At 39.4% G+C, this 66,645-nt stretch overlaps 2 protein-coding genes across 4 annotated transcripts in view; both read right to left on the bottom strand.

The window, feature by feature from the left end:
- Positions 1-10,571: 10,571 nt before the first annotated feature.
- Positions 10,572-44,592, bottom strand: LOC126509656 (ATP-binding cassette sub-family G member 3-like). The gene is made up of 15 exons (XM_050155671.1): positions 44,390-44,592; positions 42,602-42,661; positions 41,911-42,025; positions 41,239-41,391; positions 37,757-37,893; positions 32,826-32,977; positions 31,587-31,688; positions 30,387-30,634; positions 27,649-27,731; positions 20,988-21,077; positions 19,434-19,558; positions 16,992-17,146; positions 16,521-16,610; positions 12,743-12,828; positions 10,572-10,749 (listed from the first exon to the last, which is right to left on the bottom strand). Exons 1-15 carry the CDS (start codon positions 44,590-44,592, stop codon positions 10,572-10,574), a joined length of 1,977 nt encoding a protein of 658 aa, XP_050011628.1.
- A 13,660-nt stretch (positions 44,593-58,252) lies between these two features.
- Positions 58,253-66,645, bottom strand: part of LOC126509708 (guanylate-binding protein 6-like) — an 80,219-nt gene continuing 71,826 nt past the window's right edge. Inside the window, exons 9-11 of one of the 3 annotated variants that reach the window (XM_050155779.1) lie at positions 59,891-59,993; positions 59,305-59,498; positions 58,253-58,479 (exon numbers count right to left, since the gene is read on the bottom strand). In XM_050155779.1, coding sequence (XP_050011736.1) covers positions 58,351-58,479; positions 59,305-59,498; positions 59,891-59,993 — 426 coding nt within the window. In that variant the 3' untranslated portion in view covers positions 58,253-58,350. The remainder of the gene's footprint in view (positions 58,480-59,304; positions 59,499-59,890; positions 59,994-66,645) is intronic. The other 2 variants (XM_050155778.1, XM_050155777.1) reach the window with 2 other exon arrangements.

Raw genomic sequence — 66,645 nt, 5'->3', positions numbered from 1 at the left:
TTTTTGCCTTTAAAATGCTGTTCCTCTGACCTTCTGCACCAGGAGACTTTGAGGTATGAGCCCACTCTTGGTCTCTATCTTCCTGACATGGATCTATTATAGTGAGTTATTGTCATTACATTCATCACCAACACCATCTAACCCTGACATGGGGCTATTTCCATTTGTTCTACTATGGCTAGGACAGCAATGAACACAGATGGGCAAGTATCTCTGTAATAGGAGACAGAGTCCTTTGAATACATGTGTGGGAGAAAATCCTTACCAGCTATACCCTTGACAGGGGATAATATCCAGAATACAGAAAAACTTGAAAATATCAAGAAAGCGAATGATATAATAGGCTATGAAAATAAACAGAGAGTTCTCATAGAAGTACACAGAAAGAAAGAAAGAAAGAAAGAAAGAAAGAAAGAAAGAAAGAAAGAAAGAAAGAAAGAAAGAAGAAAGAGGGAGGGAGAGAGGAAAAGAGAGAAGGAATGAAAATAGAAACAAAACTCAGTGGAAAATAAATATTTTTAAAAGTGCACAAATCCTTACCCATCAGAGATTTGTAAATTAAATGATTTGAGATCTATTTCACTTCAATAAAAATGGATATAATTTGATGTGGGATTCCCCTCTGTATGCTGTGAATATCACTGGTCAATGAAATTGTCTTAGGCCTTCTCAGTAAACAGACAAAAGAAAATGGTATGGGAGGTCCTTCTGTCTATGTGTTGCTTTTATTGGTTAATGAATAAAGAAACTGCCTTGGCCTGTTGATAGGGCAGAGGAGAGCTAGGCAGGGAAAATTAAATTGAATGCTGGGAGAAAGAAGGCAGAGTCAGAGAGAAGCTATGTAAGCCCTGCTGGGGACAGACACTGAAACTTTACCGGGTAAGCCACAGCCTCATGGCAATACACAGATTAAAGTAACATGTAAGAGTTAGTCAATAAGAAGCTAGAGCTAATGGGCCAAGCAATGATTTAATTAATGCAGTTTTGTGTGGTTATTTCAGGGCTGAGCAGCCTGGAACAAACAAGTGGCCTCCTATTATAAATTGGTGCCAATATAGCCAGCTAAAATCCACTTAAATCCTGAGAGAGTTTGGAAAGAAAGTCTAGGCATAAAAAAAAAAAGAGCTAAGCATGGCTTAACTCCATGGCTCCTTTAAGAGAGGTTCTCCTGATTCAGCCATAGCAGAAAAAAAAAACACATTCTGAAATGCCAACTTCCTGGTCCATGCAGGTTTTGTGAGCAGAGTGCTACAATTTGCTTAATGGCAACATAGACCCATTGTGTGCCTAAAAATATGGCTGTGAGCATGGATCACACTAAATAGACCTCCACCCCACCATGTTTACCTGGGGGAACAAGTAGGCAGGGTCTTTTTTGACCTAAGAAGCATTTAGCATTTTAAGAAACAATCCTGGTCATAAAAGGATTACAGATACACAATAAATACAAATTCAGGTGGAAACAACGTCTAAATGGGTCACATATTAGATAAATGTATGTAGGCTTGGGAGAAAGAAGAAAGAGTATAGAGAGTTATAACAAAAATTAAATCATTAAAAAAAGCAAAGTCTTTAATGAGACAGAGTAAGATAGCCATAGACTAAAGGAGTAAAGATAATAAAATAATTAATAAACTTGTAGAAAAAGTAATAGATTAAGAAAAATAAGCCACATAAAGATGGAATATACACAGAGAGTCTGAATTGTGTATATTATTGTGTCTTCTTTGAATTTTTTGGCTGTGAAGGAGCTAAGTAACCAACATTTATACTTTAAAGGTATCTTGTCTTCAAAATTTGGGATTAAGGTTATGTTGTTTAAGAAAAGAGGTTCTTCTTTTGTTTCCATAGAGGATGAGTACTTGTGGAATCTTTCCAAACTAACGTGATTTGAAGCACCAAGACCCCAAGAAAGGTCACCATGAACACACTCAAAAATTACTTTGCCCAACAAAAAATAGGAAGCAGTTTGGAGAGAACTATGCCTAAATTCCCAAAAATTGTTTATAAATGTTTCTTTACATTTAATGGTGGATATGATAGAGGATTTGCATTTATATGTATCTTGGTTTATTGATACAATAAATTTAAGGTCAATTTAGTTATGTATATTTCTGCTCTTGATTAAGGTATTGTGTTTGTGCAGCTCATTCAAAATGTAGTGTATAATTAAGAAATAGAAGTCAATAGATAGTCATCTATAATGGTCAAGCTTGTAGTCATGTTAGTTAGATTTTCTAGATGTATAGAGATATATCTCAGATAGGTTATCTTTAAATCTTTCAGAGACCTTCAAAATATGACATTTAAAATGTTTAAGAGCTTAAGATTTCATGACAGTGAGACACATATGCTCCTGGCAACTCCAATCTACTTCAAGAGGATGGTGGGCACCAAAGAGACTCCTTATAGAGTTTCTAGCCATTTGGGCAAAATTCTGCTCTTGTCTGGACTGCTTAACATTATGTTGTATGAACTGGACATGTAGGACCCAAAGAGAAATGACTGTTAAACTTGGCTAAAGGTGAGAATGTCCTTTGGGGTTTCTGCTTTATGAAAAAGTCTGCCAGAAATTCTGCAAGACACAGAAGAAAGTGATTGACAAACTGCCAATATAAGTGGAACTATATTTGAAATTTTTTGCTTCATAGAAAAGTCTGTTGGCTACTATGGGCCTGTAAGCTAAATATTGGATGCCCCAATGTTACAGAAGAACTTTGGGTGACTGTCCAGGTAGCATAACGTCTCTGTCGATTCTAGAGTTTGGGAAGTTGCTTACAATGCACTTCCTGTTTACTTAGGTAATATTATATCCTTCTGGAGTCTTATTATATATAATTTTACTATGTTAATGTTAAAATCTTCCTTTTTATTTCAACAGAAAAGGTGGATGATGTGGGATTCCCCTCCGAATGCTGTGAATACCATTGGTTAATAAAGAATCTTTCTTAGGCCTGATCAGGGCAGAATATAAGTAGGCAGAGAAAACTAAACTGAATGCTGGGAGAAAGAAGGTAGAGTCAGGGAGAAGCCATGTAACTCTGTTGAAGATAAACACTGGAACTTTACCTGGTAGGTGACAGACTTGTGGTGATACATAGATTAATATAAATGTGTTAAATTAATAATGTAAGAGTTAGCCAATAAGAAGCTAGAGCTAATGGGCCAAGCAGTGATTTAATTAATACAGTCTCTGTGTGGTTATTTTGGGGCTGTACAGCCAGGAACAAACAAGTGGCCTTCTACTACCATCATTTATAAAATAAATAAAAAGAAATGATGGTCAGGATGTGGGGGAATGGGGGCCCCTACTCTTTGTTGGTGAACTATAAACTGATGCAGGCACTATTGAAATGAGTGTGGAAATTTCTCAGGAACTAAGAATAGAACTACCATATGGGTGAGTATATCCTGGTCCCCAATTCTATTCCATTAATTTACATTTCTATATCTGTATGTTTTGGATACCATGGCTCTGTTGCATATCTTGAAATCAAGCATGATGATTCCTGTAGCATTATTTTTCTTTTTTAAGATTGATTTCGGTTCCCATGGTCTTTTAAGCATTAATATAATAATTTTAATAATGGTTTTTTCAATTTCTGTGAAGAATGATGGAATTTTAATGGAGATTACAGTGATGATAGATTTTTGTTTCTTTGTTTGTAGAACAGTCATTTTCACAACAGCAAGTTTACCAATCTATGTGCATGGGAGTTCATTCTTCTCTATCTCCCTCAATTCCTTTGTCAGGGTTTTGAAATTCTTACTGTGAGGATCATTTACTTCCTTGATTAGGTTAATTCCAAGATATTGCATTGCTTTTGAGGCTATTGTTGTTAATGTTGTTTTCATGATTATTTTCTCAATTCATTTGTCATTGGTAATAGGAAAGCTCCTGATTTTTGTTTGTTAATTTTGTGTCTGAATGCTTTACTGAGGGTGCTTATTAGCTCTAAGAATTAATAATTTTCTGGTGGAGTCTTTAGGGTCTGTAATGTGTGGTTTCCTGTTATTTACACTTAATGACAATTTGACTTCTCCCTTCCTGTGTGTCACTATCTTTCTCTTGTCTTACTGCTTTAGCTAATATATCTAGAACTGTACTGAACAGGAGTGGAGAGTACAGGTTTCCTGAGTTTATTCCTGATCTTAATGAAAATGCCTTGAGTTTTTCTCCATGGATCATGATGTTGGATAGAGGTCATTCAGTCTGTATCATGCTGAGATCTGTTACCTCCATTCCCCTCCATTTATGTTCTCTTACGAGTTGTTTTCCTGAGAGTGTGCTGGATTTTGTCAAGGTCCTTTCCCACATCTATTAAAAAGATCATGAGATTTTTGTACTTGAGTTTATTTATGTGGTGTATTACATTTATTGATTTGTGTATGTTAAACCCTCTCTGTGTCTCAGAATGATGCCAAATCAATTATAATGAACAGTTGTTTTCATTTCTTTTTGAAATTAGTTTGCATGAATTTTGTGGAGAATGTCTGTGTCTATGTTCCACAATATTTTTTTAATATTCCTGTGTCTTGGTCTGGTTTTTGTATAAGGATCACACTAGCTTCATTAAATGACTTGGGAAGAATTACTTCCTTTTCTACTTTAGGGAATCACTTGAGAGAGCTTACTGCTTTACTTTGAAGGCTTGGTAGAATTGTATCTGATCCGTGACTTTTGGAGTTGTTACACTTCTCTCCCATTTATATTCTTTATCCCATCTATACTTAACTTTGCTAGGTCATAAATGTGTAGAAAACAAATATTATCTTTTGAGGTTTTCCCACTTAGAAGAATATAAGTTTGTAAGATATGCCCTTATTGTTGTAGGTTATAAACCACAGAAGACTATTCACAAATGTGTTTAAGTCAAGAGAAAGATTTTATTAACTGGGTGTTCAGGATCCCAGTGTAGCACTGAGACTTTCTCAAAGTGAGCTTTTATGCACAAAAAGCATGTCCTTGTTTGACATACTTCAGTTAGCAAGAACAGTTCACCAGAAGCAGAACTATAGAAGCTAAAAAGCAAGGCTAGTACATTTTGAGTCTTTCCCAGACTATATGGACTTTGATTTATTAGGCCTTTGTTTCAGTTTTATTAGGTGGTGCTGTTTATGTGATGAGTTCTACATTCTGAATAGTATTTCCATCGTGGAGTCAGCTGTGCTAAGGTCTGTGAACCTGTTCCCCGCTGGTTTTAGTGAATGAGTCAAATTATAGACTCAACCTGTTTTAGTTTAAGATGTAGGACCTGGCTCTTAATCCAATCAGAAAGAGAACTGAAGGCCCGGCCACTGCTGATAGTAGAGTAGTTATCCAGGGCAGTGAGAGAACACAGACTGATACCATATATTATTCCAACCACAGCAAGATTATTTTAAAATTACTGATCAATAGAAACAACACTTTTCTCCAAAATCAATACATATCTTCCTTTATCTCATGAGAAACCTTAACCTCTATTATTTTGTGAGGCAATGTAGCAATTGCTGTAATACCTCTAATTCCTAATCAACCTGTGTACTTAGTTTGAAAAGCATCAGAAGAACCACATTTATTCAGAACATTGTTACTCACAATCAAGTAGTTTCAGTGACTTGGTGATATTTCTGTTACACGGATGTATTAATCTGCGATAGGAACCAGCAGACATCAGAATAAGGAAAAATAATTGTGATATCATCCTCTATTGTTGATTTGGGCTGCCCCAGTCACAGTGAGGTTTGTTAGTCAATTGGTTGACAATCTGGTGGGTTCCTACACCTGTGTAGTCCAGGGGTTGGCTGTCAACCCTTTCCTGAGACATAGAGACTGACTCCCAGGGTTTCTTTCCAAAAGGCCAAACATTTGTTTTGTTGGCCTACCATGTCTCTGATATATATGCTGATGACTTCTATACTTTCCATGAATATATGTAAGAAATCAGTAGAAAAATAGAACCAGTTATTTCACTACCTCTTTAAGCATTTTTTTTAAAATTTACATCTAATTGTTGTTCAATTATCAAAAAAAAAAAACAGTAGCAATTCAAATGCAATGAAAACTATAGGTCAAATTCTATTGACAGAGTGCTTGCTACCTCCTGAGTTATTTGATTACAGGCCCCATCCCCAGGGCTGGTAGTCCTGGATGTTATAGAAAGTCAGGTTAAGCAAATCAAGAAGAGCAAGCCATGAAGAGCACACAGTAAGCAGCTCTATTCCATGGGTACTATGTCCAGAGTCTTACCTTGAGTTTTTGCATGACTTTCCTTGATGATAGACTACAAACTTTAACATGAAATAAACCCTTTTTCCTCCAATTTGATTTTGGTCATGGAGTTTTTTTTTTTTTTTCAAAATAAAAACGCTATCTATGAGGCCTTGATATTCACAAACTATTCAGGACATACAATAAGCTAGAATAATGCCAGTGTCATAAGGGAAAAACCTTCCTTAAAGTTCAAAGATAAAGCAGTGTAGCGCTGTCTTCTAGACTGGTGTTGAAACAATGCTGCAGAGCATCCGCTGTGTGCTAAATGATACCCAGAATCCAGTCTCAGGGGTCTCAGCTCAGTGTCCTAGGCCCTTTAATTCTAGCAGCTGATTTTGTTAATGAGGGGAGCTTGATGCTATGTATACCCCAAATTAGATCTCCAAACCACACAAGAGTATTAATAGGAAAGTGGGGGGATTTTAATACAGTGTTCAGTTTAGCAAACAGCAATGTCCCAAAGTTAATGTCAACTTTTCCAAAGTACATTGACAAAATATGGGAAAAGGGCACAGAAGAGCTCTCTACACTGTCTTCCTAAACTTCTGTATATATGAAAGTATTTGAAAATAAAGTTTATTAAATCAAATGTAGTAGGATACTCCTGTAACTCCAACAGGTCAGGAAGACATGGATTTCAAGCAAGTTTGTCCTAAGGGTATACAAATCTATCTTAATGAATAAAGAAAGAATAAATTGGCTAAAAAGTGGATGGGAACTTGAACCCATGCCTACAAACACTAGAAGACCAAACTGAGCTGTACCAGTGTTCTGATGGCAAACAGAGATGGGTACGTTTTTTCATTTCAGAAGCAACAGGTAGAGACAGGAAGTCTTGAGTAGAGAGGGGCATGACAACCTCTCATGTGTTAGTCACAACCCATTTCCTAACCAAGAATGGTATTCATATGTACCTTGTTTAAAATAATTCACCAAACTGTACTTGAATTTTTTCTTATTTAAATGAATTTTCTATGTAATATATTTCTATGTTTCTTTAGACAAATAATAGTAGTAAGTCTTCCCGTAAGCGAGGAACAATCGCATCTTATGTTTTTGGCCACTTTAGCAGTGTCAGATATGAGCTCTATGAGCTCCATCTCATTTAGCGGATTTTAAACCTATTTTTAAGATGGTCGGTTACAACCATAACATCTGTACCATTATTGTGTCAATATATCTCACAGACATGATATGGGTAGAGGTCATAGAGTTTGTAGCTGGGAGATATTGATTACTCTTCTCTAGTGGCATGCAAAGTGCTTTGAAGCACCACAAATGCTAGCAGTGGGGGGGGGTGTGAAGATTCTAATTGGGTACCTGTTTTATTTATCTTTGTGCAATGACATAAGTGAGTGGGGTCTTTGGCAACAGGGTCCTATCACCATCTTATAGATATCAACTAACAGCCTTTAAAGTAATCTGTGATGTTTGAGAGGTCTATAGGAACTCCTTTGACCAATGACTCAAGATGATGTAATCCATTCCTAACACTCAAGGTGACTTGTTACTTGGTGACATAAAATGTCTTGTAGGGACATTGTCTCCTTCATTGTATTGTGGCTCTACTTAAATTCCTTTTATATGTATGTATTTTAGGTTTAAAGTGATCAATATGGGAGGGCCTAGGCATTGCAGGTGGTGCCATCCCTGAGTTGGTGGTCCTGGGTTCTATAAGAAAGCAGGCTGAGAAAACAATGGGAAGCAAGTCAATAAACAACACTCCTTCCTCTAGATCCTCCACATCAGATCCTGTTTCCAGACTCTTGCCCTGCTGAGTTTCTGTCCTGACTTCCTTTAGTGATGAACAGTGATGTAGAGATATAGACCAAAAAACCATTTCCTCCCCAGATTTCCTTTTGGTTATGGTGTATCTTCATAGCAATAGAAACTCTAACCAAGACACCACTCATAAATCCTCTTTAAAGAGTTCATCAAGGATGTTTTAATGCTCATTCATTATGTGACCATTTTTGTTTGTTTGCTTGCCTGTTTTGAGGTAGACTCTTCTGTGGCCCAGGGCAGCCTCAAACATACTATCTAGCTGAAGCTGACACTGAACTCCTCCCAAGCATGGACCACTACACCAAGTATTTTTTTTTTAATTTTAGAAGTGACAAAGTTTTTCTTTTTCATTTATTTACTTTTTTAAAAAAGAAAACAAACTGTCTTTTTCATTATACATACTTCCTACTTCCTCCCCTCCTCCCATTCCCTCCACATAGCCCTCACCCCACCCCCATCCATTCCTCAGAGAAGGTAAGGCACATTGCTTTGGGGGAAGGTCCAAGGCCCTCCCAATTATATCTAGGCTGAGCAAGGTATCCATCCAAAGAGAACAGGTTCCCAAATAGACATTACATGCAGTAGGGATAAATCCTGATGCTACTGCAAGTGACCCCTCAGTCTGCCCAAACCATACAACAGTCAACCACAATCGGAGGCACTAGTTTGGTCTTGTGCTTGTTCCTTTCCTGGCTGGCTGGAGTTGGTGAGCTCCCATTAACTCAGGTAGACTGTTTCAGTGGGTGAACCTATCATGGTCTTGACCTCTTTGCTGTATTCTCATTCTTCCCACTCTTCAACTGAACTTTGGGAGCTTAGTCCAGTGCTCTGATGCAGGTCTCTGCCTCTGTTTCTATCAGTTGCTACAGTGATATTTAAGATAGTCATCAGTCTGACTACACAACAAGTCAAGATTGGGCCCTGTCTTCTCCATTGCTTAGGGTCTTAGCTGGGGTCATCCTTGTGGATTTCTGAGAATTTCTCTAAAGCCAGATTTCTTGCTAACCCTAAAACAGCTCCCTCAATTAAGATATCTCTTCTCTTGCTCTCATCTCTGTCCTTCTTCCTTCTTGACTATCCTTTCCCTCAAGTTCTCCTCACCTTTTCCATTCTATGCTCCTCTTTCCCTTCTATCCTCCCTTCTCCCCAACCCCCATGTTCCCAATTTTGTCAGGTGATCTTGTCTGTTTCAGCTTTCCAGGTGGATCTGTATATGTTTTTCTTGGGGTTCACCTTATTACTTAGCTTCTCTAGGATCATGAACTATAAGCTCAATATCCTTTGTTTATAACTAGTATCCACTTATGAGTGAGTGCATACCATATTCATCTTTTTAGGTCTGGGTAACCTCACTCAAGATAGTGTTTTCTAGTTCCATCCATTTGCATGCAAAATTCAAGATGTCATTTTTTTTACAACTGAGTAGTGCTGTTTTAGAGCCATGGTTTTAAAACAGAATCACTGTATTTTTCAAGTACTAGACAATGGCCAATGAAAGATTTATTGACTATTATTTGGTGCATGATAGCTTATGTTCTCATTCTGAAGATGAAGAAACTGACACAGATGATCTTAGGAATGTTAAGGTTTTCTAGGACAAATTCTCCTTTCCCATTGTCAGAGAATTTGATTGACTGCCTCCATGATTATTATTGATGAGATGAACTAACACGCAGTACTTACTTACTTACTTAATTAATTAATATGAGCCTCAGATTATCTAACTTATAATTTAATGTGCTGCATTTGTAAGCCTAAAAAATAGTCATTGCTGAATTACAGTATAATAGAAAACAAAGAGAAAAGAGTTTTAATTAATTATTTTACACACATAAATATTTCATTTTATATTTGTAATATTATTTTTAAAAATTGACAATTCCATATATGTATATAATGCACTTCAACCATTCTCACTCATTCCCACATTTCCAATTCCCCTTCCAACCCCTACAGGTGCCTCTCTCTACAAGTCCCTTTCCCACTTTATATCTTTGGGTTTTATCTTATGGCCCACAGTGTTTATCCAGGGTTGTCTGTGTGACCCTGGCTAGCTCTCCTGTGAGTATACCTGTGAAATCAATGACTATCTCTCTCCCACAATGCACCAATAGCTAATAGTTCAGCAGAATGGAGTATGGTCCTGTTGAGTCCCTCTCCAAACCTTGGTGTGCTGATGAAGGACCCAGTCTTGTGCAGGGAACTGCAGATGTTGTGAGATGACCATGGTTCCAAGGGCTGTGTCATGCCCACAATAGAGCATTTCCAGGCATTCTTCTCATCTTCTGGCTCCTCTACCTTTTCTACCCATCTTCCACAAAGTTCTAAGGCTTAGAGGTGCTGGTATAGGTGTTCTGTTTAGGGTTAAACACTCAAGAATCACATACTCTGATACCTTGAGCAGCCATGAGTCTCTGCATTCACCACAGTTCATTACACTGAGAATCTTTCCTGGGTAATGCTGGGTGATGCATGTGTCCATGAGTGTAACTGTTTAGAAGACAGTTTGGAATCACATCTCTTTAAACAACTATTGAAACTTCCTCCTACAAGACCTAAGAACTTCTGCTTTCTTAGATAGTAATAATTGCACATAGGTAAATGATAGGAGGATAATTGTTATACAAGCTAAGGCCACGTGATTCTCCCAGAAGCCCCATGATGAGAGGTTGATGCCCTGGCTCGTCAAGAATTCTTCTCCAGTGCATCTGTAAGTCAACACACACAAAAATAACGTCAAAGCTTACTCATTACATTTACTATTCCTTTCTTTTAAAAACTCAGTTTCAACACATCATTAAAAACTTCATCTTTATATTTAAATGATAGTGCTACTGACATACTAAAAACTTTGTGATATATTATCAATCTACTTGAATCAGGTACCTTGGTTAATTTCAAAAGCCATCTGGAGAGGTGTAGCTATCACATCTATTTAAAAGCATAGAGGCTTAGTAAACTTTGGCAAGTTTAGAGAGTCACATTAAGACCCAATTTTTTAGCCTTTAAGGCGTCATTCATTTCTAAACCTACATCACTGCTTTCTCTTCAAAGGGCAAAGTCACAGGTGAAGTACTTATTTCTGCTGAAGCAGAAAACCTCATTTTCTTAAGAACACACACAGAGATCAAAGCTTTGTGCAATTCTGCTGACTCAGCACACAATCACACAAAAGAACAAGACATCAAGTTCTAGACCAAGGACCAGAGGAGACTAAGGGTTTCCAAGAGGAGTCAGTCAATTGCTGTGAGCTCCTGTACTAAAAGAGCAGTAATAGCCTTGGATGCTTAGGTATGGAGCATGCCCAGGAGCCCAGGGTAGTAGTTGGAGCACAACAGGATGCAGAGATCCTGACACAACTTAGAAAAACAGCTGCTGCTATAATTCCTGAACACACTACAATTACTGTCTGTGTGTCTCCATCCCTGTGTGCCTCTATCTCTGTGTCTCCATCCCTGTGTGTCTCCATCCCCGTGTGTCTCCATCCCTGTGTGTCTTCATCTCTGTGTGCCTCTATCTCTGTGTCTCCATCCCTGTATGTCTCCATCCCCGTGTGTCTCCATCTCTGTGTGCCTCTATCTCTGTGTCTCCATCCCCGTGTGTCTCCATCCCTGTGTGCCTCTATCTCTGTGTCTCCATCCCTATGTATCTTCATCCCCATGTGTCTCCATCTCTGTGTGCCTCTATCTCTGTGTCTCCATCCCTGTGTGTCTCCCTCCACTCCTATGTTTCTCCATTCCCTTGTATCTATTAGGATTTAACAGTTCCCAAATCCACTGAAAGGGCCATTTTCTTCTTCCTCTTGAGAGGACAATCCTTTTGTGTGTACGAGATCTGTGAATGACCCTTCTCTGGTTACACTTTACCCATCCCACCCTGGACAAGAAACCAGTAATTAATTTGTAGTACAAGGATGCCAGACCACACCAGAAGAGAGGAGATGTGGAAAATAGGATATTCCCCCATACTTGTTTTCTTATCAGTAATTCAAACTTAAATTTGGCTTACTATTATTCCTTATTATTTTAACATCCATGAGAGATCTAACGTATCAGCATATTCCTCTCTCATATTTATATATCAAAATCAAGTTTAAAAGAGCAATCATAGAAAATGAAAGTACTGTAACTTTAAAACAATACACTTGTTTTATTAAAAAACCTGTTACTATTTTAGTGACATTACACAAAAATGAGATTTCCTTCTCAACATTCTGAAATATGTCTGTTTCATTTATAGGGCATATCCTCTGGTAGGACATTTTACACACACACACAGACACATAGACACACACACACCACGCTTTGTTTTCTCGAAGTTCTCTGGAGTGTGAGGCAAAGAAAAGACCCTGAATGCTGCCAGGCAAAGCTCAGTCCTTTTGGACCCTGCTGCCTGACATATGGAAACTGTATGCCCTTGTAAGCTATCAGAGCAGTGTATGCCAAATTCAAATATTCTGAATTGTGGAACCCAAACCCACAATCAAGACACCAAAACTATTTTTGAAAGCCTCGAAGAACCCTTTCTGCACATTATCTACACCATGGAACACTCAGATGGAAACACAGCCGCCTGTACATTGGTTACAATGATACACTCTATGGACCCCACAGAAGACAGAGTTAATCCTGAAAGGATGTGTTTCCCCTTTAAGGTGTGGAGCATTCTATGTGCCCATTGTGACACGGAACTCAAGCTTACATCACATAGTTGCGACATCTCCTGAGTTCTGCTGTGTTATTTTCTAGACAGAAGTTTTGTCCCAAGAATTCATTGTGCATCAAAGCCTATAAAACAGAGGGACACAGAAAGGCAAATAGTTTAGTATTTCCACAAGTTTCCACAGAATCAACCATCTATAAATTCAAGTTCAATCTTGACGGCAATTTGCATAAATATTTTTAAATAAACAACCCCACCAAGTTCAGTCTGCCCAGAAAAGCAGTCTCCTCCCCCACACTCAGGAGACTTAGGATTGAAAGATGAAGTTTCCCAACTACTAAGAGATAGACTCTCAACTAAATCACCTCAGGCACCTCTTTCTCTACCTAGACAATAACCCACTAAGCACTGTAGTTAAAATAATACTATTGCTGTATAGAAATAATATATTCTTGATTATTTTCATCAAAACCAGTTGTGATTATGGGAGTAAGAAAGTCTACTAAAACACACTTTACTGGAGAGAAAGCTTGGCAAAACCAATATAGTTCTTGATGGAAGAAGGTAATTGGTTAATTATAATAAACCAATTGCTTGGCCTCATAGCTTAGAACATAGGTGGGTGGAATAAACAGAATAGGATGCTGGGCGGAAGAGGAAGTGAGGTCAGACTCTGCTCTGCTCCCGGAGAGACCCAACAGCTCTGCTCTCTGGAGCAGAGACTCCAGGATGGACGGAGGCTAGACTCTTCCAGGTAAGCACACCTTGGGGTGCTTACACACATCATTAGAAATGGGCTAGTCCAGGTGCGAGAATTAACCTGTAAGGGCTAGAGTTCATGGGCCAAGCAGTTCTTAAATGAATACAGTTTGTGTGTTGTTATTTCGGGCATGAGCTAGCCAAGCGGCCGGGGTGTTGGGGACGCAGCCCCGCCGCTCCTATTTCAACAGATGGCGCCCAGACGTGTGGCTAACTGAATCCACAAAAAGCCTGAGAAAGCTTGGGAAAGAATGGAGTGAAGCATGTTTTCTTGGTAGCAGAAATTTCTTGGGTCTGCTCCGCTTGCTAGAGGCAAGCAAGCGCTCTCATCTAAGAGAGGCTTCCTGACTCAGCTTCAGCTGCAAAACCCTGCAGCTCATTAAGAGGTCCTGCCACGAAACACTTAAACGGTGTTGGTGAAAAGCTGAACGCATGCTTTTCGGTTTTCAGCCGTAGCAGGAAAAAAGTTGTGCTGTTTAAAAATGCCGGCTTTCTGGGCCGTCCTGCCAGGGCAAACTCTGACTGAGGCAGGAGGGCCAACTACCGAGAGAGGACTTGACTGTTGTCTGTTGTAGCTCGCTGGCTGGCAGGGACCTTGAAACGCCATAGAATTGTGGCTATAAACATGGCTACAGCCTGTATCTCCACCATGAGGCTGGAAAGCTAAGGAATGGACTGGATCTACCTGGCAAAGCCACGGCTTTAATCCTACTCATATTGCTCAGTAATTTAAAGGCTCGTGTGGTCAGAAAAAGAGAGATATACAGTAAAGAGATTCAAAGACAAAGAAAATGTTTAAATGATTTACAGTGTGTTAAAAATATATGCAAGCTAAAAGTTAAAAGTTCTTAAAAAAAAAAAAGAAAAAGAGAAGTTGTGTGTGGTAGTACACGCCTTTAATCCCAGTGCCTAGAAGGCAGAGACAAACAGATCTCTGTGAGTTCAAGGTGTGGTAGCAAACACCTTTAATCCCAATGCCTGGGAGGCAGAGACAGGCAGATCTCTGAGAGTTCAAGGAGAGCCTGGTCTACAGAGTTATTCCAGGTCAAAGAGATACAGAGAATATAAAAGTAAAAATAAACGAAATAGAGGTTAAAATAAAGCGTACAAAGATGGAAAATACACAGAGAATCTTGATACTGTATACTATTATGCTCTCTTTGAATTGTTTGAATGCTGAGGAAGGAGCAACAGCTGCCAAAAGATATTTGTTTATAAATGCTGCTGAACTAATCCATCGTAGAGATTTTGATGCCTTGACTTTGAAATTTGGATCTAAGGACATGATACTTTGGAAAGGAGTTTCTTTTTTTGTTTTCACAGAGGATGAGACCCTGTTCATTTCTTCTATTCCGATATGGTATGATGGACCACGCCCTCCTGAACGGTTGCTGTGAATACCTTCAGAAAATTGCTTCGCTCAACTGCCAACTGAGATGAAACTAGCACACAGGTTATACCATGAAAGACCTAATTAACGACGCCCCCATTCAGCAGGAAGCAGTTTGGAGAGAAAAAACTGCGCCCATGTTCCCAAATATGGTTTATAAATGTTCTTTTACATTTAAAGGGGGAGATGATATAGGTATGAATAATTTACATTGATATGGATTTTGCTTTAGTGATTTAAATTTAAGGTTAATTTTGTAATGTATATAGGTTGTTAATGAATAATCATTAATAATAGTTAAGTTTGTAGTCATGTTAGTTAAGATTTTCTAGATGTGCATAGATATATTTTAGATAGGCATTCTTCATATTTTTCAAAGATTATAGAATATGGCATTTTAAATGTTTTAATAACTTAGGACTTTTCATGACAATGAGACACTCTGCTCCTGGCAGCACCAATCTACTTCAAGAGGAAGATGGGCATCGAAGAGGATCCTTATGGAGTTTGATAGCCATTTGGGCAAGAAACTGCTCTTGCCTGGACTATTGCATAAACTGGACACAGAGAACCCGCAGAGAGAGGACTGCTGAACTTGCCTAAAGGTGAGATGATCTTTCGGGGTTCCTGATTCATGAAAGAGTCTGCAAGACATTCTTCAGGACAAGCAGATAGTGACTGCCTTTGAAATTTCCTGCTTTGTGGAAATGTCTGCTGGAAACTATGGGCCTGTAGGCCGAAGATGGATGCCCCAACGGTACAGAGGAACTTTGGGTGACTGTCCAGGCAGCGAGATGTCTCTGTCATTTCTAGAGCTTTGGATGTTAAGTTAAAGCCTTCTTTTTTTTTTTTTTTTTTGTTTAAACAGAAAAAGGGGAAGTGATGTGGGAGTGTCATATATCAATCTGTTGATTTCATTGGTTAAGTAATAGTAAACCAACTGCTTGGCCTCATAGCTTAGAACATAGGTGGGTGGAATAAACAGAATAGAATTCTGGGCGGAAGAGGAAGTGAGGTCAGACTCTGCTCTGCTCCCGGAGAGACCCAACAGCTCTGCTCTCTGGAGCAGAGACTCCAGGATGGACGGAGGCTAGACTCTTCCAGGTAAGCACACCTTGGGGTGCTTACACACATCATTAGAAATGGGCTAGTCCAGGTGCGAGAATTAGCCTGTAAGGGCTAGAGTTCATGGGCCAAGCAGTTCTTAAATGAATACAGTTTGTGTGTTGTTATTTCAGGCATAAGCTAGCCAAGTGGCCTGGGTGTTGGGGACGCAGCCCCGCCGCTCATATTTCAACAAGTTCTGGGTATCACAGTGCTTCTTTCTTATATTTTCCTGAAATAAACTATACATCGCAGTCGCTGATCCTTTATTTATTTATTTCCTTATTGGGCAGAATCACAACTGCTTGCTTTTCATAGTATTATCTACCTTTCCCCTTTGCCCTGAGGTTTTTTGTCACCATTTGTTTCCCTCAAATAAAACATGACTATGAAAAATCCCAGATGACTCACTTAAAACTAATAGGATAGTTCCCATCTTCTGCTCCTAGAAGGAAAATTTTTGGCAGCGACTGATTAAAGATTACAGCTGGGGAAAGGACTTGGGAATCATTTCAGTTGTTACAGTTGGAGAACCCCAATACAGTGACAGACAGGACAACTTACTGTAAACCCATAATGCGGAATGCTCAAGTACTGAATCCATGAGAGCCCAGGTAAGAAGCTTCCAGAATATAGTGACCGACCTGAGAAAACCTATGAAGAACAAATCTATGAATTAGAATCAGTCCAGTGACAAAGAATTCTAGACAAGATCCTCCCTCTTCAAGACCCCTTCATCCTTCTGACTGTTTCTTCTTAGATCAGCTCTTTAAAATGTTCTTCAGTAAACTTTAAACAGAATTCTTCATGTTAAAACCAAAGTTCTTTGTGGTTGGTAAAAGAATGCCCCCTCCTCTCTGGATGTCAAGCCCTACAATAATATCTTCTGAAGAGTGGATGGGGTGGGGTGGGGGTAGATGGGGGGAGCAGGAGAACAGAAGTAGTGGGAATTGGGATAGGGAAGTAAAATGAAAAAGATCTTTTTTAAAAAAGTAAATTAAAAAATTACAAAAGAAAACCACAATTCACACTCACCAGCATGAACACAAAGTAGATGGTCACAGATAGAGTTGGTACAGCCACTGCATTCCCCCCTGCTTTGAAACACAGTGGCAGTGAGCTGGCCGAATAAGCCAACATCATGACAGTAAAAAACATAGTGAAGAAACCCTTCACATCTGTATTTACTCCTTAGGAAAAAAATAAAGTAGGATCAGTTCATCACCTAAGTCAAGAGATTGTACATATTTCAAATAACACTTTAATAGTCAATGAGACTGGTAACAGTTTCATGGCCACCCAACTTCTCTGCGTCTCTAACTGTGTCCTGATTATGTGGATGCTGGGAACAAAATTTCAGGCCTTTGGAGGAGCAGCATGTGATCTTAACCAATGAGCCTCTCTCCATCTCCATCGCATGGCTTTATTTCTACACCTGACACAAAACATATTTCCATATATTAGCTGCTCTCCTCTATACACAACTATGAGCAATTTACAGGCTCCTGACATGGAGAGCTACAGGAAATACAACTGGCCAAAATTGTATTGCATTCTTTCACAGTGGAATCAGCAATGCAACACATTCATGTTCACATTCCCCTGTGTTTATTATAACTGCGTTAGTAATGAAACTGGGATCAGGGCTGTGCCAGTTAGTTGTTTTGTAAATTTAACATGAGCTAGGGTCATATGGAAAGAGGGAACCTTACTAAGAAAATGCTTCCTTTAGATTGGCAGGTAGGCAAGCCTGTGGGGACATTTTCTTGATGGATGATTTATGTGGGAGGTCTTAGACATCTGTGGATGATGCCATCCCTGGGCAGTGGTCCTGGGTTCTACAGGAAGGCAGGCTGGGGAAGCCATTAGGAGCCAGTAAGCAGCACTCCTCATGGCCTCTGCTTCACTCCCTGCCCCCAGGGTCCTGCCTGAGTTCCTGCCCTGACTTTCCTTCTTAAAGGACATTGAACTGTAAAATGAAATAAACCCTTTCCTCCACAAGTTGATTCTGGTCATGGTGTTTGTCACAGTACTAGAAACCTATCCAGGGCAAGGGTTAAACAACCGTGCAGTGATTTTAATATTGAGAAGATGGGAGGGTGCCTGCAACTTTAGTTTTCCTAGAAAATCACCATATAACTTCTTTGGAGGAAAGCGATGGGTTCCAAAACTGATTTGGAATCTATATGGTGCTAGTGTTATAAGACATGTATAGTCCTGTGTTTTATAACAGTCACAAGGACACAGAGTCTGGGGGAGCTGAGTTCAATGCCTAATTGTTTTCAGAGTTAATGTTAAGATTATCAAGATGAGTATGGTACACATGTGTGTATGGGTATGCATGTGACATGATGTGCATGTGCCAAGGTGTGCATGAGCCATGGTGTGCAGGTGAAGTTTAAGGACAACTTTCTGGAATGATTCTTCCGCTGTGATTCTGAGTATCAAATTCAGGTTGTCTGGCTTACAGAACAAGTAATTTGCCCATGGCCTAAATGACTGGCTCTGAATGGTAAATCTGTTATAAAACAAAGTCTAAGCTTTATCAGTGCTTCTCTCTCTCTCTCTCTCTCTCTCTCTCTCTCTCTCTCTCTCTCTCTCTCTGTGTGTGTGTGTGTGTATGTGTGTGTGAAAAGTATGTAAACTCTCAGCACTTAGTCTATGATAAAGTTTAACCATAATGCACAAATGAATCGGTGCACATATTTCAAATAACTTTTATATTATTTAATTTCAACAAACCTCAAATTCAGTAGCCTTTTTCTTTTTAAGATTAGGTAGCATAATACACTAATACACTGTGTGCATTTAAGTTCTTTTAAACACACACACATATGTATGAGATATTATGCTCATTTCTATATTTTATATGCAAATACAGAGACATATACAGAAACACAGAGAAAATATACAACTGGGCTAAGGAGATGGCTCACTAATTAAAAGCATGTGCTATTATTGCAGATACCCCAGATTCTGTTCCCAGGACCTACACAGTGGCTCAGATTCTGTAACTACAATTCCAGGGGATCTGATGTCCTCTTCTGGCCACCCAGGCACTACACTGCATCCACTTAGTGCACACACAGGACAGATACACAGACAGACCACACACACACACACACACACACAAAATCCGGCAAATACACCAATAAAGAAAAATAAACATTTTATAACATGTGTGATAGATATCTAAAATTGACCTTGCTCCATTGGCACTGTCTCAAATGTGTACGCTATTTCCACACTCATTATAGAGCACAGAATCTCTAGTAAAGCACAGTTTCATAAACATATTTTGTAGTGTTTTGTGATCAAGTCTTAGAGCCTTTTCTCCCACTGAACTCCTGTTTTGATGGCACACAGTGAAGACGTGCTTTTCTACTTACAATTTTCTACTTTAGGCTTTCTACAGTTGTACAAAGCAAAACATGCTCCCCCAAGAGTAAAGACGCATTCTCTTGCTTTGTCACTTACCTGCTATGCTGAATACTATAACAGTAAATATAATACTTGGGAATAACCTTCTGGGTACCAGCTCACCGAACAATTTCCCAAGGAAATATGATGACACTCTGTAATATCCACTGGTGTGCTCATGTCTACAGAGACAAACATCACGTTATACAATTTTAAATTAGTCCAGGTGAGATGCTGGCTACATTGACTTCTGCTACCACAGGGAGCCTAACAGCACAGTGTCCTCTGTGCTCAAGACTCACTCCCATAATGCCCCATCTTAGGGACCAGCCACTCTAGGTCAGCAGCCTCATGACATTCTCACTATTATTCTCTCCACCAGAGAACTCTCCCCTTTTTTGTCCACTCTGGACAAACAACAGCCTCTCCAGGGAAACAGTTTGATGTGCCCACTCTCCCCAGAGTCTCTGCCCTCTGAAGCTGACTCCCTAAGGAGGAGCTCATTCGTACCTCACCTCAGACAGTGGTCATGGAGATTCCTCTCCTTCCAGTTCTTATGAAGAAGGTAACACTGTCACTCTGAGGTCACAGTGTACCTTCAGGACACCACATCCTTCTCTTTTGCTACCCTCACTTTAGGACAATTGTATTCCTTTGATAATCTCTCTTTACAACCACGAATTGCTACCAGATGCCAAATGTAACCCTTCTCCTTCCTGGTTCTTCCAAATCCCAAGCTTTTACCCTTCAGGTGACTTCAGCATATATCTGATTTTTTTTGAGACAATCTCAGAAATTTCTTACAGTTTTGCGTTAAATTCTATATGTACCCAACAATGACCAAGTTCCTATCTCTTCCCCAGCCCCAAATGCTGGGATTACAGACATACAGCCATTTTCGGGGTTTTGTGGCACTGTGACTCTAACACAGGATTTCATGCACACAAAGCCAGCGCTCTACCAACTGAGCAAGACCCTCATCTCCTCTCTGATGACTCCTCTCCATGGCATGCAGTTGGGACCATACCTATCTTGGCCATCTTTGAGAGCAGGGAATCCTAAGCATAGACCACCAGGAAACGGTTCTTCCATGCTTGACAACACGGGACATAAACAGCTCTTTCATATGCAGCTGCTGTGTGGCTCTTTCCAGCCCTGCATCATGAGGATCCTGATTCTTGTGCAGCTGTGTCTCTCCATCTTCAATGTGCTGCTGAACCCACTACACCCAAGCTCTATGAAACCCCTGACATCCTTCTTCGGGGGCATCATGAATATCCTGTGATTTTCATCAGTTCCTTACTACTGTGTTGTCTGAAGCAATGAGATCTAGTGGTCTCACCTCAATTTTGAAATTTTTCTTTGAGCAGCAGAACCCTCTGCCCTTGATTCCCCCCCTTTTTTTAGTTAATATTAATAATCTCTTTACATACATCAAAAATAATTATACCACATGATAAACACAAAATTACATAATTTCTTTATTTTCAACTAAATAAGAAAAGGGGAAATTACTGATAATTCATGAGATAACATTCTAGGCCCAACAATGAATGTAATTAATTTGATTGTTATCCCCTGATTCCTGCTTCTGGAGCAAAGGCTACTTACAGAAAGCGATTCCTGTCAATCATGAAGAGATCTCCGGTAGACACACTTGTGAAGCACTGGAAGACCGTGAGCAAGAAGAGGAGGTTTGCTCTGCCAGAAGAGAATGAAGGCAAAAACAACAGTAAGTTCAACATTAGGATGGGTTCTTTCCAATACACCTTGTTCTGTAGAATAAATAACATTACACAGATCTGTTCTAAAAAAAAAAAAAAAAAAAAAAAAAAAGACTGGAGAAATGGCTCCGCAATAAAGAGTACGTTTTGCTCTTGCAGAGGACCCGAGTTTGGTTGGCAGCACCCACATAGCAGATCACAGTCATCTGTCACTCTAGTTCAAGAGGATTCTGTGCCAGCTAGTTTTATGTAAACTTGACACAAGCTAGGCTAATCTGAAAGAGAGAACCTCAATTGAGAAATGCCTCCATAAGATCCAGCTGTAACTCATTTTCTTAATTACTAATGGTTGGGAGAGGGCCCATCTCATTGTGGGTGATACATCCCAGAGGTTCTAAGAAAGCCGAGCAAGACAGTAAGCAGGACCCATCGTGACCTCTGCAGATCCCTGCCTAATTGGGTTCCCCCTGTCCTGACTTCCTTCAATGTTGGATGACAATGTGAGAATGTTAGCTGAATAAAACCTTTCCTCCCCAACTTGCCTTTGGTGATGTGTTTAGCCACAGCAATAGTAACCCAAACTGAGGCAGGATCCAATGCCTCCTTCTGATAGCCACAGGTCTCAGGGCACACACATGGTATGGACATAAATTTCAAAAAAAAAAAATTCAGGCACATAAAAATAAAATAACTATTAAAAAAGAAAGAAGGATAATGTAGAACTGTTCTGGTTTAAAAGGTCAGGAAGAATGAGTCCTGTGAGTTAGTCTCCTCTGTTTCCATAAACAGTATCTATTACTGGAAGTTTGTCCTCTAAAATCCAACAATTTGATAATGGCCCTTAATGTAACAATACTAGAGTATGCAATTTAGGGGTTAACTGATTGTAGATGAAATCATGAGAGTGGAGCCCCAGGATGTCATCTCTGTCATCATCACCTCATCATGGGAAGAAACAGCATTGCAGTGTCTGCCACGAGAGAGAAGGTGGCCAGACAGGAAGAGCCTGAGAGAGAATCCTCACCTCAGACTCTCACACTGCACTGTGGAGACACATTGCTTTTAAATCCACTGAATCTGCTGCATTTACTCATGGCAGCCCAACCCAACTTCAATTTAACTAAAAGAATCGTAAGCATCGTGCTAATAAAGAGAGAAACATAAAGATAAATAAAGCTCCAACAAGTTTTCATACTCAGTTGGCTGCATTGATTTACAGAAGAGTAAGAAGGAAAACATGAAACAGTGGGGGAATCCCCACTCAGCGGCTTACTACAGACACAAACTATAAAAACATCTTTAAAGCCCTAATGATCATCCCTAAAATAGGCCAAGCAACTTCTTGCATAGTTTCCAAAGAGTTCAAAAAAGGGATCCAGTCATGCTTATCTATGAAGAAATAATTTTTGATTATGTGATAGGAGATGGTAAGCAGAAGAAAGGGGAAGTAAAAGGCCTTCCGCAGTTACCTGTTTTCTGGACACACATGTCAGGTTCCTCAAAGACAAACGGTATCTGGGTCCTAACAGCCTGCTACACCTTTTCAACTAAAGTCAGAAGTTATTAACTTTTTATCTAGATACACAGTGGTGGTGATATCAGAGCAGATGATTGGGACCTTATTGGAGACGAGTTTCCTTCTCCATCAAAGAAAAATTCCATTTTACAATCTATAAAAGGCCAGATTAAAGAAAGAGGATGGGAAAAAAAGACAAGCTAAGAATGGGGAAGATTCTGAGAAGAGGAGGAAGCAAGATCTCCAAACTCCTGGAATTTGAGGTACAGAGGCATGAGGATCACTGCAGCTTGAGGCCAGCCTGGGCTACATGATAAGTTCTGGATCTGTCAGGTCATAACTGTGGCCCTGCTTCAAAGGTCCAAACATAGAGCAGAGGGCCTGTGCACCACGTGACCAACAATACAGTGGGGAACTTGGGCATCCAGTCACCAAACAGAGAAGAGAACCTGGAACTAAAGCCAGCCTGGGCTACTTGACAAATTCTTGACCTGTCAAGTCACAACCGTGGACCACACTCAAAGGACCAAACAACAGCAAAGGACCAACCATAGAGTGGAGGACCTGGGTTCTCCTCCTCTCCTGATGAGTCTGTCTTGCTTCCAAAGCTTCACTCTACTAAATGCACAACTTTCTCTCTCCACTCTTCCATTCCCACACACATTCATTCCTGGTGCTCATGGCATTCTCCCTCTCTGTCTCCAACAAATTGTCTTCAAGTTCCATCCTGTTTACTTTCCTATGTTTTTATCAACAAAACCAAGAATTTAGGAAGGGAACTTTATGGCCCTGGCTATCCTTAACCATATATATCACATCTACTTTCTAATCTGGCTTTTTAGAGGTTATAATTGTAGACTGAAAATCTATAACTACACATTTAGGTGTAAAACTAATATGATTCATGACCTATTTTATGAAATAAGTATATCAAACTAAATAGGGTGATGTCCATCTCTACAAATATGCCTCATTTTCATAGTAACATATTAGAAATGTATTCTCAGAAACCTTGAAGTGTGTATTAATATTTGCTGCACTGAGTGTGCTGTGCAATTTATCTCAAAGTAAAAGCATCTGATTTCTCCCATTTAACAGATTTTATACTCTTAGCGAATCTGTGTCTCCTCACTCCTCACTGCCCTGACAACGAGCACTATGCTGACAGGAGGTCAATTCCTTTAAAATCCACATGTCAGAGAAACACATTTGCTTCCTAGGCTTGGACTATTTTACTTTGCATGATGTTCCTCAGATCTTCAGTTCTATCCATATTGTTACAAATTCCCATGTTGAATATAAGCAGCATTCAGAGTCACATCTGCTTTACCGTTTACGTGAACTTAGATCCCCTAACTTTGTTACTATGCATGGTGCTCCAGCGAACATCAGTCTTCACATGAACTTTGAGCAAATGATTTTAAATATACATGTAAGTATGCACAGCATAAATGCCTGTATCCAATTATTTCTTTCAGTGCCTTCTTCTTAATGTTTGACTGCCACCTCAACCCTATACTGCTGTTGAGCCAAGGGAGCTCAAACATGACAAAATTCAAACCCAGTTCCTTGATATAAGTTGGACAAAGTACAAGGACAACATTGGATCCAAATATAAGAACCATCTCTGGCCTCCTAAACATTACTGATGAAGAAAATATTTATATTGACCCTGAAAATAATGTAATGGCTTAATTGCATAGATGATGTTAAGGAAGTATTTAAAATTGTCCTATTAAAGTTTCTTTACCTGTGGTAATTGTCATGACCAAAAGCAACTTACAGAGAGTGGGATTTATCTGGCTTACATATCCAGAACACATCCATTTTTGAGGAAAGTCATATAGGAATTCAAGGCAGGATCTTGGAGGCAGAGATGGAATCTGGGGCCGCAGATGAGTGATCCTTACTGACTTGTTCCACCTGCTTTATATACAACTTGGAAACACCTGCCCAGAGTTGGTACTACTTCCAGTGGCCTGGCCCTTCCCACATTCAGTATTAATCAAGAAAATATCCCATGGACTTGCCTACACGTCAACCTGATAGATGAATTTTCTTAACTAAGCTTCCTTCTCCCCACATGACCATGGCTGGTGTCAAGTAGGCAAAAAACTAACCAGCGCACAAACCAAAACTATCAACCATTTATCAGGAAGACTGGAATAAACCACACACAAAGGCCATTGTCACACAGTTCAGCTTCTTATACAATACTGAATGAGGGGACGTGAAAAATACAAATTAAGAACATTTCACAATTTCTAAAAAGAATATGAAGCAACAGCTAATAAGGATCTTCTTTATGTCTGCATTTTCCAAGAACATTTCCACATCAGGTTTTTTGGAACTATGTCTACAAGCCTCCTGTAACAGTGCCTACACCGTCTGCCTTGTTGTCTATGCTGTTCTGGGTTAAGATGTGCCATCTACATGGGCACAAACCAAGAACTAGAAGGTTTGGAAAGCATTCAGATCTTGGCCTTCAGGGAAGGAGAAGAGGGCAGAATGGAGACAGACGTACCAGGAATCTCACTGCAGACTAACTTCCAATTCAAACAGAAGACAATTCATAGAATAACTGATTTTTATGCTTATTTTTTCTTCAAATATAATAAGTATCTTCCACACAGCAAAGCATATTTGTGGGGCTGTGAAGCTGGCCCACTTAGCAAAGTGTCTGGCATGCAGTCTTGACGAGCTGAGTTCAAATGCCTAGGACACATGGAAAAGTCCCCAGGCACAGGACTTCTCATCTATAACTCCAGAGATGAAGGATACAGGGGTGGACACTTGGAGCTCATCAGCCAGCCCAGCCAAGTCAATGAGCTCTAGGTTCAGTGAGGGACCTGCCTTGATAAAGGAAGTGGATGGACATCAATGAAAACATGGCATCAACCTCTGACCTCCACATGCAGACACATGCATACTCAGCAATATGCATGTGTGTATACATCCACATGAACATGAGTCCACCTGACACAAACCTGGACAAATAACACCTCTTGATCGATCTATCTATCTATCTATCTATCTATCTATCTATCTATCTATCTATCTATATGTATATCTTTCTTTCTCTCTCGCTCTCTCAAGAGAAGCTTCCTGAAGTTCTTAATCATCTTTCCTTAATAGTCAAGCCTCTCTGGCCACTGAGAGGTACCCTGAGGCTGTGGGTGTCAACTAGGGAGCCCAGTTGAGCAAATAGTGGTGTGTCACACATAAAATACAATGAAAATTCTGAAAATTGTGATCCTGATGAGAAACACTTTTGTGAGCATGCTATAGTCATCAAAAACTTTATAAAGGATATCTTTAAAGCCACGTTATAACTCAAACTAAACAAAGACCACAAAAGTGGCATCCACAGAACAAGTCAGGAAAAACTGAGTCTCATCCTATCACCCCACACTCACATTCATACAAACCCACCTTACTCAAGAAAATTGGCACTGGAGCAACCAAAGAAGAATAAATAGGTAAACTAAAAACATTTGTGTACCAAGGCATTATAAACAGATAAAAGAAAAACACAGAGAAGGGAAGAAATGTATGTGGATCATGTATTTGGTCACATCTCAGAAACAAAAATAACCTTAACTCAATAGTAAGGAAAAATTAAGGGCCATAGAAAATTAAGTTATAGTTCAGCAGGTAAGATGACTGCCCCCAAGCTTGATGACCTTGAGTACAATCCTTCAAACCCATCTGTTGGGGGATCAGCTGTCAATTGTTTTCTGACATCCATATGCATGCTGCAGTGATGTGGGAAGTCCTTCTAGATATGTGTTGCTTTTATCGGTTAAAGAATAAAGAAGCTGCTTTTGGCCAGTGACTTAACAGAATAATAGCCCAGCTGGAAAAGATATATATAGAGAGTAGGTGGAGTTAGGGAAGACACTATGAAGTCTACACCAGAGACAGACTCATTGGAACCTTACTGGTAAGCCACAGCCACATGGCAATACACAGATTAATAGAAATGGGTTAATTTAAGATATAAGAGTAAGCCAGAAACACACTTAAGCTATTGGCCAAACAATATTGCAAATAGTATAGTTTCTGAGTGATTATTTCGTGGTCTGAGCAGCCAGAAATGAACAAGCAGCCTCTGCATACACTGTAGGACACACATGCCCACACATATACACATACTAAAGAAATAAATAATTGTGGAATAAAAAGAAAATATTCCTATTTAAAATGAGAAATAGCAGATACTTCATAGAACAACCAAGAAATTGTGATTTATTTTTCTTAGATATATTATTATAGACAAGGAAGAACACAAGTTTTAGTGAGGATGTGTTCTGATGATGAAGATACAAAATAGTACAGTGAAACTGGAGATGGCTGTTCCTTAAAGAATTAACCCAATCGCCTATGATTTGGGAACTCTAGCTTTCTACCTTAAAGACAAAAGTCCAGGGCTCAAACAGATGGACTTGCACACTCAGCAGCATGGTTCACAGCAACCAAACGTGAGAGAAAATCACATTTCCATCCACAATGAATGGGAAGCAACACAGCATGTTCATACAATGGGTAATTGTTCTGCCTTACAGAACCCAAGGAATCCCCACACATGCTACACTTTGATGAGCCCTGAGGACATCACATTAATGGAAACAAGCCAGCCAAAACAAATACAAACAACACCAAAACACAGAGACACTTGTGTGACTCCAATTCAGGGTACCCATGTTAGTAATATTCAGTGACAGAAGGGAGTCTTCTTTCAGAGCTGTGGGGTTCCACTAGGGAAGATGAAAATCACCCTAGATGTAGAGTGTGGTGATAGTTGCGTAACATGAAGCTACTCTTTACACTAAAACTGGCAAAATGTGAAATGTGTGGTGTGTGTAGTTTCCTACTCTCTATACACAAACACATGTGGAAAAGAGGTCTTCCACTCATTACCAACCTGCTCTATCATGTGATAAAATGCTTACTCTGTTCTTGTCTCAAATTCCAATTCTTCATAGATTTATATAAGTTTGAACAAAGTGTCAAAATTTTCTCATTTGCTTACCTTGTTTGGACTTCGGTACAAACATTTCGTAGGACAAGGAAACTGGTACCCACAATCACGGCCAGTAAGAATGTGATAATTGCCTTTCAAAAAGAAAACAGGGAAAAGAAAAAAATTTCCATTGGGAGTAGAAAGTATTCTACACATTGTCCATTATTTTAAAATCCTAATCAGATCTCTCCAGTAAGATGAACACTATATTTTGGCCAGATGCCCTGAGAGAATATAAAACACATGTGTTAAAAGAGTACTTGTATGTTAATGTGAAAATAAAGGTCTCTGCAATTAGAAGCTCCAACAGTGCAGATCCTGGAAAAGCTAAGACTTTTCCCAGTGCCCAACCAGGAATGGCCAGTGAATGACTCAGATCAGATTAAAACATGGATGACACAGGATGGGAGAGAATGCAGGTGCCTGGGGGTGGGGGGGGGTAGGAAACAAACCCAGGTAAGTGACAGAAAGTCTTCACCTAAACTGGGGTCTCAATTCTGGTGCCATCGAACATGTGCAACGTTCTGCTTCAAGTGGCTCAAACAAATTCAGGCTTTCTTTATTCTTATAGTTAGAAACAAGTGCATCCTAGGCCAGGGGGACAGCTCAGTGGCAGAGCCCTGCAGAACTACAAGTACAAATCAAATAATGAAATTAAAAATGACTCACAACACAGTTCCTAGCAATGGGATTTTGTGTCCTAAGAAGGGGTGAGCTGGTCCTTACCTGTGTCACCTTAGGGACATCTGTGCTGTGTGGGAACCAGCACTATTTCTGTCACCACAGTGATCATACAGCATCCTCTGGGTCACCCCAGTCTCCCATTGCCCATCACCTCTGTCACTGCCCCTCCATCAACCTCAGTTAGCGCAGCCTGTGCTCAAGTCTCACCTACGCTGCCAGCTCCTCCAGACCCTCATCACCCTCCATGTACACAATCTGTGCCGACCATCACAGGAGCCTGAACTGTTGTGGTTTTAGATTAAAATGACTTTAGAAGGTGCTTCGCTTAGCAAAGGAGTAAGGCTACATGATGCTGGAACTTATTTGGAAGATCCTATTATTCCTCGGATAATGTCTTAAAAGTAGAACATTATGATCTAAGGGTAAGGATCCTACCACATAATGTGATAAATTAGAGATCAAAATTCCAGGGCTTGGAAATATAGCTCAGCAGTTAAGAGCACTTGCTGCTCAGGCAGAACACCTGGAACTCAGTTTCCAGCACCCAAATGGCCCCTAACCACCTCCTGTAACTCCAGCTCAGAGAATTTGATGCCTTTTTCTGGCCTCCATGGACATGCACATGGTGTACAGATATACATGCAAGCAAAACACCCATACATGGAAAATAAATATATAAAAATATTAAAAATTAGTCCTCGATTCCCACATTGCTAACACACACACACACACGTCTTACCTCATAATATTTCCTCACTGTTGAACAGTGAGTAACTTAATTTGATGAATGTAACTCATTTTTTTTCAATCATATTGAATTTTTTTCCCAGAAAGAATGGACATAGAAAGATCTCTTTTATGACATAATGCTCAAGTAAAAGACCAAAGTGTTTGGAGCAACTGACAGTATAACTCAGATGAAGAATATTTACATACAGGCAGGGAAGTAGCAACATTGAAATATGAAAAGGGCAGCACACATGTTAAGAAGTAAATGGTGTTTCATTAGAACCAATAACACATGAACTTGCACACTCAACAGAAACTAACTGCCTGAGAATAAAATAGCAATGCACTAACAGCAGAACTGACTGTAAGTTCTCGTTGGACAGGGACAGGGATGTAGGTCTACTGTAGAGTGATTGCCCTCTAAGAGCTAAGGCCCCAGAATCAAATACTAACAGAGCAGAATCATCAACAATATTAAATAAAAGATAACTGAATAAGTAATGGCCCAATGAGCTGGTAGAACCAAATTTCTGTGTGGCATTCATGTTAAAAACAGAAAATCGTAAGTCATGATGATCCTTGTTACAGAGTCAGTTTAAAGAAAAATAGAACTTCACGTCCTCCCAGTTCCAGGTCGCTGACAGGGAAGAGCATTGTGCAGTCCAGTTACTGTGTGTGAGAGAGCTGCACTCTTGGAGTAGCTGCTGCTTTCACACACTGGAATCCTGATGAGGGAACAGCACTCTGCAGCTGGCTCATCTCAGGCAGTGGATGCTCAGGCTCCCTCAGAGCTGTTCTATGGCCCTGTCTCCTCATCACATGATTTCAACCACAGATCACCCGTCCTTTCCCTCTCCAGTCATCTCCACTCTTTCTCTACTTAAAGTTTCTTCAAGTCCATTCTCTCATCTGACAGGCTACAGTTTTATTTATTTATTTCCCTCACAAGGAAAGTTACATCAGGAAAAAGGCCTTTTACTCCTTGACTTATTCCTAGATTTTGAACTTGTAAGATGCACTAATGAAATAAAGCAGACAGGTGTGAGGAGCTCCCAGGTGTTCTGAGTTTTTTTTCATTCCTTGAATGAAGGTTTCTACTTGGATTAGTTATTAAAGTTCCTGTTAATAAAAAACAACCACTAAAAATGTTTCCATAAGAAAAAGTTAATCATAGTCTACTTGCTCTATTGAATATTTCTCTATGCCAGGCAGAGTGGAGATGACAAACACATGGAAGGAGCAGAAGATAAGTGTGACCCTGCAGTAGACTGACTCAGAAACAAATTGCTCTCACATGAATTTTTCACAATAAAATAAATAAGTCATTAGATTACCTGGATCCCAGTGGCCCTTGGAAAACCCAGGCAATTTTCAAATGAACGACAGATAATCCATTGAAGCTGATGCCAGAAAGAAGTGACACACGTGATCTGCAAGGCTGAGCTCCTCCCTGCCTTTGGTTTCCTTAAGAGTGGATCCAGTTCATCTTTCATTTTTCTGTATGAGGAGGACTGGGTATACATATTGGCTAAGTTTTCTCTGACTTGGTGCTGTCTCTCAGAAAGTTCTTTATATTTGTTGACTTCAGGATAAAAGTGGATAAAGACAAGAAATATTAGACAATAATTTAACTGATTTTTCTGAGATACTTTTCATGAATAACAGATAAATTAGGTATCAGCTTTTCTTCGAGACAGTCTCATATACCCTAGACTGGCCTCAAAGTTGCTCAGAAGCCAAGGGTGACCTTAAACTTCTCCAGGTCCTCCTGTTTCTGTCTTGAGTGCTGAGATTACAGACATGCACCTTTACACCCAGTTATGTGCTGATAGGAACTAAACTCAAGGCTTTGTCCATGCTAGGCAAGCACTCTATCAGCTGAGCTCCATCTTCAGCCCACCACATTGTGAGAATAAAAATATTACTCTTGTGTTAATTCATTTACAGATTATAAAAGTGTCCCTAACTGACCTGATTACAGTCATTATCCCACGGACACAACAAACTCAATGGCCAGTGACCATTGGAACCCCAATCCTTAACAAAGTTCTCCTTCCCTTATGAATCTCTACTTCTTAACATAAAACTCTGGTCTCTGATTTCTGCTTCAAGTGAATGCATATGTAAATGTACAAACTGCCAAGTATCTTATTTTTTGAAATGTTATAAACAAAGTCAGGCATGGTGACAAATCCCTGTAATACCTACACTTGGGATGTGAGGTAGAAAGAGCACACATTTAAGGCCAGTCTGGCTACATGAGCAAATCATATCTAAAACAATAACAAAGATAATATAACAAAACAATAGGTACGTTTACTTTTAACCCGAAATTTTCCTGTGACAATATCATATAAATATTCTTTTGTAAATTAAATAAAAAATACCCTGCACTAATGTCTATTAGCTAATTTTAGGGCCACTAATAAACATAAGACTAATTAATATAAAACATTATATTCTAATGAGATACATGATTGTGTTTCAGTGAAATCAGTTAGATGAAAACCTATGACTCTAGAAGCTTCATATACCATCATGGCCATCTTTCTCTGTGTCTAATAGAGCAGAAAAACCTCCGTTAATGATGTCCAGGAAGAAGTCTGCAGGGTTGTTGTGGGAATCATATTCATAACCTACAAAGAATCCAGACCAAGAACAAAAATGTGAGGATCCTCTTTCAGAGAGTGAGAAAGGGGAGGGGAGACAAAATCTAAGAATTTCCTCCTCTACTTGCTCTTCCCCTTCTACTTATCTATCCTATTATATATACTGTCATAATATTTCAGCAATCACTGCTTTACAGCCTATTGTTTACATGTGTGTGTTTATGTTGGTGCTATACATACATATACACAGACACATATGTAATACACAGACAAAGACAGAGTAGACATAGCCTAGACATAGACAGAGACAATTAGACATACATGCAAACTATACATATGAATAGACTAGACATAGATATAGTAACAGAGGTAGACTAAACATAGACATGAACATAGACATAGATATGTGAACTCTTCTTGTGAAAGAATCAATAGAATTTGGCCAGATTTTTATTGGACTCCATAGATGCACAAATGCTCACACATTTTTTAATGACAAAGATTAATCAACAGGAAAGAGTACTGGACAGCAAATATTTAAACCTATATTTGTAGTCAAAGATAATCATCCATTACTTAATCCATATTTCTCTAAGATGAAATTGATGAAATGAGCCATTAAAAAATATTTCACCATCCAATTTCAGTCAGAGAAAAACAGGCAGACCAAAAACATGAGTCCACAGAAGAAAGACTTGAGCAGCTATAGCTCCCAAGCATCGCCTAAACCTGAAATGCAAAGTTAATACTAGGTTAAGGAATGTCTCCACAGCTCTGTAGAGTCAGGTCACACTAGGAGAAAACTGAAAATCACCATCTGCTATGTGAGCAAGAACACATGATGCTAGGCCTTTCCAAAGCTGTTCAAGTGATGGATAACTGGGCCTGAGCCCTGCATGGTAATTAAGATGGTCATAACTGGGAAGCTGAACAAGAGACTCAGTAAAAATCTTGTAACACAGTCATGATACAGGACAGGAGAAAGGAAGAGACCTGCACAACAAGCCCATGCTGCACAAGCAACAGAACCCTGTCATTGATATTTAAAATGGAGAAGCCCACACACAGTAAGTCTGAATGAAGGCTAAGCAGCATTCCTGAGAGCCCCTGTTCTCTCTCCAGATCCCATGACTGAAGGAGCTTTCACAGCAAATCCAGCCATACCTGCAGATTTGAAGTACTCCAAAGCCTCCTGTGCAGGCCCGTGAAACATGACTTTTCCTGAGGCCACCAAGGTGAGGCTGTCAAAGAGTCTGAAGATGGAGTACGGGGGCTGATTAATGGAGAAGATGATTGTCTGTCCCCTCATAGACATCCTAAGGTTAAAGAGGGAAAAACCATAAGTCTCTTGACAGCTGAACCTTGAGATTCTGAAAAAAAATATTTTATTCCTGAAGTTATACTTTTAGTTCCCATTTCTGCTTGAATTTTCCTAAAAAACAACTTTACTCCCTGGTACTATGCACCTGATAGAGAAACCAAGTTAAAGCTTTTATTTAAAAGTCTAGAACTTCCAGAGTGTGGGCCATCACTAGTGCACTCAAGTGTTACCACATAGATCTCTGCACAGACTTCCAGACACTAAATCAGAATATCTGGGAGTCTGTGCAGGGATCCATATCATGAGCAGGCAGCCCTGGTGATTGACAAGTTCACCCAAGCTTGAGAAGCAATGACAGAGCAAACATTACAGCTGTGACTGTAAGCACAATTCTCGTCAATCATTCACACTTTCTGTCTCTTCAGGAATTGGATTTCACTGCTCTGATGATGTGACTCACATTCCTAACCACTTGCTCTCCCTAAACACTTCAGCAATAACCTCAGTTCAATTTTTATAATATTGGCATAAGTCATTTCTAATATAATTTCCCCTTTGTGTTGATAAGACTTAAAAGGTCAAGCAACAGACAAAGGGAACTCAGTTAGTAAGAGGCAAATTTGGAATTTGATCATTGATTTAATTCCATGGCAGGAAAAAGCTGAACTACCATTTCAGGAGGTCATGTCTTCTGTTAGGAGGACCAATAACAAAAACCAGTATTTGAAACTGCTATGAAATATTTTTATTGAAGTTGGGTATAGTGACATATCTGGAACATTCCAAAAAATTGGATAATCAGGAGTTCAAGTCCCCCCTAGATTACAGGAGATTCTATTTCAAAAAGACTAACAGACAGAATGAAACAAAGGGGAGGAAGAAAGAGGAGGGAACAAAACAGGGAGGAAGGAAGGAAAGGAGAGAAGAGGATGAAGGGGAGGAAGAAATGAAAAGGAGAATGAGAAAGCTGTGAAGTGCAGTGCACACCTTGAGCTCCAGCTTAGAAGGCAGAGGCAAGAACGTGAGATCAGCCTGGGCTATGAAATAGAGTGACAAATTATGAAACCTCAAGACAAGTGTCTCACAAGCATATGCTGTGAGGTGTCACTGTATCAAATGATAGTCTGCCTCAAAGACAGCCAGGACAGACAGTAATACCAACACAAGGTGGTGCAGAAGTGGAGGATTCCTTGTGAGAAAAGACTTGCAACCCAGTGAGAAGGTAAAACAAAGTGCCACCAGCTAAGAAGAGAAAAACCAGCTGTACAGAGTATAAAATAAAATGTCTGTCTAATAAACTATGAAAACACAGAAAGGATTGTGTTTGCCTGAATGTGTTTGACAAAGAGTATAGGGAGAAGTAGAGACAGGGCGGAAGACATAGGTAGATAAAAAAGGACAGAGAGAATGATAAATAACTGGTGTGGAATTAAAATATTATTAAATAAAATTGTAGGAAGAGCATCTTAGGTGTGGGAAGACCCTTCTTCTGTAAGCTGGAACATTAGGAGGATGGTAGTCAGGAGCTTACGAAGATTCAAAGCAGAGAGCAGACATGGTGAGAGCCTTCCTCAAAGTAAGGTCTAGGATCTGCGGCCTCAGTGTCTTTTACCACAGCACTTAGTTTGGAATCCTGGGCAGTGTCTCACACCGACAGAATCACATAAAAGGTGATTTTTACATGAAAGTAAATTTTTATTTTAAAAATATGAATTTGTCAACCATTTCTTTTAAAAAGCATTTGTTTTACAGGGTGTATTGCCTTGAGTGTATGTCTGTTACCACGTGTCCCTGGTGACTGTGGATGGGAGAAGACTGCATTAGATCCCCTAGAACTGCAGGTACAAATGGTTGTGAGCTGCCGCGTGGATGCTGGGAAGGTTATCTGAGTCCTCTGGAAGAGCAACCAGGGCTCTTACCTCTTATTTCATCTCTCCTCAAAGAACTTAATTTAAAAAATTTTATTTTAGATATACGAATCCTTATCAAAAGAAAGAAAAAGATTGAGTATATTACTTGAAATTCCTAGAAAATAAATTAAAACTAAAAAAAAAAAAAAACCCTCACAGTGAAGTAACTTCCACTAGTCAAACTGTGGTTGATTTAATAGTTAGAATAATGAAGAATAACATATTATAGCACATTGTACAAAATAGGAACTGAGAAAAGACACCTTCCCAGACAGAATGCCATGTCAGTTTGTGAAGTAATTAAAACAAGAAAAGAAGTTACTAATTCACACCACGACTGGTCGGTAGAGATAATATAAGAAACAGAATAATGAAAAAAATGAAGTAGGATCAAAACCCAGTGCCATTGTCCTTGGCTTCTCAGCACCCCTCATTGTCCACCATATTCAGAGAGTCCGGTTTTATCCCATGCTTTTTCAGTCACAGTCCAGCTGGCCTCGGTGAGTTCCCAATAGATCAGCCTCACTGTCTCCGTGGGTGGGTGCACCCCTTGTGGTCCTGACTTCTTTGCTCATATTCTCCTTCCTTCTGCTCCTCCTTGGGACATTGGGAGCTCAAAAAAATTATATTACAAAAAAATAAATAAATAAAATCCTGATAGCTTCTCCTGGATGAAAGAGAATTAGAATATATTCACACAGGATAAAGTAAAACAAACCAAAGTGTCTTTGTTTGGAATGGTAAAGCTTCCAGGAGAAGTTAAGCAGAAAGTAAAAAAAAGAAAGAAAGAAAGAAAGAAAGAAAGAAAGAAAGAAAGAAAGAAAGAAAGAAAGAGAATAATGGCATAAGAGCTGATTGTTTTTCCTGTCAGACTATTAATATATCACAAAAGAAAAAACTGTAATTTCATATCATATAACCTATCAACCACCACCACTATGAGATGATTAAGATTCAAGCCAGGGAAGCAAGATGGATTAATGGGCAAAGGTACTTGATGCTAAGAGTTTAAATCCCAGAAACCATTTGGTGGAAGGAAAAATCCAAGTCCCTCGAGTTTTCCTCTGACTTCTACATCAATGCAACATACATATAGACACACACACACACACACACACACACACACACACACACACAAATACTTGTAAAAAAATTTAAATATTCCTACTATGGAGGATGCACTTCCAGGAGTTTGAAATACAAGAAGAACACAGCATATCAGGGCCCAATTCTGCTCCCAGAACACCGGGAGAAACCACACTGGGGACAACACCATGCCATGCACTAAGACTGGAAACTAGAACACTGGGAGAAGCCACACTGGGGATGACCCGATGCAATGCACTAAGAATAGCAATATCATGACACACAGGCACAGAGAGCAGCATTCCATACTGGAAAATGAGCAAGAACTTAATCTTAGAGAGTGTCCTGAAGCAGACTGGAAAGGGAACAGATAGGGAAGGTGCTGACCCTTAAGGAGTCTACAGGCTAGAAGATGGCAAGGCCCCAGTTGTTGACTTCATCACTGGGAAGGTAAAACAAAAGAGTGATCTTGGTTCCTGGAGGGACAGGTAACAGTATTTAGGGTAATAGAACATGATGTTAGAATAAAATGAAAGAACAAGAAAAAGGAAAGACAGAACACAGTAAATTCAACAGCCCGCAGCCTAGGTTATGGGAATGGGATAGTCATTATATGGTTCTTGGGGTTATTAAGTCAATTGGGAACTCTTATTATACTTCAAAATAAAAAAAACTAACCCTTACACATTTTTGTATAAATGTTTCAGCCACAGACTTATTTCTTGAGAGAAGAAAGTGCCATTGCTTTTACTCATTCTTCCACAGGTCAGGACCCAGATCTTAGCAATCATTCCCTCAGCCATCACATCCAGGGTCAATCCCTGAGATAATTCTATTTATTCTATATTCAAAGCTATACAGAGTACACTATTTCCTAGCAACAGAACCTCCACATCTCCATCTTCTACTGACATTTTACATCCCCATAGTGTAACTGCATAACCTTCTCCATGATGCGTTGCTCTGCTATAAACTCAGAAGCGTCCCCGCATCTCCTTCCATGGAAAACCTTAGTCTTTACAGTGGTCCAGGGGATCTAGGCAATCTACATCCAACCCAACCAGCCCCTTTCTCTTCAACTAGGAATGTGGAGGACTGAATTGTATCTTTCCAAAGACTCATTTGTTGAAGACTTCACATCTAAGAACTTTAAATGTGGATATAATTGGAGGAAGAGTCTTTTAAAAGGTAATTAAGTGTCATTTAAATTGCTAGGGTATCCTAATGTAACTGGTGTCCATTTAAGAGATCAGAGCATAGACACATGAGGAGGGAAGAGGTACCAACTCAGTGACCCAGGCCTCAGCAGACACTCTGACTTTCAGGATTCAAAACTCTAAAGAATTTAACTTCCATCAAGTCATCCAGTCTATGCTGTCTTTAGCAAAGAACTAGCAACTTTCTATCCCCTCAGGTCACTGGGCTCTGGTTAACTTGGTCTCTTTAATGCTCCAGACACACCAAACATGCTCTGCCTCAGAACAAATGTGTTTTCCCTCCATCCAGCACTCTGTTCAGATCTCACCCACTCAGCTCTCTTGACACTGGCTTGTGTGTTATGGGGACAATGCTATTTAAAGCAGTGCTGCACCTTCACCATCTCTCCCTATGCTCTTGTCTCATTGATCTTGATGTGTAATCCTTGTTAATTAAAGTTTGTTTCCTTCTAATAAACAAGAAAGAAATTCTGTAGCTTACCTCTGAATCTTTTGCACCAAAAATACACACAAGTGACCAGGTATTAAATGAAAAAAACTCAATATTTCTTCATCAGTTACCTTCTCAGGACTGAGATGACATCAGTAGTAGTGCTCCAGTCTAAGCCAGTGGTGGGATCATCCAAGAACAAAATGGGATGCTGGGTGACCAGCTCCATTGCTATACTGGTCCTTTTCTCAAGTTCTTTAGACCTAGGCTGAAGCAACAATGATCACCATTAGTAACAAGAACAACTACAGTCATAGTTATTTGATGAATCAGCCTGTCCTAGTAATAAAATATTTTGCTATATCATTATCCTGACAATCAACATACAACAAAAGGGTTTGGGGGGGGGTGTGGATGTGTAGACGAAAACTGCTCGTTTGCTCCCGGCTTCCCAGACTCAAATCATCACACAAAAACTATATTAATTAAAAGACTGCTTGGCCAGTGACTCAGGTGTAGCTCTTAAATCTTGAATTAATGCATGCCTGTTAATCTGTGATTCGACACAAGGCTGTGGCTTACTTGTAAGGGTCAGGCATCTATCTCCTTTGGCAGCTACATGGCGTCTCTCTGACTCCACCTACTCTCTCTTTTTATATCTCTCTTCCATTCTGGCTATATTCTGCCCTGCCATAGGCCAAAGCAGCTTTTATTCATTTGCCAGCAAAAGCAACACATATACAGAAGGATATCACACATCAAGGATTGTAGTGATGAGATGAGCAGGCCTGCTTTTTGTCCCTCATGGCTAGCTTTACACCCAAAATAACAACACACAAATTGTATTCATTTAAACAGTGCTTGGCCCATTAGCTCTAGCCTCTTACTGGCTAACTCTCACATCTTGATTAACCCATTTCTATTAATGTGTGTAGCACCACGAGGTGGTAGCTTACCAGGAAGATCCTAACCTATGTCCATCTTGGGCCGGAGCTTCATGGTGACTGACTCACTGCCTTCTACCCAGCATCCTGTTCTGTTTACTGCACCTACTTAATTTTCTGTGCTATCCAAGGGCCAAGGCAGTTTCTTTATTAACCAATGAAAGTAACACATAGCCAGATGACCCTCCTCTATCAAAGGATGAGTATGGCCATGACAAGGCTGAGAAAATAAAAGAATTATTAATTTTGATAGTTAAGAATAGAGTTATAGGTAAGCAGATTTTTATGCCTGAAAAGTAATTAGGTACTCAGGAATAAGATAGAACTTAATGTTCTATTAAAATGCTACAGTGAGAAACAACTTTAATGAGTATACTGTTGTAAACATGAAGAAGCCAAGGTGCTGGTATCAGCAAGTGTACTATTGTGCTGGCTGTATGACAGAAACCACATACTGCCTCTATATTTCTTAAATCAAAATCTTGTGAAAAGCTGAAGAGAAGTCTTAGCAGGGAAAAGCACTTGCCCTGTAGGCCTGAAGCCTAGGTTCAATCCCTGGAACTCACATATAAAGCGGTAGCAATAGAATTGCCTGTGGAACTCCATCAAGATGGAATTACAGTGAGTTGGGACATGGATCATCACTCATGTGTGTAGGGCTTCAGCAGAACAAGACCAACAAGGTGGGAGAAGAAAATGTGTGTGCTATGGCCTTTAGGCAGACACGTAAAAATACACAGGTACACACATACACACACACCTTTTTTGAAAACTATCATTAAAAATTATATTAAAGTTCTTGCAATCTATTACATTTCATGACTTCAAGAATTTAATAAGTATTTTGATATGTTATCTCTAAAAAGTAAAAGTAAACAACTTAGTGCAATAACTAATTATTGTTAAAAAATAGAACAAAAGAAAGAACCTTATGGTGAACATAAAACCATGTAATAAACAGAGCAAAGCCCACAAAATTCCATCACTCGGGACAAAAGAAAGTGTGGTAAATGTCCGCTTTTCTATTATTCTTTCAAGAAGGCAAACATCTCATAAACAACTGTAGAGGAAGATCATGGGAATCAACAGCCAGTACCTTCCTATTCCTCATTGCCTCTAAGGAGGAGACACCACAGGAGTTAATCCATAAAAATCATATTCTGGGGAGCCCATTTTCATCCATAGCCCCAAATGTCTACTCAGCAGACATCTCTATACAATCTACTCAATGAGTCGATGCCATTGTGGAGGCAGGATGGTTTGGAGGAGACAAAAAGAGGAAAACACCACTAATAGTTAAAAAAAAAACACTAGGCATATAATAAGTTAAATGGCTGATAAGGTTCTATAACCAATGTAATAACAATAAAAAATGGAATTGCAAATAGTTTTAGTCCTGACAGGGCTGAGAATATCAAGACTTATTAATTTTGATACTTAAGAATGGGATTGTTAAACTAACATATATCTTTAATTTTTAAACATTAAGAATAATTAATGAAGTATCACATAAAAGTTTTTTTAAATAGGTTAGTAAGAAATTAACTAATTCTAACATAGTTAACTGTGAAGTTCACCACTTATCTATTACCCCTCCCGATCCTGCACAAATCTCATAGGAATCACCAGGTCCATTCATTGTTGCTCTTGCCCAAAGTTCTATCATCAAATCCTGACAAAAGGAGCTGTTAATAAATATTGACAGAAGATAGAGAAGGAAGGAGTGAGAGCAAAAGCATATCCTAGGTTTCCTTCTAGTTATTAACATAAAATGATCTTACAGAAAGTAAACAGGGAGTGAAAGGTTTTATTTCAACACACAGTTTAAAAGTACAGGTGACCACTGTAGGGAAGTCAAGGCAGGAAGCTGCTGCAGCTGGTTACGTCCAGACAAGAGCACAGAGAGGGTGAACGCACGCATGCCTGTCAGTGCTCTACTCACTTTCTCCATTCTCATGCCACCCGGGACCCAACCCAAAGAATGGAGCTGCCCTAGTGGGCTGGGTCTTTCCACATGGCCTAACCTAACCAAGACAATCACCTACAGAATGCCCACAAGCCAACTGCCTACAGTTCCTCACTGAGACTCTCTGCTAGATGATTCCAGGTGATACTAAACTGTGTCAAGCTCACAGATAAAACTAGCAACTACAAGTAAGAATGAGATAACAACACAAGAAAAAAAGGTACAGGAAATAACAAGCACTATGCAAGTGAGAAGTAAATGCTAAAGAGATCAAGGACAACAATGGAGGGAAATAAATGCAGAGTGAAGGCAGAGCCAGAGTTCTCCATCTCACATCCTGTGTCTGTCCGGAAGCACGTTCTGAAACAACAAGGGACAAGTCCTCTAGGGGAAGAGACAATAAACAGAAGAAAGCACTTGTCCAATTCTGTAAAATTAAGATTTTAAGGCTGAGGGAAGAGGAGGCTCACGTGAGGAGCACTTTTCCCTGCTGGATCACAGTCCACTGCCAGGTTTAGCCATTGTAAAGAAGGCTTTGCAGCTCACTTTCCATTTTACATCATGTAACCAGTTGCTCACTTATTAATACACACAATAGTTACATTGACACACACTTTATAGAAAAGTGACGACTGAGTCATATTATCATCATGGTCATTTTTTATTTTGACTCTGAGTCTTTCAAGACTTTTCTTCACATTACCTTAACATTTGCCACTTCATCCAGATGCAGAAGTTCAAGGACCTCATTAATCCGCCTTCCTTTTTCATCTCTTGTCATAGTCATTGACAGTTGAAGAGCTGCTGAGAACTCTATGTTGTCTCTCACAGTCAGTGTGTGCATCACCACGTCATTCTTAAGGTTAAATAGTATTTCAATTAAATACAGTTATCACTAAGACAATCATTATAATAAATGTAGCCTAATCTTCGTAGAAAACATATGCAATGTAATACTCTACTGAAAAATATTCTTTCAATTTTACTAATTTCAAGTAGAGAACCTGCCTTCCATTTGCCTTCCAAGTAGAGCAGAGGGATTTTGGTGACTGCTACCTGCAGTTATTTACAGAAGGATCTTCTAAGCAGTGGAGAGAGATGCAGGAAGAGCAAAATAAGACAACTGTAGTACTCTGTAGAATTAAATCACAGCTGCAGTTACCAATACTGTGCCACAGATGTCATATTCCAATCCCTCCCCACCTTCCTAAATAATGTCAATCTTAGGCTAATGAGCCATTGTAAAAAGCCAATGTAGAGGAAGCATAGCCTATAAATGTGTTGTATAATTATGGAAACACACATATCTATAAACTGAGCATCTGCCCATACAGAAGCAGGAGAAATCTAAAATTACAAACCCACCAGCACTTACTTGTGTCACATAACCAGAAGTACATGTGAAATTAGCAGGTCGAGGTTTTCCATTTATCAAAATATCTCCTGATAATCCACGTGGATCTTTCCTTGCAGCTAAGACATCTAATAACCTACAAGGGTTACATATGTTGTGTGGTTTACTTTCTCCCTTCAGTAAAAGCTATCAGCTTTCAGATACTCAGAATAAAAATTCTGCATAAGATTAACTGAAGTCACACACACACACACACACACACACACACACACACACTCCTTTCAGTTCAGTGTGTGCTCTAATACAGCCCAGAATTATGAAAGAAAGGTGTGATCCACAGGACTGCCCCTCCCTGGTAATTGACCTTAGGGACTCAAACTGGTAATGTGCTGCTCAAATTGGTAAAGTAATTTCTTGTCTCCTTAAAACTTCTCCTTCATCTTTCTAATTTTGATACTATCTCTCCCACATTAAATAATAAGCTAACCCAGCATCATACAGCAATCACTCTATCATTTCCTATCAGTAAAGTGACCTTGTAAGACTTCCTGCTCTTGGTATGAAACTAGGAAGCATCCTCCTGCACATTATAAACAGCACATAGGACCTGACTAGATACACTCACACAATACTTAAGTAATTCCTATACAAGTAATTTTGCAACACAGAAAGTGGATACAAAGGGCTTGCATATGCTGTCTGTTATACTCACAATGATCTGCTCTCATAATTAGGTCCCATAATGGCATTGAGGCCAGCTTTCATGATCCCACTGTAAACACAAAATCATACTGCTTGAATTTGCAATTTAAAAGAAGTTATGTTCCTTTAGGATCTACACTAAATATGCTATTGAAATTGTACACAGAAAAAAACACAAACTCACAAAAACTACACTATCAGTAAAATGCCTCAGATATCACAAAACCCCTGTTGTTTATTATTTAAGGACTTGTCATTTTTGAAGCATGGTGCATTTAAGTTCAATGTCCGTGAAGCAAGTAGCAGGATCTCAGGAGGACTTTATTACGCACATGGCCTTTATGTGCCGAGCATATAACAGCTTCTTGCTAATGTTTGATGAGCAGTGTCTTCATATAACCCTGCTTGCTGCTTCGTAGACCTCGTTGCAAAAAAACAGAGTTGTAGAATACCAGTAGCAGTGTCCTTACTATTAAAATACAATCAAACCAAAATCTATACATCTTAAGTAGAAATCCAAAGACCAGAAAGAAGATTCATAGGACAGGAGAGGGTTGCCAAGTTTAACACTAAAAACAAACAAAACAGCCTTAATCAACTTAGAAAAGCCAAACACACACCCACAAAATGAAAATTTCCTTTCTTGATAAGGAAATTAGAATACACTCAGTTTAGAATTGAGGGACATCCCTCAAAGCATGACTTCTTTATCTTATGGAACAATGTGTGGAATGTTGGCTTTAGCTCTTTTTAGCTCTTAATGAATTTTGAGCAAATACTTGAGGACCTGGACTTTCTGCTGTTGGGACTTCCTCATTACTTCCATCTCATCACTGGTAACTGACCCAGTCAGCCTGTTATAAACGCTCAGTTCAGTTCAGGGAGGGGATGTGTGTATAGATGTATACACAATTCTTTTAGATTTTCTAATTTGTAGAATTTAAATTTGCAATAATCTCTCATATTCCTTGATGTTAACAGTAGGCCTTTTATATTACTTTTTCATCCTTAATTTTATTGAATTAAAACCATTTCTCATTATTGTTTTTGTTTTGTTTTGTTTTCTGTATTTTGTCTATGGGCTTGTCAAGTTTGTTTGTGTTTTCAATGAACCAGCTTTTGTGCCATTCATCCACTGTGTTGTTCTTCAGTCTCCATTGCGTGAATTTCACTGTGATCGTGGATCTATCTGTCTGAGATCATGTATTTATCTGTCTGAGATCAAACAAGGTGAGGCTGGGGAGGGTTCATTGGGTGAAGTGTTTGCTGTGTGTGGATGAGGACATAAGTTAAACCTCCAGAACTCACATAAAGTTGGATGAAGTGTGGGCACCTGTAACTCCATGCTCTATGGAGAGATGGGAGACAGAGGCAGGAGAATCCCAGGACACTTGCAGTCTGCTGGCCTGGCATATACTGCAGTGAGCAATGAGGGACTCTGTCTGTAACATGGTAGAAGGTGAAGACCAGTGCTCAGGGTTGTCCTCTGACAGCCTTGTACCACAAGTTTGCCATAGCATCCACACATCTGTACATGTGAACATGCACACATACACTTATACACACACAAACAGAAACACAGAAACACACATAAACAGATATAGGCTTATACATTCATACACTTATATATACACAAACAGAGATATACACATATATTCACATATACACTTACACACATAAACAGATATATATGCATACATGCAAACACACATACACACATAGTTTATTGATAATGAGAAAGTCTGAATCTGTTGAAAAAGTTGTTCAATATACTCATCTATTTAGTTCATGTACATACCTGATATTTGATAGTCTTTCTATCACACTTGTTTTTTTACAACATGCAAATCCATGCTGCACTCTTTCTAGGTAACTGATGTTATGAAAACTTAACACAGCCTCTCCAGTCAATATGTTCTGGTCACTGGTGTCCATTCCAGGATGGTCACTGGGATTTACTTCTGTCACTGGAATTGCAACAGGGTCATTATTGGAAGACATCTCGAGAGGTTCTTCCTTACTGTAGAAGGAACAGCAATATTAAGTTGATGGTCCACACAAGCAACTTCATTACACAGAGCACATGCACATGTGTGCAGATGGATTCATAGAAGTCAGAATTACATATCAGATGAACATGCAGAACAGGGAGGCCAATAAATACTCAGTTGGTTCAGAGCATAATATCAGTTCAAGATATAGAAATGGCTCAAGGGGCACATTGCTCCAAAGCACAGAGCTGACTGCAGGCATGGGGGTCTGAACAAATGGGAGTTCAACTGGGTCATTTCAATTAGGGCTGATCCTATGAGCAGACATCCTGGGGACAGAGTTGAGCATTTATTGCCTTTTTCTGGTGATGTATGCATGGGGTGGGCTGATGATGGCTCAGTGGGTCTGAGCCCAGTGAGGGCATTGCTGCGCTCATTGTTCTGGTGTTTTAGACAAGCACCCAAGCTTGGTTTCTTGAACTAGGTCTTCAAACATCCATGGGTCTAGCTGTTCCTGGCTTGATATTTTATAGGTAGGAATAATTTGTTTGTATTAATAAGTTATCTATAAACATATGTTTACTGTCTGTGCTGGGCATTTGCAAACACAAGATAGAGAGTCATTTTTGCCTCAGAATTTACTTTCAAAATGAAGCAAACCACTGCTCTATAAATGGAGTCACTCAGGGTAAGGCGCACTCTGAAAACTCCTGTCCTATGTAGTACAAAGGAGCACAGATGGGCACAGACCAAGCTCTACACACTCCATCTCTCACAGTGCTAGAACCAGGAGTTTCTATTCTCTGAGTCTGAGCTGTGGTGAGGTCCAAAATCATCTAGCACATGTCATGGTGCCCTGAGATACACTGGTGGGTAGAGCGCCATGAGAGACCATAGTGCAGGAAGCAGTGACTGGCAGAGATTCATAGCTGAGGCTGTGGAGGAATAAGAACAGACAGCCTGGCCTCCTGTAACTTGAATGACATGGCTCCTCTGCATGACTGCTGAGCATGAGAGTTCTGAGCAGGTGGCTGGCAGATTCTTTAGTTTCTGAAACTGCCTCATGCTGCAATGTGTGTGCACAGACAGGGGCTGCGAACTGGGAACCTGAGTGAAAGGGTTTCTCAATTTCCCCAGCTTCTTCCTTATTGCATGATAGTTTGCTGCTGGATAGGATCTGAAGATGCTTAGGCAAACAGCTCAGCTCCTAAAACTTCTCTCCATTGTGGAACTCCATGCTTTCTTTGCCATCACCGCCTCTTTCATAGCATCTGGTAGACATGGCTTTGTTTAGTCAAACCCACAAATAGAAGTGCCTACCTGGACCACAGGCCTCTTGGCTAGCAGTAGGGAAGACTATACAAAGATGGGAGGTCTTTAGAGCGAATGACGCTTTGCTTCTTATGACACCTGTGTACCATCGACAGCACCAACCTGGAATGATGCACACCAATGTCATCGCGATGCCCCAGATCTGACAAATTCTATGAGAGCATCAAGAGAGAGGCTCTTCCAAGTCTCTGTCTCCCTGACACTAAACTGTTCTGTGTGATTTTCATGTAGTGCATTATTTTTACATTTTTAAGATGTAAAAAGTTTTTAATCTTTCAAAAATTTCTGTGCTGTGTTTACTTAATCTTGCCATTATTGGCTGTGAGGCAGAGTCTTTTTGGTTCAGACGTGGCCACAAATTTGTGATTCTGCTGCCTCGCCTTCCACGGGTCAGGCTCACCGGTCTGTGGTTTATCTGTTTTATTTACACATATTAAACTTTGTAACTATATTTTTAATCTCCTGTTCTTTTCTCCTTCCTCTTCTTTTATTTTTTCCTAACCTTTCTTTCTATACATCCTTTATTCAATTATGTTGTTACTGTTGTTTGTACCTTTATTAGTTTCTAACATTATGGGGTTTTTTTATGAATTAGCTTTTCCCATTACTTCTATTATGCCCATTGTGATAACTCTGGGGAAGATGACTCTGGTATTGCTGTTATTGAGGTTTGTTTTCTCCATCCTGACCAATGCTGAGGATAAGGCTCTTGATGAATGTTTACTGTACACATCCTAATCAATGTGTAAAACACACTCACTCCCACAGGTGCACCAACCACAACAACAAAACACAAGAATAAGAGGAAACAAGGTTATACCACTTCCTCAAAAGATCATAAAGTGTCAGGAACTGAATCTTAGCACACTTAATTAGGTAGACCACTGAAGAAATCATTCATGAGGTTAACAAAATAATTTCAACCTCAAACATATAGACAACTGAAGGAAATAAGCAAAAAAAAATTATAGGATAAGAATAATAAGTAAGGAAAGAATTTCTAAATGAAAATCTTGGAAAAGTTTACAAATAAATTTTTAAAATTCAAGAATAAGAATCAAGAATAGACTAAATTAAGTGAACGATAAAAATACCAGGTCTTCAAAGACAAAGTTAATGAGTTATTGCATTCAAATAGGAATAAAGAAAAGTTGACCTTAAAAAAAAAAGCTGATCATAAGATGACCTCCAGGACATGACAGACAGACCAAACAGGAATTTTTTTTATTAGAATAGAATGCTGAAACAGAGACAAAAGAAATAGAAAACCTATTCATTCAAGAAACATTCTAAAATACCCTTTATCTATAGAAAGATAAGGATGTCTGTGTACAGAGGTAATTTACACCACCACATGGGTAGGACCAGAAAATATTCTTGTTTTGTCACACTCTTAGTAAAGGTCAAAGAGTTCAGGACAATTAAAGAATGCTGGAAGCTATTAAGAGAAGAGCCGAGTTACTAACATGTACCCGATTGGCAAAACAACCAGAACAGCCGCACGTTCCTTGACAAAAATGCTAAAGGCCAGAGCATGTAATAGTGTGTTTGAGCACTCAAAGAAAAGAACTAATGACCAATGTGACTACATGCAAATTTGTCCTTTATAAACACCTTCAAGATGAACATAATTAAAGTAAAGCTTGACCACAGAGGCAGCAGTGAAGAAGACACTCACAGGAAAATAAAAACACAAAGGAGACAGAAAGCTACAATGACAAGAGCTCAGGAGAAAATAACTCCTGTAGTTCTAAGGAGTCGACAGCAGTAACTCAGGAAGTGTAGCTTTTGTCAGCTTGACACACGCTGGAGTCATCTGGGAAGAAGAATCCTCAGGTGAGGAATTGCCTCCATCAGATTAGCAAGACTGTGGGGCATTTTCTTGATTGATGATTGATGTAGAGTACCCTACATTCGGGGTAAATCCCTGAGACTGCTTCCTAAAGAACACAAAATTCACATAACCTATAGAAAACCTTGGTTCATCTTTAAGTAAGACCTGCTCATCAAGGTGTCTGTAACAGGGTAAGGAAAATTACAACTACAGTTTCCCTTAGCAGAGCCACTGCTCTGACATTATGGGATGGTTCTAGGCATAGCCTTTCTTTGAGTCTCCTCTACAACCCAAATTAACACACATAAAAGATGTTCCCTCAAAAGCAAAGGCCAGGAGAAGCTTCTCTGAAAAGTCACTATTTTTCCCCTACTTGTTCCTGAGCTGGGACACTGATTGGCCCCTTCTTGCTATGATCTCAGGAATACAACTTAAGGGCCTGGAAAGATGGCTCCGCAGTTAAGAGCACACACTCCTCCTGAAGAGAGCCTGAGTTTCATTTCCCACCCACATAGGGACTTCCAACTGTCTGCAACTCCAGTTCCAGGGATCCAGTGTCCTCTCTGACCTCCAGGGGCACCAAGTGTTCAAGTAGTGCAGTTACATTCATGCAAGCAAAACACTCATGCACATCAAATAAAGCTGAATAAATCACTTAAAATTAACTCAATTCAGCTTTGAGGGCCCCTAAATGTATTTATGTTCATTCTGATGTTCTTTCTCACAAAAATTCTCCATTCTAGTCTGTATTTTATTTTCTGAGAGGGTCAAGGAGCCAGAGAAGTGCACTGACGTGCTCTTCTAGTGGCTCCTCCAGAGACTAGACCTTAGTTTCAGTTTGCTGGAGCTGGCTGGATCTGAGAAAGCAGTTATCAGGAAAAACCACAACTCAGGGTCTAACTTAGCAGCAGGCGCCACACAGCCTTATGCTAGCTAAAGATAGCTTCCCTACCCTGCAGCTGGAAAGTTACTAACCACTAGAGCCACCTACCAATCTTACAAACTTTTTGTGCAGACCCAGTAGTCAGGCCCCAAACTAATATCTCTTCCATGGAATTCCCCTAACCTTACGCACTAGGTGAGTAAGACTTGTAAGAAGTTGATGAATATCTGCATAGCAAACTAAAGACTTTTGGACAAGTTTTAAATCATGAGATAAATAAAAAGAATAAATTTTCAGGTCCTTTACAATTCCAGTGTTAAGAAAATTCTTTCCCACTTATGGTAACCACTATTTGATAACATTTTTACCCACCCAACATCATCAACCTTATTCACCTTCACACATTTGGAGAAATCAGAGGCTGTACATCTTCAACCCACCCTGAACACCACACTCTCTACAGACAGGTGACATAACCGGGACTTTGCATTTTACACTTGGAAATGAGCTGCAAAGGATTTCCCAGCCCTGTCTGCCCACACTCACCAGGGTCAGATGCAGAGGGCCAGTGTTCCTGTGCACAGGATAGGAGAAAAGGTGCAACTCTGGCCTGAGGCTCTGGCTTCTGCCCCACAGTGTCCTAGAGCCTCTCTATGCAAGCCACCTCTACTGCTCTCCTTCAAGGGTGGAGACCTATGTGTCCTATAAAGATAGGAAAGAAAGGAGCTGGTCAGGACATCATAGGGTGGAGGAGGGAGGGTGGAGTCAGCACGCTGTGGTTTGGGGGTGCTGTGGGGCCATGAGATTGGGGTGCTCCCACTCAGGGCAAGCTTCCAGAGAGCTGGGCATTCTGCACTGTGCCCTATGCCCAGCCAACATCTATGCTGGAGGATGAGAAGCCGGCATCCAAAACCCGAGAAGAGAGAAAACGAAAGTCATGTTTCTGGAGACAAAATAGTTAAGAAATGAGGGGGGTAACAAACATAGGGTTCAGCACAGCTGAGGATATGATTTGTCAAAACCCCAGGTTGTTAATATAAATTTATTTATAGCTTCATTTTATTTCTGAAGAGATCGTTTGAGCAATAATTCACTTCACAATTGTAATTTCTATAACTGAGAGACTGAGACAGGAGGTTTTGGGGCTTGGATGCCTGGGACAAATATCAAACTCTATGACTTAAGAACAAGTGGGGAGAGGGCCCTAAGTGTAGACTGTTAACCTGCAGTCAGATAGCATACTGTGTGCAGTATAGAAGCACTAGACAGACCAAAATGTTAAGTGTGAAAAAGTAGTCAGTTTCATACTGGGATTAAAGGTATGTTCCACCACTGCCCTGCTTCTGTCTTTCTCTTGTCTTAGTGCTTTAGCTAAGATCTCAAGGACTGTTGTGAACAGGAGGAGAGAGGCAGACTGCCCTGGTTTAACCCTAATTTTAGTGGAACTGCCTTGTGTTTTTCTCCATGTACAATGATGTTGGCTGCAGGTCATTTAGTCTGTATCACACTTCTCCTCCACTCATATTCTCTTCAGGGTTGTTTCCATGAAAGTGTGTTGGGTTCTGTCAAGGTCATTTCTTACATATATTGAAATGATCATGTAATTTTGTCCTTGAGTTTATTTATATGATGTATTACTTTTATTGATTTGTGTATGATCTCTGTGTCTCTAGAGTAAAGTTGAATTAATTTTGATGATCAATTGTTTTCATGTGTTCTTTAAATCATGACTGTGGTAACCCATCTTTTGTTATTGATGGATCTTTGTCTGATTTTTGTTGTCTGAGTTTCCTGTCCTGCCTTGTTCCCGCAATCGTTAAGTCCCAAAGAAATCACACAGAGATTTACATTAGTTATAAACTGCTTGGCTTCTTATTAGCTCTTATAACTTATATTAGCTCATTATTCTTGTCTATGGTAGCCACGTGGCTCAGTACCTTATTCAGCGAGCCAGTCACATCTTACTTCTTCTGTGGCTCGGACAGGGCTAGTACAATCTGCTTCCTTCTTCCCAGAATTCTCCTGTTCTCATTGACCCTCCTCTATTTCCTTTCTGGTTGTCCTGCCTATACTTCCTGCCTGGCTACTGGCCAATCAGCATTTATTTAAAATATAATTGACAGAATACAGACTACTGTCACACAACAGGTTTTGGCGTCAGGGTAAGCTTCATAAAATGACTTGGGAAGTATTTCTTCATTTTCTATTTTAGGGAGTCACTTGACAAAACCTATTATTCGTTCTACTTTGGAGGCCTGGTAGAATTCTGAACTAAATCTATCTGAGCCTGCACATTTGGGGTTGATGTAGTACTAATTCCATCTCATTTTTATTCTTTATCTAAGTGTATTAAACTTTGATAGGTCATAAATACCTGGAAATTCACTAATATCGTTTTTATTTTTCCACTTAATAGAATATTAGCTTATAAAATATGCCCTTCTGATTTTCTGAATTTTATTGGCATCTGAAGTAATTTTTCATTTTTATCTAATTTTATTAATTTCAATTGTCTCTCCTTTTCAGTTGGTTAGTTTCACTAAGGGTTTATTTATCTTGCTCATCTTTTTAAAGAACCAGTTCTACATCTTATTTTTTTATTTTGTATTCCTGTTTTGTTTTCACTATATTCTACCCTAATCTTATTTCTTTACATCTGTTTCTGTTGACTTGAAATGTTCTTGTTTCCCCAAGAACATAAGGTGTGTCATTAAACATTTTAAAAACAAAGACAGAGGAAAATGTATAGGAAGGCCAGGGGGATTCAAAGTTTAGACCAGATGTCATGTGAGAAACACCTAACCATGTCACACGCAGATAACATGCAATACATTTCCAGACAAAATAAAGACATTTTCACTATATCATTATTACTTCATAAATGGGAGACTGAAACTCAACTCTGACCTAACAGTCAGTTGAATTTTCCCAATACTTGTATGTAACAGCTTTAGTATCACATTAAGTAAAGGAGTCTTTATTACAAGAAACTAATGAAAATCTATTGCAATTCTTAGTGATCTTTTCATAATGAAAAAAGTGAGAAGTGGAAGGGATTGATGACAGGCAGGTAACTCTTGACACATAAGTACCTATTGATAAAGTTTCTTGAGTGTGTTTTTCACTTCCTCTGCAGACTCTGAGAATAAATATAATTGAGGGAATTTCTGGAAGTGATTGACAAGGGCACAGAAGGCCCCAGAGTCATGATTTGACACACGATGATGGCTTCATTCCCAATGCTGAGGCTGTTGGCAGGTTCTGCTTTCAGTGTTGCTCTCCTTGGATTTTGGCTCTCACACCTGCTCTACAGCCAATAAACTGGAAAAAAGAAGAGGACATCCGAGGAGAGAGAGTCAATGAAGTATTGCTGCACAAGTATGTGGACCTACTCGTCCCCAGTACACACATGCACAAGGTGAGTCAGGTGGTCACACAGTGACTGTAGAGCTGGGGTAGTGGATATGAACACAGTCCTGGAAATCACTGTCCTCACTGACCACTGAGTACTAAACCAAGTGAGAGACTTTGTCTAAAATAAAACTTTAAAAAAAATGAGGTCGATGTAATAAAAAAAAAAATCATTAATTTGACCTCTGGCTTCCACATGCATGCACTTGCATATGCAAACATGCACACATACATACAAACACATGCCCACAAACAATACTGAAAACAGGAGGATATATGACCACCAAGAGGAAATTTCATTTGCCACAGTCTTCGTTTTGACTTGGTCATTGATGGAGCCTGTGCAGGTTCCAGAAACTCAGCTTCTAGACTTGGTCTCTGCCCTGCAATGGAGGAAATGGTTATGCCTAATACCTGACTAGAACATTTAATTCCTTTATTTTTATCTGTATTGGTGTTTTTGCCTGCTTGCCTATATGTCTGTACATCACTTAACATATCTGATGTATGTGGAGACAAGAGAGAGCATTGGATTCCCCTAGAACTAGATTTACAGATGGTTGTGAACATCCATGTCAGTGCATAGAACCTAGGTCCTCAGGAAGAACAGCAAGTTCTCTTAATTATGGATCCATCCCTCCAGCTGTGGTGGAGGCTTTCAAAACCAATTCCAAACCTACATTTCTGGTTTAGTAGTAAAAGTACCATGAAGTGGATCCTTTCACTTTCTCAGAAAATTAGACCTATTGAATTGCTTCACAATACTGACATTCATTGTTTTCTTCATAAATTATTATTATCATCATCATCATTATAATTATTATTATTAGTTGGGGGAGAGAAAGAGAGACAGAGGTGGCATGCCTGTAGGGATCACTGAACAACTTTGTGCAGATGGTTTTCTCTTTCCACCTTTACATTTCTCGGGGATCAAACCAGGCCTTTGCATCACATGCTTTTACTACTGAGTTATCTCAACAGCTCTGGTTTGTATGTTTTGATTTTATTTTTGTTTTTGTTTTTTTTTCTTAAAGCAGTTTTAGAACTGGAGTGCATTGTTTCAGTCTTTTCTGGTTTCCAAAACTTCCAAAGTTTCCATTGAGAAATCAGCAGTTATTCTGTTGGATTTTCATTCATATGTTACTTGTATTTATTCTTTTGCAGCTTTGAATAACTTTCTTTTTTATGTGTATTTAGTGTTTTAATTATGATAGGCTGTGGGTACTTTCTTTTTTGATCTTGTCTCTTTGGTATTTTATGTAATTCTTGGATTTGTATAAGTGTATCTTCTTAGTGTGGGGAAGTTTTCTTCTACGATTATGCTGATGGTCTGGTCTCTGTCACTGACTTAGAATGCTTCTCCCTCATCTATGCCTATAATTCAAAGGTTTTGTTTCTTCATGGTATCCCACATTTTCTGTGTGTTCCTTTCTTCTGGGTTTCTTCATATTCCTTGATGATATGGTCCAGAACCTCTACTTTAACTTTGAGTACCATTCTATTCAAAATATCTACTCAAAAGTCTTTGGGTTTTATTCTTGTGTTATTTGATTTTTCAATTCTATCTCCATCACAGCTTTAGTTCTATTCTATTCTATCACCTTACTGAATCCCATTCTCATTTTCTTTATCATTTTCTTTGGCTTGTTTGTGTTTTACTGGGCATCACTAAAGAACTCCTTAAGTTATTTCTCCTTTACGTCATTGAACTGTTTCTTTGCATCTTTTTTAAATTCATGGAACTCTTTGACGAAGTTTTTGATTTTTTCTTTTAAATTTTGTGTCCTGGGTTTCATCTAGATAATTCCCAGTGCAAACATTTCTACAGGATCAATAGGTTTTGAAGAGAATATCTTAGCTTTATCTTTCACCTAGTTTGTATTTTTGCAAATATACATGGACTGTGAACTTCTTTTGTGTTCTAGCTCTGAACGAAACAGACAGGGGTAGAAGAGAGGTTTGCAGAGGGGCTGAGCCTAGAAGTTACAAATGTCTTGGGTGGAATGAAGACTGGTTGGCAGAGGAGACTGACTGGTGTACAGAACATGTATCCTAGACTAAACCTGGAGTATGGGAAGATATGACTTGGCAGAAGATGGAATGGGGTGCAGGATGGGCCTGTAGGATGTTGGGTAGATAGGTAGAGTCCTGGAAGAAGCCTAGAAATTAGTTGTGGTGTGGACAAAAACAGACATAGTATATCAGATAACTGGGTATGAGTCTGAGGCTGTATCTGGCAGTTTGGCAATGATGCATGGATTAAGAGATAAGGGAAAATCACCAGGCTAGACCCTGGAGAAACTCCGTATTCCCCATTACTAGGCACCTGCATTAGGATCACCTTCATAAATTCCAGGAAATTTCCACTGTCCTGGATTTGCACTCCACCTCCAAATTCCCTCTAATTCTAGCCATCTCTCTCTGCACTTTTTTCCTCTATCCCATTCTTTCCACACATGAGATCCCTCTTGTTAATGTCCCAACCAATCCCCAGTTCACCAGTAAAATCTATTCTATTTCCTCTTTCCAGGGTAATCCTTGCATTCCCCATAGACCCCTTGTCTTTACATAACCTCGATGGGTCTAAGGGTTGTAGCTTGGTTATCTGATTATCTTGGTTTCTTAGATGTCAGCCTCTTAGGCGAACGGCTCTTGTCACTCTCAGTTCTGGTCTGAGCTGGATTTCCACACTCTTCCACTTAACACATTTTCAGATAACTGAAGGATTTTTTCCCTCAAGCTTGGAAACCTCTATATCAAACTTTAAAACAAAATGACTGGAAGTCTGTGTTTTATGAAGGAGGCAAATAAAAAAAATATATATTTAATATATCTAGCACTTTTTGTTGTCCAAGAGCAAGTATATGACAGGTATTCCTTAAAATGTTTCACAGGTTGGAGATTTTCAGAAGCTAAAACTATGGCTTTGCATTCACACCTGATGACATGGGCAGGAGAGATCATTTTCTTTTCCCAGATCCCTGACAAGGGACTCTGTTTAAAACACAAGCTGAGTGGCAACAGTATTCAGGGTGAAATTTGGAGAGAGTTCATTTTACTCTTAGAGTGAAGTCCAGCATCCATGTCATGCTCTTCCTAGCCTTACTGAGGCAGGCTCCTGGTCACCCCTTTCTGCATCATAACCCCAGGTATGACGCATTTGCCTTCATTCAGGACCAAATACAACACGATTATCCTTCTTAAGACTGATGTGTGTGTGTGTGTGTGTGTATGTGTGTGTGTGTGTAAACTCAAATCCCTCACTTCTTTCTAATTTTGCTCTTGTTAAAATGCCGGTTTTCAGGACTATGCTCCTAGTGTAACCTCTGTCTCTTGTGGGAGGCAGAGAATTTGGATGGGGTTTTGTGAGTAAAATGCTTGCTTGCTTGCTTGCTTGCTTGGTGGCAATGTGGACTGGTGTGTGCCTGGAGCTGCACGCACGGCTCAGGGGCACCAAATGGATCTGAGGCAGGAGTGGCTGCTCCATATTGAACTGTGCTGATCTCAGGCAGGAACTGTCATAATTATCATAATAACAGAGCAGTTAAGGTTTAAACTGGGCAGGAAACAGGCGAAACCATATTACCTCTACATGGCGCAACTTAAGTTTTTAAGAAGTGCTTAGCATTTTAAGAAGTGCCCCTGGACAGTAAAAAAGTTATAGGCAATGCAATAGGAAAGATTCAGACATAAAAGACATCTAAATGGGCCATAGTGTTAGACATACGTTGGCTTGGGAGAGAGAAGAAAAAGAATATAGAGAATAAAGTTAATGCCTTTAAAAAAAGGTAAAGTCTTTAAAGAGACAGATAGTTATAGATTAAAAGAAATAAAAATAAGTCACTTAAAAATGGAAAATTCACAGAGAGTTTGGATTCTGCATATTGTATTTTCTTTGAACTTTTTGACTGTGAAGGAGCTAAGTACAGAGAGACATTTCATTGTATAGGCTGCTAAGCTAAAACACCATGTATATTATTATAAAAGTATTATGACTTCAGAATTTGAGTCTAAGGATATAATGCTTTGGAAAAGGAGGTCTTCTTTTGTTTTTACAGAAGATGAGACCCTATGGATTGCTTCTATCCCAATATGGTATGATAGACCACACTCTCCTGAAAGGTTGCCGTGAACACTTTCAGAAAATTATTTCATTCAACTGCAGACTGAGATGAATCTAGCACAGAGGTTATATCATGAAAGTCCTAATTAACAGTGCCCCTATACAGCAGGAAGAAGTTTGGAGAGAAATAACTGTCCATATTCCCAGATATTATTTATAAATGTTCTTTTACATTTAAAGGGGGATATGATATAGATATGAATAATTTACATTGATATAAATTTTACTTTATTGATACAAGTTTAAGGTTATTTATATGTATATGTATTTCTGATCTTGATTAAGGTATTGTGATTGTGTAGTTCATTTAAAAATGTAATGTATAATCAGGAAATATAGGTTGTTAATGGATAATCATCTATAATAGTCAAGCTTGTAGTCATGTTAGATTTTCTAGATGTGCATAGATATATTTTAGATAGGCATTTTTCATATCTTTCAAAGACTACAGTATATGGCATTTTAAATGTTTTAATAACTTAGGTCTTTTCATGACAATGAGACACGTCTGTTCCTGGCAGCACTAATCTACTTTGAGAGGAAGATGGGCATCGAAGAGTCTACTTATGAAGTTTGTTAGCCATTTGGGCAAGAAACTGCTCTTGTCTGGACTGTTGCATAAACTGGACACAGAGAACCCACAGAGAGAGGACTGCTGAACTTGCCTAAAGGTGAGATGGTCTTTCTGAGTTCCTGATTCTTAAAAGAGTCTGTGAGACATTCTATAGGACATAGCAGATAGTGACTGAACTGCCTTTGAAATTTTCTGCTTCATGGATATGTCTGCTGGAAACTATTGGCCTGTAGGCTGAAGATGGATGCCCCAATGGTACAAAAGAACTTTGGGTGACTGTATAAGCAGCAAGATGTGTCTGTCATTTCTAAAGTTTGGAAGTTGCTTAGGTAATATTATATCCTTCTGGAGTCTTTGTTGGAGTTGAAGAATGGTTAGTTATAGTTATAGTTTTTCTTAGTTATGATAAAAGATAAAATAGATATAAACATTCTAACTGTAATTCTTGCTTGATAACTGTTTTGTTATGTGTAATTTTACTATGTTAAAGTGAAAGCCTTTCTTTTATGTTTAAACAGAAAAAGGGGAAATGGTGTAAGAGGGTCATCTGTCTATGTGTTACTTTCATTGGTTAATAAAGAAACTGCCTTGGCTTTTTGATAGGGCAGAATTTAGATAGGTGGAGTAGACCAAACAGAATGCTGGGAGAAAGAAGCAGAGTCAGGCAGACGCCATGATTCCCCGGCCTGAGATGGACATAGGTTAGAATTTTCCCAGTAAGCCATGACCCCGTGGTGATACACAGATTACTAGAGATGGGTTAAAGCAAGATGTGAGAGTTAGCCAAGAAGAGGCTAGAGCTAATGGGCTGGGCAGTGTTTAACTGAATACAGTTTCCGTGTAATTATTTTGGGTTAAGCTAGCCAGCCGGAACGGACCAAGGGGCCTGCGCTATTTGCAACAACTTAGCATGGTAGAGAAGGCATGCAGAAAGAAGTGGAGGTTGGCTGACCATCTGGCATCCACAATCAGGAAGCCACAAGTGATGGACATCAGTGCTCAGCTTGCTTTCACATTTTAGCTAGGTCCCCAGTCCACAGGAATGGTGTTGTACACACTTCAAGTGGGTTTCTACCATAGTAACCTGAGATGACCATCCTAGGGGAGATGGTCATCATAGCGTGCAGAAGAGCTTGTGTCCTGGGTGATACTATATCCAGTCAAGTTGACCATCAGTAACTGATAGTATACAATGACTAATCACATAGCTTCCACAGGAATGCTTTTTAAAAAATTGTGCCCTACAGGCAGATCTCTGTGAGTTTGAGGCCAGCATGGTCTACAAGACAAGCTCCAAAGCTACAGAGAAAGCATGTCTTGAAAAACAAAACCAACAAACAAAAATTTGTCCTAAAAAAAAACCATTGTCTGTGCAAATATGTATATGATCTATCTAATTTGGGCCGGGCACAGATGTCCACTAACTAGTACTTTTTGTGTTGATATTCATGAAACAAAAATGAAAATATGAAGCTTCATAAAAAGACTGAGTATATATTCACAGTCTATTATTGCATCAGAAGAATAAATTTTATTTAAATAGTGAAATAATGCATTGTACAGCCTATACAAGAAATAAAATAGGAGAACAAATCACTGTAGCAAATTAATTTATAATACTGTACATAATGGAGCTGCTGTTCTTTCCATTTCCTCAATGTCAGATTTCAACCGCTGTATTTCTCCACACATTTCCTCAGATTTCTTCTTAAATCCTTCTTCAAGCCAACTCTTTTGATGCTAAAACAGTGAACACAAGAGTGAAGTAAATATTGTGAGATTCCAACATTGCATGAGTTATAATTTCAAATCTTCAGCAAGTGGTCCTTAGTGTACCCTCTATGTGATTTCCCTTTCTATGAAGAAGATCATCTGAATTAGACCTACATAGTGTGAGGAAGGATTGTGCAACTTCACTGGGATTGATCAATCATGTCTGTTTGGCTATAATGCTGGCAGAGGTGTGAAGACATTCCTACACTCACGCCCACTAAAAAGGAACTGGTCAGATTGTGCTGAGCTCAATCCCCTAAAACAGTGTGGTAACAACATCATACAGACAGTGGCAGCCAATCAGTTGTTTCAGAAGTATGTTATCATTTTGCTTGAAGTTGGGCAATGAGAGAATCACTCTCCTGCCATGTGCTGGTTCAAGCAGCTGTCCACTCTGGAGACAGCTACAGGACCTGCAGAAGCTGCCAATTGTCTGCTCTTTGAAGTCTGGATATTTCTTTCAGTTTTATGTCAGCATAGGTCATTCTCAGATTGAGAGGGTTGGTGTCAGGTGCTCATAATGTGGGCCTTGTTAACCCAGGCCCATTGCTGACCTCATTAAGCTGCCTGTATGGGAGTTTGTTTAGTGAGTACCAATGAGGTTGTTTTTAAATATCCTGAATTGGTGTATGAAACTATTGCAGTCATTTAAACCCTAAAGAAGCCACTGAAAGCCTAAGGGAAAACCTCCTTAGCAACAACCTTTTGGAGGTACTTCCACTTATTAGCAGGCTACATAATTTCTCCTGCTACCTAGGGTATGACAACCACCAGGGGGAGAAGGAGTCCTACCTGCAGCTGATTCTCCAGAATTATTTTATGGTCTTCGATGAGCTGATCTCTTTCATGTATCAGCTTAATTCTCAGTTGCTCATGGTTTTCCTTGTGACTTTTTTCTTGAGCCTCTAACAGTTGCTGTTGCTCCTCCTGCTTCTGTCTTAGCAGCTCCTGTTCCTTCTCAGCTGCCTCCTTCTGTGCCCGCTCCTCTGCCCCAGGAGGATTCAGGGAGGGAAGAAAGTGATGGGATATTCAGGATGGGTAGGGGGAAGAAAGTGATGGGAGGTTGAGGATGAGCCAGAGGAAGAAAGTGATGGGTCAAGTAAAATGTCTACATTCCAGAACTCAGAGAGCAATGCAGATCTGAAAGGAAACCACAGACTCCAAACTGGTCCATACAATGGAGAGAGTGTTTCCAGAGGGAATAGAGGCAACCCTGCCCATCTGGCTGAAACACAGACTGGACTTCCTGTGCTCTCAGAGTGAGCTTCCACAGAAGAGTAGAAAGCTGCTAATCTGGGAATGGGTTTACTGTGGCTTCTATCAGGAAGCCTTGTGGGAATCTAACCCCTGCTGGAAGCCAAGAGACATGCTCCTGTACCTGCAATGACTTCCTCCCCAGCAGTTAAGGCTGTATCTGCCTTCAGGATGGAATTCTCGATGGTGGCCTGTGACTGCAGAAATCTCTGGAAGACTTCACTTGCCTGTAAGACCAAGAAGGAGCAAAGACTTTGAGAGATCCTGGGAGAGAATCTATGTGAGTTAACATGGTCTCCACTGTGCCTCACTGTTAAAATGCAATGGTGAAGCCTGCAGTCTGCCCATGCTCTTCACTGGCAATAGATACTTCTGGGTCCTTGGCTTCCCCAGTCATCTCACTAGAGCCAGCTGCTACCTCCTGCTCCCAGATCCGGCCGGTTCACATCACATGCAGATGTGCTCAATGCAACCTATAATGCTTTCAAATATTGTATCCCCATGTAAAATGCTACATAATTATGTGGGCTTGACTTCCTTCTGCACTTGCTGACTGTATTCATGGTCAAGTCCCTCCACCTGCTTGGACTTCAAGATACATATGTGTAAACGCTCATAGTAATGTGGGGCATTACACAAAGTATCTTAGATAAATAAAGGTCTGAGGAAAAAACTCACCATTGTGTTGTTGACAACAGCGGAGTAATATGTTAGCTGTGTTCTGACATTTACTAGTAACCCATCAGTAGACCACCCTGACAAACTTGAAACGTTGTTACTGAGAATTTTATGTGAATATTTCTCAGAACTAACAATAAATAGTGGCCATTTCAGTCAAGAACAGTTCTGGTGATAGGGCTTGAGGGTAAAGGATTTGCTTGATTGCAAAGCCCTGTTTTGGCCACAAACACCAACATGAAGCTAGAGATGCCATGCTATGCTTGTGCTTTCTTATTCCACTTATGCAGAAAAGGGGAGATGATGTGGGAGTCCCTTCTGTGTGCTGTGATTATCATTAATTAATAAATAATCTGTTTTGGACCTATAGCAAGGCAGAATTTAGGTAGGCATGGAAAGCTAGGCTGTATGCTGAGAGAAAGAGGGTGGGGAGTCAGAGAGAAGCCATGGAGCCACCAGAGACAGATGTGCTGAAACTTTGCTGGTAGGCCACAAATTCATGGTGATACACAGATTACTTGAAATGGGTTAAATTAATATGTAAGAGATTAGTTAAGAAGCTAGAGTTAATGGGGCAAGCAGTGATTTAATTAATACAGGTTTTCTGAGTGATTATTTTGGTCTGATATAGCTGGGTGACTGGCTAATCCACCAAATCGGTGCCAACATAGCAAATTAAAATCCATTTAAAAACCTGAGAAAGCTTGAAAAGGAATTCTAGACACAAAAATACAGAGTTTAACACAGCTTCTTGCTGTTTACTGGTGTCAAGCTGCAACTCCATTAAGAGAGGTCTTACTGATTCAACAGTAGCAACATGCCATTTCAAAAAAGCAGCTTCCCTTTTTTGAGCATGAACTCTTGACTCTTTCAGGAAACTGGGACACTGAGCATTTCTTTGGTTGGGGATTGTGAGCACCTTGCTGCATCTTGCTTAGTGGCAATATGGACTGTCTATGTGCCTGGAAGTGGGGCAGTCTGCAGGGCTCAGAGGTGCAAGCAAGTGGCTCCCCCAAGCTGTACTAGATGGGGCAAGGAGGAAGTACTGTTTATATTCTAGTAATGGCACAGCATAAATTTTAAGAAGTGCTTGGCATTTTAAAAAAGTGCTCCTAGACAGTAAAGAATTACAGATATGTAGTAAAGGCAAATCCAGATGGAAAGAAACTCTAAATGAGTCACAGTGTTGGAAAAAATTATATAGACTTGGGAGAGAGAAGAAAAATAGTATAGAGAGTTATAAAAAGAAGTAAACAGTTTATAAAAAACAAAAAAAAAACACAAAGTCTTTAAAGAGACAGAGTGCAGACAGTCATAGATTAAAGAAGTAAAAATAATAAAATAAATATTAAGCTTTTAGAAAAAGTAATAGAGTAAAATAAGGCACACAAAGATGGAAAATTCAGAGTCTGGATTATGTATATCATTGTTTTAGCTTTGAATTTTTAGCTGCATAGAGACATTTGATTTATTCTGGAGATTGCTAAACTGAACCAGCATGTATGTTATGAATGTATCTTGACTTCAGAGTTTTGGTCTAACAATATGTTCTTTGGAAAAGAGGTTCTTTTGTTTCCACAGAGGATGAGAATCTGTTAATTGCTTCCAGACTAATGTGGTTTGATGGACTAAGACCCCCTTAAAGGTTGCCATGAACACCCCTATTAAAATTACTTTGCTAAATAAACAATAGGATGAAGTTTGGACAGACCTATGCCCATATTCCCAAATATTGTTTATAAATGTTCTTTTACATTTAAAGGGAAATATGCTATAGAGATTTGCATTGGTATTGATCTTGGTTTGTTGATACAAATTTAAGGACAATTTTTTTTTACACTGTGTATACTTATTTTTGATCTTGGTTAAGGTATTGTGTTTGTGCAGCTCATTTAGAAATGTAATGTATAATTAAGAAATGTAGGTTAAGAGATAATCATCTATAATAGTCAAGTTTTTAGTCATGTTACTTTGATTTTTTAGATGAAAAGATATGAATTTCATATGGATAGGCATTCTTCAAACCTTTCAAAGATCTTCAGAATATGACATTTAAAATGCATTAAGAAGTTAGAACTTTTCATGACAGAGACACATCTGCTCCTGCAGCATCAATTACTTCAAGAGGAAGATGGGCATCAAAGAGTCTCCTTATGAAGTTTGGTAGCCATTTGGGCAAGAAACTGATCTTGCCTGGACTGCTTAATGAACTGGACATGCACAACCCACAGAGAAATGACTGTTGGACTTGCCTAAATGGGTTACCATCCTTCTGGATTCCTGCTTCATGAAAGAGTCTGCCAGATATTCAGCAGGACACAGAAAAAAGCTACTGACAAACTGCCAATATAGATGCGACTGTCTTTAAAATTTCCTGATTTGTGGAAAAGTCTGCTGGATACTATGGCCCTGAAGGCTGAAGATGGATGCCCCAATGGTACAAAAGAACTTTGAGTGACTGTCCAGGCAGCAAGATGTCTTTGCAAATTCTACAGTTTTAAAAGTTGCTTACAATGTAATGTCTGGTTACTTAGGGAATACTATATACTTCTGGATCCTTTGATGGAGTTGAAGAATTGATGGTTATAGCTATAGTTTCCTTAATTATGATAAAAAATAAAATAGTTATAAACATTGTAACTGTAATTCTTCTTTGATACTTGTTTTGTTATATGTAATTTTACTATGTTAAATTTAAAGCCTTCCTTTTTGTTTAAACAATAAAGGGGAAATGCTGTGAGAGGTCCTTCTGTCTATGTGTTGATTTTATTGGTTAGTGAATAAAGAAAACTGACTTGGCCTATAGCATGAGAGGAGGAAAATAGAGTTAAGAGAAGTCATGCCCCACCACATGAGACAGATTCTGGGAACTTTAGCTGGTAAACCACAGCCATGTGGCAATATATAGATTTATAGAAATGGGTTAAATTAATATAAGAAAGCCAAAAAGAATCTAGAGTTAATGGGCCAAGCAGTGATTTCATTAATACAGCTTTCTCTGTGATTATTTTTGGTCTCAGCTAGCTGGGTGGTTGGGAACCAATAAGCAGCCCCCCCTTCTAACATGCTTCTGTTTTATGACATCATTTTTCCTCTACTATGAGCATCCATGCTCCCTACTCCTCACCCCTTTCCCATGCTCCCTGCTCCTCATTCCCTTCCATGCTCCCTACTCACCTCTTCCCCATGTTCCCTACTCCTCACCTCTTCCCCATGCTCCCTACTCCTCACCTCTTCCCCATGCTCCCTGATCCTCACCTTCACCCCTTTCCCATGCTCCCTGATCCTCACCTTCACCCCTTTCCGGTGAACCTGCCAATACTCATGCTCAATCTTCTCCCTCATTTCCAGGTAGAGCCTGTGTCCTCCAGGAACAAAAAATGTTGATATATTTTCCATAAAAACCTTTGAAAGCCGATTGAGTTCTTCCTGGCAGTATTGATCTGATGCTTCTTCATTCTTCAACATGAACATCCTTTTCTTCTCATCTATTAATTCCTACAAGGAAAATGGACAGAGATCTGACATGGTGAAGGAATAGAAGAGATAAAGTTCCAAGAACCTTTGTAGAAGAGTCAGCCTATTACCTATAAGAAAGTATTGTAGTGTAATAAGACCACAAGTGAATGTGAAATGATAAAACCTGAATTAAGACTCTAAGAAATCTGTTCAAGACACAGGAAATGTTCCGGATGTTCCTAGTCCTCAGGACTTTCTGAAAAATGATGGTTCTGCATGCTACAATCTCTGGTTCCTATTGGGGTCACATCCTGTAATTCTATCTTCAATGACACAATGATATGACAAGAAGCAATGGAAGAGCAGTGGCCTGCAGTGGGACTCTTGTGATAAACTGTTTTGAAGGTATAGAAGAATATAACATATTCAGGGTGACTTATAGGTTGTTCTAGGCTGAACTGCAATTCACATACATTAACTGCATGAAAAATTTAGGACACTATATTCTTATTATTCTAGTCATTAGAGATTTGTGGATAAAAAGCACCTGATGTTTGAGAAAAGGGCATGAGACTTTCACAACTGTGTTTACTATGACAACACAGAGTGCTCATGTTTGAATAAATCACACACCCCGGGTCATGAAGGCACAGCAGCACCACAGCCTTGAATGAATAGAATCATGACAGTTAATGACACCAACATTACCAGCAGCTTCTTCTGGAATTGCTGGTTTTCTTCCTTGAAGGAGTGCTCCGTAAAGACAGCAATGGTTTCCTTCTCACAGGCTGTGTGCACATCCAGCAGCTCCTGTAGCGTGTCTGTTGGGAGCCTCAGTCTCTGGCCCATCTGCTCACTGTAGTGCTCAGCTGCCTTCTGCACAGCTGCTGATTTCTCACGCTGGGCCAGAGTTGTCACTGCATCGTCCAGACAAGGCACAGCTCCACTGTTGATGATATCTACGTAGGTCATCACCAGAGTCCCCAGTCCTTCACTAACCAGGAGTTGGAGGGATAAATTGAACTTATAAGTGAATGGGATCCAATTTTAAGACTACCTTTTTAATCTCTCACAACTACACATGAACACTCATAAACACATACAAACACACTCCTTACAGACATCATCTTTTTTTGGATTGTCTCTTTGCTTTGGTGGTTTTCAAGTTCTAGTTAAAAATTAATATCAATCTTTACCTAATATATTCAATTACCTATAAAAAACATAATTTTGCCTTTAAATCTTAAATTTTGCTTTTAAAGGAAAATAGATTGCATAAAATAACAGGGAAAAACTTATTACTAAATCTTAAAAGACTGGATTTACATGGTTTAAACACTAGTACTTATATTCGAACTATTTCAATTTCCAAATTACATTTCACATTGTCATTTCAAAGAAAATTAATATACAAAACATCCCCACTCTGAAAATAGAATATATCAAGTTATGAAGTTTAAATGCTGATTTTATAGTTAATTAAATACCTTTTCACTTGAGATTTTATTATCAGTTGAGAAATTCATATAGGTGTTTTAGAGCTATAGATACCAGTGATGAAGTCTGCATTTTTAAAGGATTTGTAATCTACAATCAATTATAAACCATATAGGTTTTTCAGAGTAGGGGCAGAAGCATATTATCATTGTATAGATAATATTTTAAAAATAAACATACTAATTTCAACATATACTATTCTATGCAGAAGTGTGTTAAAAACTATCACTCACGATTCCCAGTGACCTTAATTCCCTCTCTGAGCATCTTGATCTTTGCATGGGTGAAGATGAAAGAAACAAAAGCCCTTGTTTGTTCCTGGAACATAGGATCCAGTTGATCTTCTGAGATAGTCTCAAGTTTGCGTAAAAGTGCTTTGTTGTGCACTGGTTTGTCAAAGACAAAACATTTCCGATTAGGTAAAAATCGTCTGATGCACTCCCTGGGCAGATTGGATTCTTGGATTCTGGGATCGTCACCTAGTGTCAAGGGAAACACAAAGCCATGGGGGTAGTCTTAGAGCAGAGAACAAATGATGGACTCTCTTGTCTCTGTGAAGTGTTCTGCACTCTCAGGTCTCTACCATAAACATTCAACACTTCTTTACAGATCAAAAGTATACCAAGTTTGTACTTGGTAGACATCTGGTGAAATATTCAGGAGACATTTGACTCCACTGGAGGATCATATGGCTGATAGCCACAGACCTGAACATGCCATCAAGCACATTTCAGTTACACATTTTAGTTGTGGATCCTGTTGACTGAGCAACAAAAGATGAAATGTGATTTCTGACCCATTCACTGCTTTGTAGAGAAGGAGACGAGGGACTCAAAAGAAGACCCACAAAGGATAATAGAGCCGTAATAGCAGCATTAGCAATTCTCAGAATGATGCCATGGATAGCAAACGAAAACTACCTTGACTTTTAAAGACTTCATTTCTTGTCATTGCTAAGTATACACTTATAGAAAATATGTGTTCTTCACAACTGGGGAAGGAAGACGTGTCTATGAAAATATGTAGGATACATAAGTCTATACGAGATCAGATGTGCTACATTAAAACAGTATTTTACAAAACTGCTGAACTGAGGAATTTTCTCCCTTTCACTCATGTGGACGTTTGTGTTGTGTGTATGCATGTTGCCTATGTCTGGGTGTATGTGTGTGAAAGAAAGAAAAAAAGAAAGGAGAGGAGAGGAGAGGAGAGGAGAGGAGAGGAGAGGAGAGGAGAGGAGAGGAG

The sequence above is a fragment of the Alexandromys fortis genome, unplaced genomic scaffold, assembly GCF_014885135.2.
Source record: "Alexandromys fortis isolate MF-2015 unplaced genomic scaffold, M_Fortis_MF-2015_v1.1 scaffold_87, whole genome shotgun sequence".
NCBI lineage: Eukaryota > Metazoa > Chordata > Mammalia > Rodentia > Cricetidae > Alexandromys > Alexandromys fortis.
This window is presented reverse-complemented; position numbering and strand designations above follow the sequence as displayed.

Excerpts from the sequence above, each read along its gene's own strand:
- LOC126509656 (XM_050155671.1), bottom strand. The coding sequence starts at position 44,592 with ATGTCTTCCAATAATGACCCTGTTGCAATTCCAGTGACAGAAGTAAAT. Across the intron at positions 42,662-44,389 it reads GAAAGACTATCAAATATCAG|TGGGATCATGAAAGCTGGCC; the intron begins GTATGTACATGA and ends TTGTGTTTACAG. Across the intron at positions 30,635-31,586 it reads AGAGAAAGATGGCCATGATG|TCAACAAATATAAAGAACTT; the intron begins GTATATGAAGCT and ends TTTATCCTGAAG.